The 72,089-nt window shown below is 40.6% G+C and overlaps 1 protein-coding gene across 4 annotated transcripts; it reads right to left on the bottom strand.

Annotated features, from left to right (window-relative positions):
* Positions 1-20,665: 20,665 nt before the first annotated feature.
* ZFP28 (ZFP28 zinc finger protein) lies at positions 20,666-50,524 on the bottom strand. 4 transcript variants are annotated; one of them, XM_023543598.2, is made up of 8 exons: positions 49,778-50,524; positions 48,823-48,920; positions 40,722-40,848; positions 38,982-39,077; positions 31,698-31,858; positions 30,096-30,195; positions 29,458-29,553; positions 20,666-28,874 (listed from the first exon to the last, which is right to left on the bottom strand). In XM_023543598.2, exons 1-8 carry the CDS (start codon positions 49,989-49,991, stop codon positions 27,166-27,168), a joined length of 2,601 nt encoding a protein of 866 aa, XP_023399366.1. In that variant the 5' UTR covers positions 49,992-50,524; the 3' UTR covers positions 20,666-27,165. The 4 variants fall into 4 exon arrangements, with proteins under 4 accessions (XP_023399366.1, XP_023399367.1, XP_064149486.1 ...); XM_023543599.2 differs by lacking the exon at positions 48,823-48,920 and having other exon boundaries at positions 49,778-49,879; XM_064293416.1 differs by lacking the exon at positions 49,778-50,524 and having other exon boundaries at positions 46,422-49,763.
* Between the last annotated feature and the right edge of the window lie 21,565 nt (positions 50,525-72,089).

Raw genomic sequence — 72,089 nt, 5'->3', positions numbered from 1 at the left:
GTGTTATTATAAAGGTGATAATAAGAATGAACACTTATTGAGCACTTTGTATGTGGCAGGGAATACACCAAGTGCTTTACATGTATGAGCTCATCTGATCATTACAACAGTCCTATGAGATATAAGTATTATTATCTCTACATAAGAGGAACTGAGGGTCAGAAAGCTTAAGAAAAAAACAAAAACAAAAGAACTTGCTCAGTGCAGTTTTGGGATCCGAATTCTTGAAGTGATTTACCTCTCTCACAGTTGGTTCTTCAACTGTCCAATCCAAAACTTGTCCAAAGGGGTTAAAAATACCTAAGTGAGGCAGTTGTTGAGAGGTTTACATGAAAGCCAGTACAGAGTGGGGGACTCTGGAGTCAGCCTGTTCTGGATCTGAATCCTGGCTCTTTCACTTACTAGCAATTACTTATCCTCTCTGTGCTTTGGTATCCTCATCTGTAAAGAGGAGGTAAAGGTAGTTCTGACTTGATATTTGTTGTAAGTTTTAGTGTTAATATCTCAAAAAATCTTAGAGATAGGTATTATCTAATGTTTACTGAGATATTAGATATCTAATGTTACTCAGTAAACACCCTAGACATTATCACAAGCACTAAAATAAGCAAATCACAGTATGGCTATGAGTAGTGCTCCTTTCCTGTCTCCCTTTTTAGTTATACATCCAACTGTCTGAGAGAGGAACCGAAATGTGTTCTTTCATTAACTAAACCGGTTGCCGTTGAGTTGATTTGGACTCACGGCAACTCCATGTGTTAGAGCAGAACTGCTCCATAGGGTTTTCTTGGTTGTAATCTTTATGGGCACAGATCATTAGACCTTTCTTCTGTGGCACCACTGGGTGGGTTTGAACTGCCAACCTTTAGGTTAGAAGCCCATCACAAACCCCTTGTAGCACCCAGGAAAAGGAACGTGTTCTCTCACTGACTAGGAGGTGAATAATGCGTAGAAAGGCTGGGATCACTCAGCACTTCTGGATGAAGCTGTGAATCTCATCTTCCTCCCGAGTCCTAGACCACAGCTATATATGGGAAAGGGCTCTGACAGGTAAAATACCTAAACGCCAAGATCCTTCTTGAACAGCAGCAGAGACATCTATGCCTTCTGGGTCCCTGGAAAAAAAGGAGGTACCCAAAAAAGACCCAGAAGGGTAGGTGTCTGGTCAAGTGACTCTGGACAAGACCAGGTTCCCCCTTGGCCTCTGCTTCATTCTCAGGCCCAGGGTGGCCCTCCAAATCATTGGGCTTCCACATCCACCAAACTTGAAGGCCAAGACATCTTCCTCCAGCACTTTGGCCTCAAAGAACAATACCCCAAAAGCTCAATTTCCACTCTTCCAGCGGTACCCAAGCCATCTGTCACTCTTACCTCTGTACTCAGGTTCCATGGTCTCCTGAGCTCTGCCCACTCCCGAAAGAGCGAGCAAGAAATGCTTTAGACTCAGCAGCCTCACCTGGGCTCCTTTCCAGGACTAGGGCTTTGGCCACACTAGGCCCTTGGTGGTTGAGTGTGTGTGTGTGCGTGTGTGCGTGTGAGGGTCTCCTCCAGGAGCGTTTACAGGTCTGCCACTTACTCTACTTCATGCATTCCAATACACACTGGCTCCTACATGCTGCCGGGACGTGCATGCTTGTGCAGAGTAACAGTCACACACTCATCACGCACATCTCCTCCCCAGCCAGTCACATCTCACGCATGGACACACCCCCCGCAGTCAACACTCCAACACTCCAGTCACAATATCCGCACCAGCCAGCCACATCTCATACATGTACAGCACCGATCCCAGTCACACACTCCAGTCACAATCCCCCCGCGGCGCGGTCACGTTTCACACATTTACGCACACTCCCAAATTCACACAGGTACCCACATCCTCCTCCCACTCACGCAGTCACACAGTCACACGTGCGACAGACTGTTAGCCACACAAGCGTCAAGTCACAACCGCACATTCACCACGACCCCCACGTCTCTCAGCGGCCCAGGTCGAACCACCGCCGCCCACCCAACCCTGGCTTTCACTAAAGAACACCGGGGGAAGCCTCGCCTTCATTCCTTGCCGGAAGTGGGCGTGTCCTCCCGCCGCAATGGCCTATGGGAAATGTAGTCCCAAATAGGAGCAGACGCGGCAATGGGAATTTGGGCGGCAAAGGCTGCAAGAAACGGTTCATTTCTTGGCCTGGAGTTTGCTACCCTCTGCCCCGTATGGCTGCCTCCTGGTCTGGAATCGGGCCGTCCAGAAGCCTCTCAGCCTCGAGCCTGGTTACTAGAAATACAGGCCGCCCGATGAAAGGAGGTGCACTCCGGTACCTCCTGGGACCTATGGGACCACTACGAGCTGTCGTAGGAATCGGAGTGCGCAAGCGCAGGCATCAAGCACCGCAAATTGAGGAAAAAACCAAACACAGTGCAGTGATTCCAACTCATTGCTACCCTATAGAACAGAGTAGAACCTAGGCTGTAATCTTTACAGAAGCAGACTGCCACATTTTTCTCCCGCGGAGCGGCTTGGGGGTTTGAACAACCGACCTTTGGTTTAGCCACGGAGTGCCTACCCACAGTGCCATCAGGATTCCTCTCCAAATTAAGAAAGAAAGAAAGAAAAAACCTGTTGCGTCGAGTCCATTCCGACTCATAGCGACCCTAAAGGACAGGGTAGAACTGCCCCATAGAGTTTCCAAGGAGCTCCTGGTGGATTTGAACTGCTGACCTCTTGGTTAGTAGCCATAGCACTTCACCACCACCCCGTCAGAGTTTCTGGGTCCTAACAGCCCCAAAGGTAGGAGTGATCCCAGAAGGAGTTGAGCGCATAGGCACATTGGGTCTGCGTTTAAACGCAGTGAGAGGCTGTGGAGAGTAGGCGAGGTTTAGGAGAGATGAAGTATAGTGGCGGGGCCTGGAGCTACGAGGAGTGTAGGATGGGATTGGTACTCTCCCTGGCTCCCAGCACGTCACTGCGCACTATGATTTGTGACTTCCTGAGTATGTTTGTTTGTGTGTTTGTAACCCGGTGGGCCTGCCCATATGTCTGGTTAGGTTTTTCTGTCAGCCTTTAACTCTGAGTGGTGATATGTGGCTGATTTGGGGTGACCATCATAAAAGGTGACCTTTCACTGGCCCATCAGTCACTACTATTCATTCACCCACACTGGACGCTTTGCTGCTTCTTGAATGTGCCATCTTGTTCACATGCTGGCGCCTTTGCGTATACTTTCTGTCCTGGAGAGCCCTTCCTTGGCCAGGAAAGCATGGATGATTTTACCACCCCATCTAAATTACTGACCCCCCACCACCATGGCATCATTCTGTTATACTTCATGCCTATCTACCAGTTATTCTCTGTATAATCTTAGTCCTCTACCCCACACGCATTTTGTTCCTCCTTGTTAAAATGAGAATTCCAGAAAGCACAAAACAAAACAAAAAAAACCAAACCCAGTGCCATAGAGTCACATACCTTGTTAACCTTGTTCAGGGCTCTACTCCCAGTGTCTAATACAGTGTTTGGCACACAGTAGGTGCTCAGCAAAAAAAAAAAAAAAAATCAGTGTAGCATAAGCAGTCCCATCATTATGTACACATCACCCAAAGAGTAAGTCACCCTCTCAGAAATGTTACCGCAAATTGGGGGTTCAAGCGGCCTGTCGGAAAGCCAATACTGAGATAGGAGGAGGTAAGCTGTAAGAGGGCTTTATTGAATACCGGTATTCAAGAGACAGAGGAGGGTAAGTTCTTCCCAAATTCTGATTCTAAAGAGCCAGGGGGAGAGTTTTATAGGGGGAAGGTCAGGGTTACCTAATGTTTTGAGCACGTAGTCTACAGATGGTCTTATACATCACAAAACAACTACAAGAAACTCTTTATTAAACTAAAGATATGCCTGTCAGACATCTGGACTCTAATCAGTATGCTTGTAACAGGCTGAAAAAACTCACGTAAGAATCTCTTGACTGGTGGAACTATTCTCTTAAGTCTACTCCGGCTGAGATAGGGAGCAAGAAAGAAAGTTGTAGATTAAAAATGTCAGGAGCCTTTTCTTAATAGGCTGAAGGCCATCTCTCAAGGCAACAAAGAAGAGAAGAGAGACCAAGGCCACAGGAGCTGAGAGAGCTCCGCATCCCTTTGGAAGAGACTGGTGTAGCTGGTGTAATAAAAAAATGTTTTTAGGGATTACGTAAAGCATCATTGGAAGCCCTGGTGGTGTAGTGGTAAAGTGCCACAGCTGCTAACCAAAGGGTCGGCAGTTCGAATCCGCTAGGAGCTCCTTGGAAACTCTATGGGGCAGTTCTACTCTGTCCTATAGGGTCGCTATGAGTCGGAATTGACTCAATGGCACTGGGTTTGGTTGGTTTTGGTTTAAAGCATCATTATGGCATTAGTTATGTCAAGTTCTCAATCACCCATTGTGAATAGGAGAAAACATGTTGTAAGGTATTAAGGTATTTGTTAAGAGTGGAACAGGCTGTTCAGCCATATCTTGAACAGAACCTGTGCCATTTTCTAAAGTCTAGAGATTAATCACAGTTTATACAGCCATACTAAAACAAATGAGAAAATATATTCTCTCAATGGAGAAAATGTATTTTCTCTGCTTCAAAATAGGCAGTCACTCAAGGCCACACAGTCACATACAGAACCAGCTTTCCTTGATCCAATTTCCCTCAGACTTCATAGACTCCATAATGAAGCTAAAGACTTCTAACTGTGAAGATACTGTGTCTAAGGAATTGCAAATGGTATCTTAAGTGTTTGTAACATTCTGTGGTTGGTCGAGTTGTATAAAAATGATACTGACAATTCTAGTTTCAGCTCTAACATGTAAAAAACTTGAAAGTCATCACTCCCCTCCTCACAAGAAAAATGTTGAACTGACAATCAATGACTTTTCTTAGATCCACCAGAGAATTGAGGTCACAGAGCAAACCGCCATCCTGAAATCTGGCAAATACAAAGAAATCACAGCAGAGATCAGCTTACCTGAATCAGAAGCCACTAGAGTTAATAACTGCCTGGTAGGAACACTTAATGTTAATTTTGACAAATTTCTGGAGGCTGAAAGTGGAATGGTTTCAGAGTAAAAAACTCCTGGGGGCCTTTCATGAATTTTACCTCCAGGGAACTCTGCTAGGTTTTCATGAAAATCTGAGAAAATTCTCATTTTCAAGGAGGGGGAGGGGAAAAGTAACTTCTGAATTATGCTCAGAGCATTCTCCATAACAAAAGCCTGCCCTCTAAAGAAAACTATCAGAGCCTCATTTGACCTGAGGGAGGTGCAATTGGCCAGCTCCAGTCCCCTCTAGTATTCCAGTCTCATGTAAACCCATTGCCATTGAGTCGATACCGACTCACAGCAACCCTACAGAACAGAGTAAAACTGCCCCACAGAGTTTCCAAAGAGCGCCTGGTGGATTTGAACTACTGACCTTCTGGTTAGCAGCCATAATACTTAACCACTATACCATCAGGGTTTCTGTCTCATGTAAAGGCAGGGGGAAAAAAAAAAAGCTAAAAAGCACTTCTGAAGGTCATAGGCCAGAGACTCAGGTCCAATATAATTGAATATTCTATATTCAACCATAAGAATATAGAATGCTTCCTTTCCCTTCCCAACATTTTACCATCACATCAGTGGGGCTCCAGGAGATTACAACTGAGAAAGCTACAAAACACAAATTCTATTTAAGAAGTTCTTAGGTAAACTTTACAAAGGCAATAGGGAAGAGAAAAACAAACAAGGAAACTGAAGCATCTTGTATCTACAGCTGCAGCAAACATTAAACATGGCCTAGCTCCTAGCCAGATTAACATAAAACCTCACATTAACTAATCAGCTCAGTTCCTTTTTCCCAACACATCATATTCAATTTTCAACAAAAAACTGTAATTCATGCAAAAATGCAAGAAAAGCACAATCTGAAAAAAGAAAGCAAGAGACAGACTAAGCTGTGACACAGATTTTGGATTATCAGAGAATTTTAAATAATTATGATTAATATGTTAAAGACACTAATATCAAAAGTAGACAACATATAAGAACAGATTAAAACTCTAATAAGGAATGAAAAGAAAATGCTAGAAATCAAAAACACTAACAGAAATGAAGAATGCCTTTGACAGGCTCATCAGTGGAGTGGACATGGTCAAGGAAAGATTATCAGTGAGTTTGAAGATACGTCAATAAAAACTTTGAAAACTAAAATGTAAAAAGAATGGGAAAAAAAAAAAACAATGTCCAAGAATTCTAGGACAATTACAGAAGATATAATATATGCATAAGAAGGAACAAGAGAAAGGAGCAGAAGAAATATTTGAAGTAATAATGGCCAAGAATTTCCCCAAATTAATGGCAGACACCAATCCAGGAAGCTCAGAGAACACCAGGCAGGAAAAAGAACAAAAAATCTACACCTAGGCATATCATATTCAAGCTAAAGAAAACCAAAGGCAAAGAGAAAACCTTGAAAGAAGACATAAAAGGAAGAAAAACAAAAAAGTACCTAACCTACCTATAGAGGAACAAGGACAAGAATTGCACTGGACTATTTATTAGAAGCCATGCAAGCAAGAATAGAGTGGAGTGAAATATTCAAAGTGTTGAAAGAAAAACTCACCAACCTAGAATTCTGTATCCAATGAAATTATCCTTCAAAACTGAAGGAGAAATAAAGATTTCTCAGACAAAGACTGAGAGAATTTGGACCAGTAGACCTGCCTTGCAAGAAACATTAAAAGAAGTTTTTCAAAGAGAAGGAAGGTGATATACACAGAAAAAAAAGAAAAAACACTTGGAGCTGTAAAGCAGTCCTAGGGTCTAAATTATTCTTCCCCCTGATCTGCAATCTTGGAAATCCTTTATTTCTAGAAAAAGGACAGGGAGAGGAGATGGCCATTTTGTTCCTGACACACAGAGCTTTTTCAAAGGATTCCTCAAGTCAGTGAAACTGTGGGTTTCTGAGTTCTAGCCACCCCTGGACCATTTAGGAACATCATGATAAACGGAGAAAACTCTGACATTGTCAAGGATTTCATTTTACCTGGATCCACAATCAACTGCCCATGGAAGCAGCAGTTAGGAAATCAAACGACGTGTTGCATCCGGTAAATCTGCTATAAAGGACCTCTTTGAAGTGTTCAAAAAGAAAAATGTCACTTTGAGGACTAAGGTGCACCAGGCCCAAGCCGTAATATTTTCAACCGCCTCACATGCATGCGAAAGCTGGACGATGAATAAGGAAGACCAAAGAAGAATTGATGCCTTTGACTTATCATGTTGTGAAAAATATTGACTATACATACCATGTACTGCCAGAAGAAGGAACGAGTCTGTCTTGGAAGAAGTACAGCCAGAATGCTCCTTAGAAGCAAGGATGGTGAGACTTTGTCTTACATACTTTGGACATGTTATCCGGAGGGAACAGTCCCTGGAGAAGGACATCATGCTTGGTAGAGGGTCATTGAAAAAGAGGAAGACCCTCAACGAGATAGACTGACACTGTAACTGCAACAACGGGTTCAAACATAACAATTGTGAGGATGGGGCACGACCAGGCAGTTTCATTCTGTTGTACACATGGTTGCTATGAGTCAGAATTGATTCAATGACACCTAACAACAACATTCAACGTTTTTTTGTAAAAAGGGAAATAAGATATTTAATTATTTGCTTATTTTTGCAGAAATACTGGGATGATAAACTCAAAGGCAATAAAAATTGTTACCTACTGTGGGGTGGGAATGGGATAGATAGGCTAGAGAAGAAAGTAAGATTTTTCTGTGTATACATATTTTTTTATGTATAGTGGACTTTTGAGACATGTAAATGTTGTACATAAGTGAAAAATAAAATTAAGTAAAAACAGGAAGAAGCCCTAAAATAGCAAATATCCAGAAACAAATTAATCTAACTGTATATCAAATTAGTAATACAACTACACAGAGTAAAAGAAAATTTCAAGTATCTTGAACACATCACTCTGAAGGAACATAATGAATTAGATATATTCTAGGGTTAGAAAAAACTGAAAATAATTTTTTTTTCTACAAAGAAATCGTGAATTTCACTCAGTAGTTTTATTAGTAGGAATATTGGTATTTTAATTTTCCCCAAAAATTTATCACAATTTTTTTAAATAATTTTTATTGTGCTTTAAGTGAAAGTTTACAAATCGAGTTAGTCTGTCACATATAAGCTTATATACACCTTACTCCATACTCCCACTTACTCTCCCCCTAATGAGTCAGCCCTTCCAGTCTCTCCTTTCGTGACAATTTTGCCAGTTTCTAACCCTCTCTACCCTCCTATCTCCCCTCCAGACAGGAGATGCCAACACAGTCTCAAGTATCCACCTGATACAAGTAGCTCATTCTTCATCAGCATCTCTCTCCAACCCATTGTCCAGTCCCTTCCATGTCTGATGAGTTGTCTTCGGGAATGGTTCCTGTCCTGGGCCAAAAGGAGGTTTGGGGACCATGACCACTGGGATTCCTCTCGTCTCAGTCAGACCATTAAGTCTGGTCTTTTTATGAGAATTTGGGGTCTGCATCCCACTGTTCTCCTGCTCCCTCAGGGGTTCTCTGTTGTGCTCCCTGTCAGGGCAGTCATTGGTTGTGGCCGGGCACCATCTAGTTCTTCTGGTCTCAGGATGATGTAAGTCTCTGGTTCATGTGGCTCTTTCTGTCTCTTGGGCTCATAGTTATTGTGTGACCTTGGCATTCTTCATTCTCCTTTGCTCCAGGTGGGTTGAGACCAATTGATGCATCTTAGTTGGCCGCTTGTTAGCATTTAAGACCCCAGATGCCACATTTCAAAGTGGGATGCAGAATGTTTTCATAATAGAATTATTTTGCCAATTGACTTAGAAGTCCTCTTAAGCCATAGTCCCCAAACCCCCACCCTTGCTCCGCTGACCTTTGAAGCATTCAGTTTATCCCAGAAACTTCTTTCCTTTTGGTCCAGTCCAGTTGAACTGACCTTCCCTGTATTGAGTATTGTCCTTCCCTTCACCTAAAGTAGTTCTTATCTACTAACTAATCAGTAAATAACGCTCTCCCACCCTCCCTCCCTCCCCGCCTTGTAACGACAAAAGTATGTGTTCTTCTCAGTTTATACTATTTCTCAAGATCTTATAATAGTGGTCTTATACAATATTTGTCCTTTTGCCTCTGACTAATTTCACTCAGCATAATGCTTTCCAGGTTCCTCCATGTTATGCAATGTTTCACAGATTTGTCACTGTTCTTTATCAATGCGTAGTATTCCATTGTGTGAATATACCACAATTTATTTAACCATTCATCCATTGATGGACACCTTGGTTGCTTCCAGCTTTTTGCTATTGTAAACAGAGCTGCAATAAACATGGGTGTGCATATATCAGTTTGTGTGAAGGCTCTTATTTCTTGAGGGTATATTCCGAGGAGTGGGATTTCTGGGTTGTACGGTAGTTCTATTTCTAACTGTTTAAGATAACGCCAGATAGATTTCCAAAGTGGTTGTACCATTTTACATTCCCACCAGCAGTGTATGAGAGTTCCAATCTCTCTGCAGCCTCTCCAACATTTATTATTTTGTGTTTTTTGGATTAATGCCAGCCTTGCTGGTGTGAGATGGAATCTCATCGTAGTTTTAATTTGCATTTCTCTAATGGCTAATGATCGAGAGCATTTTCTCATGTATCTGTTAGCTGCCTGAATATCTCCTTTAGTGAAGTGCGTGTTCATATCCTTTGCCCACTTCTTGATTGGGTTGTTTGTCTTTTTGTGGTTGAGTTTTGACAGAATCATATAGATTTTAGAGATCAGGCGCTGGTCGGAGATGTCATAGCTGAAAATTCTTTCCCAGTCTGTAGGTGGTCTTTTTACTCTTTGGTGAAGTCTTTAGATGAGCATAGGTGTTTGATTTTTAGGAGCTCCCAGTTATCGGGTTTCTCTTCATCATTTTTGGTAATGTTTTGTATTCTGTTTATGCCTTGTATTAGGGCTCCTAAGGTTGTCCCTATTTTTTCTTCCATGCTCTTTATCGTTTTAGTCTTTATGTTTAGGTCTTTGATTCACTTGGAGTTAGTTTTTGTGCATGGTGTGAGGTATGGGTCCTGTTTCATTTTTTTGCAGATGGATATCCAGTTATGTCAGCACCATTTGTTAAAAAGACTATCTTTTCCATAATTTACGGACACTGGGCCTTTGTCAAATATCAGCTGCTCATATGTGGATGGATTTATATCTGGGTTCTCAATTCTGTTCCATTGGTCTATGTGCCTGTTGTTGTACCAGTACCAGGCTGTTTTGACTACTGTGGCTGTATAATAGGTTCTAAAATCAGGTAGAGTGAGGCCTCCCACTTTCTTCTTCTTTTTCAGTAATGCTTTACTTATCTGGGGCTTCTTTCTCTTCCATATGAAGTTGGTGATTTGTTTCTCCATCACGTTAAAAAATGTCATTGGAATTTGGATCAGAAGTGTGTTGTATGTATAGATGGCTTTTGGTAGAATAGACATTTTTACTATGTTAAGTCTTCCTGTCCATGAGCAAGGTATGTTTTTCCACTTATGTAGGTCCTTTTTAGTTTCTTGCACTAGTACTTTGTAGTTTTCTTTGTATAGGTCTTTTACATCTTCGGTAAGATTTATTCCTAAGTATTTTATCTTCTTGGGGGCTACTGTGAATGGTATTCATTTGGTTATTTCCTCTTCGGTGTTCTTTTTGTTGATGTAGAGGAATCCAAGTGATTTTTGTATGTTTATCTTATAACCTGAGACTTGCCAAACTCTTCTATTAGTTTCAGTAGTTTTCTGGAGGATTCCTTAGGGTTTTCTGTGTATAAGATCATGTCATCCACAAATAGAGATAATTTTACTTCCTCCTTGCCAATCAGGATGCCCTTTATTTCTTTGTCTAGCCTAATTGCTCTGGCTAGGACCTCTAGCACAATGTTGAATAAGAGCAGTGATAAAGGGCAGCCTTGTCTGCTTCCCGTTCTCAAGAGAAATGCTTTCAGGCTCTCTCCATTTAGGGTGATGTTTACTGTTGGCTTTGTATAGATGCACTTTATTATGTTGAGGAATTTTCCTTCAATTTCTATTTTGCTGAGAGTTTTTATCATAAATGGGTGTTGGACTTTGTCAAATACCTTTTCTGCATCAATTGATAAGATCATGTGGTTTTTGTCTTTTCTTTTATTTATATGGTGGATTACATTAACGGTTTTTCTCATATTAAACCAGCCTTGCGTAAAAAAATTTTTTTTTTTTTTTTTTTTTTAACCTGGCTAGAATTTTGCTGAGGATTTTTTCATCTATGTTCATGAGGGACATAGGTCTGTAATTTTCTTTTTTTGTGGTGTCTTTACCTGGTTTTGGTATCAGGGAGATGGTGGCTTCATAGAATGAGTTAGGTAGTATTCCGTCATTTTCTATGCTTTGAAATACCTTTAGTAGTAGTGGTGTTAACTCTTCTCTGAAAGTTTGGTAGAACTCTGCAGTGAAGCCGTCTGGGCCAGGGCTTTTTTTTGTTGGGAATTTTTTGATTACCTTTTCAATCTCTTTTTTTTGTTATGGGACTATTTAGTTGTTCTACTTCTGATTGTGTTAGTTTAGGTAGGTAGTGTTTTTCTAGGAATTCATCCATTTCTTCTAGGTTTGCAAATTTGTTTGAGTACAATTTTTTGTAATAATCTGATATGATTCTTTTAATTTCAGTTGGGTCTGTTGTGATGTGGCCCATCTCGTTTCTTATTTGGGTTATTTGTTTCCTTTCCTGTATTTCTTTAGTCAGTCTGGCCAATGGTTCATCAATTTTGTTAATTTTTTCAAAGAACCAGCTTTTGGCTTTGTTAATTCTTTCAATTGTTTTCCTGTTCTCTAATTCATTTAGTTCAGCTCTAATTTTTATTATTTGTTTTCTTCTGGTGCCTGATGGATTCTTTTGTTGCTCACTTTCTATTTGTTCAAGTTGTAGGGACAGTTCTCTGATTTTGGCTCTTTCAGTTCTTTATGTATGTGTGCATTTATCGATATAAATTGACCTCTGAGCACTGCTTTTGCTGTGTCCCAGAGGTTTTGATAGGAAGTGTTTTCATTCTCGTTGCGTTCTATGAATTTCTTTATTCCCTCCTTAATGTCTTCTATAACCCAGTCTTTTTTCAGCAGGGTATTGTTCAGTTTCCAAGTATTTGATTTCTTTTCCCTAATTTTTCTGTTATTGATTTCCACTTTTATGGCTTTGTGGTCTGAGAAGATGCTTTGTAATATTTCGATGTTTTGGACTCTGCAAAGGTTTGTTTTATGACCTAATATGTGGTCTATTCTAGAGAATGTTCCATGTGCACTAGAAAAAAAAGTATACTTTGCAGCAGTTGGGTGGAGTGTTCTGTATAAGTCTATGAGGTCAAGTTGGTTGATTGTTGTAATTAGGTCTTCTGTGTCTCTACTGAGCTTCTTACTGGATGTCCTGTCCTTCTCTGAAAGTGGTGTTTTTGAAGTCTCCTACTGTAATTGTGGAGGTGCCTATCTCACTTTTCAGTTCTGTTAACGTTTGTTTTATGTGTCTTGCGGCCCTGTCATTGGGTGCATAAATATTTAATATGGTTATATTTTCCTGGTCTGTTGTCCCTTTAATCATTATGTAGTGTCCTTCTTTATCCTTTGTGGTGGATTTAACTTTAAAGTCTATTTTGTCAGAAATTAATATTGCTACTCCTGCTCTTTTTTGCTTATTGTTTGCTTGATATATTTTTTTTCCATCCTTTGAGTTTTAGTTTGTTTGTGTCTCTAAGTCTAAGGTGTGTCTCTTGTAGGCAGCATATAGACGGATCGTGTTTCTTTATCCAGTCTGACACTCTCTGTCTCTTTATTTGTACATTTAGTCCATTTACATTCAGCGTAATTATAGATAAGTATGTGTTTAGTGCTGTCATTTTGATGCCTTTTTGTGTGTGTTGTTGACAATTTCATTTTTCCACTTTTTTGTGCTGAGATGTTTTTCTTTGTAAATTGTGTGTTCCTCATTTTCATAGTAGTTGACTTTATGTTTGCTGAATCGTTAAGTTTTTCTTGGTTTTTATTTTGAGTTATGGAGTTGTTATACCTCTTTGTGGTTACCTTAATATTTACCCCTATTTTTCTAAGTAAAAACCTAACTTGTATTGTTCTATATCGCCTTGTTTCCCTCTCCATATGGCAGTTCTATGCCTCCTGTATTTAGTCCCTCTTTTTGATTATTGTGATCTTTTACATATTGACTTCAATGATTCCTTGGTTTGAGCATTTTTTTCTTTTTAAAATTAATCTTAATTTGTTTTTGCAATTTCCCTATTTGAGTTGATATCAGGATGTTCTGTTCTGTGACCTTGTGTTGTGCTGGTATCTGATATTACTGATTTTCTGACCAAACAATTCCTTTAGTGTTTCTTGTAGCTTTGGTTTGGTTTTTGCAAACTCTCTAAGCTTGTGTTTATCTGTAAATGTTTTAATTTTTCCTTCATATTTGAGAGAGAGTTTTGCTGGATATATGATCCTTGGCTGGCAGTTTTTCTCCTTCAGTGCTCTGTATATGTCATCCTATTGCCTTCTTGCCTGCATGGTTTCTGCTGAGTAGTCTGAACTTATTCTTATTGATTCTCCTTTGTAGGAGACCTTTCTTTTATCCCTGGCTGCTTTTAAAATTTTCTCTTAATCTTTGGTTTTGGCAAGTTTGATGATAATATGTCTTGGTGATTTTCTTTTTGGATCAATCTTATATGGGGTTCGATGAGCATCTTGGATAGATATCCTTTCGTCTTTCATGATGTCAGGGAAATTTTCTGCCAACAGATCTTCAACTATTCTCTCTGTATTTTCTGTTATCCCTCCCTGTTCTGGGACTCCAATCACACGCAAATTATTCTTCTTGATAGAGTCCCACATGATTCTTAGGTTTTTTTCATTTTTCTTTAATTCTTTTATCTGATTTTTTTTCAGCTATATGGGTGTCAATTCCCTTGTCCTCCAGATCCCCCACTCTGCATTCCAATTGCTCGAGTCTGCTCCTCTGACTTCCTATTGGGTTGTGTAATTCTGTAATTTTACTGTTAATCTTTTGGATTTCTGAATGCTGTCTCTCTATGGATTCTTGCAGCTTATTAATTATTCCACTATGTTCTTGAATAATCTTTTTGAGTTCTTCAACTGCTTTATCAGTGTGTTCCTTGCCTTTTTCTGTAGATTGCCTTATTTCAATCCTGAGGTCATCCCTGATGTCTTGAAGCATTCTGTAAATTAGTTTTTTATATTCTGCATCTGGCAATTCCAGGATTGTACCTTCATTTGGGAAAGATTTTGCTTCTTTAGTTTGGGGAGTTGTAGAAGCAATCATGGTCTGCTTCTTTATGTGGTTTGATATTGACTGCTGTCTCCGAGCCATCTCTAAGATATTGTAGTGATTTATTCTATATTTGCTCACTGAGTCTTATTTCGTTTTGTTCTTTCAATATATATAGATGGGCTACTAGATTGCACTGCCTTGACTGTTGTAGCCCTTGAATCACTTATGTCCTATTACCAGCTGGTTTAGGCTGTTACCAGATATATAAGCCTAAGAGTCCATTCATTATTCTTGAGTAGAATCTGATTTGGGGTCATCAAGTGTGTGGTGCAGACTGTCACCTATCCACCTAGAGAAGTAGTGGTGATAGTTGTGTGCACCAGATTTTAGTAGCAGCAGGGGTTCACACTCCGAGGGCGTCAGGATGCTGACAGGCTTCCCCCAAGTGCCAGTGAGGTAGGTGTGTCTTTATTCCTAAAGGACTTTGGCGGGTGGGCTCTGCAGCTGTACCTTAGGCCCCCAATGCAAGTATCTCTACAGATTGGTAGGTGTCACCCTCCTTAGACCCCTAAGGCAGGAGGCTAGGTGGCCTGGAAGGAGCTTCAGCCCTCAGTTCCCTGCTGTGGGTCAGTGAGGGCTCTGTTGAATACGCAGAGATATCAGAGCTGGGAAACTTGTCTTTCCAGTAATCCACTAAAACAGTTACAGTCAGATCCCTATCAGAATTGCCTTTGCATTATAATAGCCACCTTGTTCCCTGTAGGGATGAAAGCCCAAGACTGTGGATCACATATGTTTGGCTGGAGCTGGTTCTGTGTTTTTAGTCCAATTAGGGAAGGATTTTTGGTCCCTGGGTTTTTTGTAGCTGCTTCTCTCAGGCCAGGAAAATGGGTTAGGAAAAGACCAAAAAAAAAAAAACCGCAGTGCACTTCACTCTCTGGCTCAGGAAATCCCAATGTTAATGAATCCGCCTGGGAAGGGGAGCTGAGGGATCAGATAAATAGGAGAGAGTAGCACCATGAAATATAGACAAAGTTACTTATCTTGTTTGGTGATGACTGTTTTATCTGAGATTCCCGAGGGATGTGTAGCCTGTGTGCATTGGCTGGGTCAAGATTGCCCCCGAGGGTCAGGTCCGTGTCCCGTGCTTGTGCTGTCTCGGAAGCCGTGGTCAGTTCCTCCACTCTCAGTCCAAAGCCCAGCGCCAAGGTTCCCGGCTGGGACGCCGCACTCCAGGCTCCAAAACCAGTCGCTGCCTTCCAGTGACTTCTCCTCCTGTCAGCCACGTTGCTGCGCTGCCTGCATGCACTGGCTGGGCTTCCCCCAAGGTCACTTCTGGGGGCTAGGGCTGCATCCTGTGTTTGCACCATCTCAGGATGCCGTGCTCAGCTCCCCTGCGCCCAGTCCAAAGCCTACCGCCAAGGTTTTCTGAAAGGGACGCTGGCTCCAGGCTCCGAAAGCAGTCGTTGCTTCCCCATGGTTGTTCGTTCTCAGCCTCTGTCACTCAGGTCAACTCTTTAAATCTGTGTTTGATGGTCAGGGTTTGCAGATTGTCATGTATGTGATCGATTCACTTGTTTTTCCGAGTCTTTGTTGCAAGAGAGATCCGAGGTAGCTTCTACCTAGTCAGCCATCTTGGCCCCCTTATCACAATTTTTTAAATCATCCAGTAAAGTTGAAAGAATTAAAGGGTGAACATCCAGGTGTCTACCATCCAGATTCTTCAATTAATATTTTGTTATGTTTGTCTCATCACATATCTATTCATATTCTACCCAGCCATCAAACTAATTGTTTTAGTGCCTTTGTCTATGTTGCAGGCTTTAGTACACTTTATCCATAAACACTTTAGCATGCATAGCTTTGACCAAAATTCAGTATTTTACAATCAAAATTTACACACATTAAGATTTACATAACTTAAAATGCACAAATATTAACTGTACTATTTGATAAGATTTCACAACTACTTGCACCTGATAATGCAAACCAGTATCAAAACATAAAACATTACCATTATCCCAGAAAGTTCCCTCACGTTCCTTTGCAATTACCATTCCCATCCCCCCAGAGCCAACAACTGTTCTTATGTTTTCAAGCCTATTCTAGAATTTCACATACATGAAATCATTCAGTTACATACTCTGTGTGTAAAGATTCTATTAATTAACATATTTTTGACAATCACCCATGTTGTTTCATTTGTCAGTAGTTATTTCTTTTTAATGCTGAGTATTATTCTGTCACTCAGTTGTTTTTATGTATTCTCCTGTTGATGAACACCAGTGAGGTTTCCAATTTTAATTTTTGGTATTATGAATAGATGTTATGAACATTCTTTTACAAGTATTTTTGTGGACATATGTTTTCATTTTCCCAGATAAATACCTAGGAGTAGAGTTGCTAAGCCATAGGAAAGATGTGTGGTTAATTTTATAAGAAATTGGCAGACCTTTTTCCAAAGCGATTGTACAATTGTACACTCCCAACATTGTATGAGTTTCTGTTGCTCCATATCCTTACTAACATTTAGTTCTGACAGTTGTTTAATTTTAGCCGTTTCAGAAAGTGTGTAGTGGTTATCTCATTGTGGTTTTAACTTGCATTTCCCTGTTAACTAATGATGTTGAACACCTATTCATGTGTTTGTCATTTGTATGTCTTCTTTTCTGAAGTATCTGTTCATTTTTAATTGAGTTCTTTGTGTTTCTATTATTGACTGGTAGCAGTTCTTTAAATGTTCTGGATACCCATCCTTTGTCAGATACATGTTTTGTGAATATTTTCTTCCAGTGTGTGGGTTAATTTCAATGAGGTCTAATTTATCATTAGTTAAAAAATGTTCTTTGATGCTCTTCTAGGTTCTTTGCATTTTCCTATAAATCTTAGGCTCAGGTTGAAATTTTCACCGGGGGGCGGGGGGGAGAAAGCTTATTAGGATTGATCTATAAATCATTTTGGGGAGAAATGACATTTTAGCAATTCTGAGTCATTCAATCTATGAACATCGTACATCTCTATAATTATTTAGGTTTCTACTTACCTTTTCTCACCACTGTTTCGAACGTCTTTTGTTAACTTTATTTGTATTTTTTATGCTATTGGAAATGGAAATTTTAAAGTTTCAATTTCCAATTTTTGCAGCTAGAATATAGACATAAACTTGATTTGTGTAGACTGAGATTGTGTCTTGCAATCTTGCTAAAATTTAAGTATTAGTTCTAGTAGGTGTTTTGTGAATTTCTTAAGATATTCTATGTAATCAATCATCTTATCTGTAAATAGATAAGAGTTTGATTCCTTTCTGATTTTTATGCTTTTTCCTTCCTTTTCTTGGCCATTTGCACTGGAGAGGGACACCAATGCATCTTTTGTAGACAACATGTAGTTAATGTTTTCTTTTTATCCATTCTAACAATCTCTGACTTTTGGGTGCTTAGTCCATTTGCATTTAAAGTAATTATTGTTATGGTTAGTTTTAGTTTTATGATTTTTATAGTTTGTCTTTTTTAAAAAAAACACCTGTTTTTAGTTTATTTATTCCTCCTTCACTGACTTCTTTTGGTTAACTGCTTATTTTTTAGAATTCCGTTTTAGTTAATTTATTGACATTTTAGCTACATATCTTTTTATTTAGTATATTTTACATTTACATTACATATAAGGTATTTTAATGGTTGCTCAAGGAATTATAATATACATCCTTAGCTTTGCAGCATAGCTTAAGTTAATCCCTATAGGGTCGCTATGAGTGTGAATTGACTCGACAGCATTGGGTTTGGTTTTCATATGAAAGGAAAGAATATTGCAGAGATATAACTCTATTTGCTCCCCCATTGCTTATGCTATGGTTGGCATATATATGTTATATCTATATATATACTCTATAAACTTCATGACACAATGTTATAATTTAGGCTATAAACAATCATGTTTTAAACAAAGTTTAAAAAATTGAAAGTGAATAAATGATAACCTTTTATATTTACTCAAATATTTACTATTTCTAGTGCTCCCTATTCCTTTCTGAAGATCCAAGTTATTTATCATCTAGCAGTTACCTTAAACCTGAGGAATTCCTTTGTAATATTTATTTTAATGTAGGTTTGCTAGCAACACATTCACAGTTTTTAATTTGAAAATGAATTTTACTTTTTTTTTTTCCAGCATTTAAAAATAACTGTCACTCCACTGACTTCTTGCCTTGACTTTTCTGATCAAAAGTCAACCATCATTTATATCATTGTTTAGGTCTGTAATGTATCATTTCTCTTTGTCCACTTTAAAGGTTTTCTTTTTATCTTTGGGTTTGAGCAGATTTACAATAGTGTGCCTGTTGCTGTTAGGTTCCATTTGAGTCTGTTCCAACTCACAGTGACCCTATGTACAACAGAATGAAATATTGCCAGGTCCTGCACCATCCTCATGATCGATGTTATGCTTGAGCCCATGGTTGCAGTCACTGTGTCAATCCATCTCATTGAGGGCCTTCCTCTTTTTTTGCTGACTCTCTACATTACCAAGCATGATGTCCTTCTCCAGGGACTGGTCCCTCCTGACATGTCCAAAGCATGTAAGATGAAGTCTCACTGTCCTCACTTCTAAGGTGCATTCTGTCTGGACTTCTTTCAAGGCTGATTTGTTTGTTCTTTTGGCAGTCCACGGTATATTCAACATTCTTTGCTAACACCATAACTCAAAAGCATCAATTCTTCTTTGGTCTTCCTTATTCATTGCCCAGCTTTCACATGCATCAATAATGTGCCTAGGTGTAGTTTTCTTTGTATTTATCCTGCTTGGAGTTTGATGACATTCTTAGATGTGGAAATATATTATCTTTCACCAAATTTTGGAAATTTCTGGACATTGTTCAAATAGATTTTCTTGTCTGTCTTTTTCCTTTTGGAACTGCAATTACACGTGTTAGTCCTTTTGATGTAATTGCACAAGTCACTGAAGCACTGTTCATTCTCTTTCAATCGTTTTCCTGTTTCAGATTAGATCATTTCTCTTGATCTATTTTCAAGTTCACCGATTCTTCTGCCACCTCCAATTTGCTGTTAAACATATCCAGTGAATTTTTATTTCAAGTATTATATTTCTCAGTTTTAGAAATTCTAGTTTTTATTCATTTGCTGACATTTCCTATCTGCTTATTCATTAGTAACATCTACTCTGCATTCTTGAGAATAGTTATAATAGCTGCTTTAACATTCTTGTTTGCTAATTCCAATATCTAGGTTATTTCAAGTTGCTTTTTTACTTGAGTATGGCTTAGGTTTTCCTGTTTCTTCATATATCTAGTAACTTTTATCGTATCCTAAATTTGGTGTATAATCACTGTAGAAACTGTTTTGCTCCTACGAAGAATACTGAGTTTTGTTTTTCCGTGGGCTGTTAACTTGCTTGAAACAAAACTCCAAACTCTGTGTCCTCTGAGGTAGGCCGCAGATGATGTCTTTACTTAGTTCTTTTAGCCTTAGCTGGGATGTTTGGATCTCTCCAATACCTCCACAGATAAGGGATTAGCCAGAAAATTTGGACTTTTTAAGTGCTGGTGAAAAATTAAAGTGGAAAAAAAAAACTTATTAAAAACTAGAGGAAAAGGGATTCTTGTTACACAGTGGCAGAAAGTTTAGTAACCCTATTATTTGCAGTTAATGTGGAAAGTAGAATGGTGTGATCTAGCTAAGGAGATTTTCAAGCAAAATGTTGCTTATGGAAACATGGAAGTGATAAAATGAGGAATGAACTGTTAACAAGGAGTCAGGATTTGATGGGTTTGAAAATTCTCAGCCTCTGTAAATGGCAAATTGAAGAAATAATGGCAAATTGTAGATGCTAAAATGATAAGATGGCTTCTAAGCGAAGATCAAATCCAGGGAACTGCTACCAAACTGGTCTAGAGATACAACTAAGGGTGTTACTATAAAACCTTTTGTTAAAACCTCAGATAGAAGGTGGTGCCTCAGAATACTATCTTATCACACAGCTCCTTAAGGAAACTAAGTGTGACCCTCACAGATACTCTTAATTGAACAATAGGGCCATTAAGAAGCATATCGCAAAGATTTATGGCTGTGGCTTTTGTCCAATGGAGTGATCCCTAAAAATGTTCAAAGAGGTGCACATTTTTGAGAAATAAGTTCATCAGAAATGGTTAAAACATTCAGCTGATAATCAAAAGGCTGGAGGTTCGAGTCCACTCAGAGGCATCTTGGAGGAAAGGCCTGGCAATCTACTTCCAAAATTCAGCCATTGAGAAGTCTATGAAGCACAGTTCTATTCTGACACATGTGGGATTCTCACACATGTGTTGATTCGATGGCAATTGGCAACAGATTGAGGGGAACTGAACTTGAGAAACTACACCAGAGGAGACTCATCAGCATCTAGACCTGATTTAGATGACAAGATTTTGACTTTGAGCTGATGGTGTAATGAGATGAGACTTTGGATGGGGTTTTGGGAGGTCAGTGTGTGGGGAGGACACATGTGGAAGGAACATTAATCACTAGGGGCCAGAAGGCAGACTTTGGGGGTGGTGGTGTTGTGTGCCGTCAAATCAATTCTGATTCATAGCCATCCTATAGTATACAGTAGAAATGCCCCAAGGCTGTTATCTTTATGGAAGCAGACTGCCACATCTTTCTCCCAAGGAGCAGCTTGTCAGTTTGTACCACCAACCTTTTGGTTAACTGTTGAGCACTTAACCACTGTAACACCAGGGCTCCTTAGACTATGGTAGGCAGCCTGTAAGATGTCCCATGAGCCTCACCCTCCTAGTATTTATGCCCTTGTGTAATCCCCTCCCCTTGAAAGTGACTCACTTCTAGTAAACTGAATATGCCAAAGATAATGGGATGTCACTTCTAATATGAGGTTACAAAAAGACTTCAGTTTCCATCTTGGGCACCCTTTCGTCCTCACTCCCTTTCAGGGAAGCCAGTACCATGTTGTAAGCCACCCTAGAGAGAATCCCACATGGAAAGGAACTGACAGCTCCAGTCAAAAAAATCAAGGACATGAGGCTTGTCAACATTTATATTTGTGAACTTGAAAGCTGATTCTCCTCAAGTCTGCACATGACTGTAGTACCTGTCAACACCTTAGCTGCAATCTTGTGAGAGAGACCCTGAGCCAGTGGCACTCAGCTAAACCATGCCTGGATTTCTTACCCAAAGAAACTGAGATAATAAATGTCTCTTTTAAGCCACTAAGTTTTGGGGCACTTTGTTACACAATAGATAATGCACCTTCACAGCTCTTACTCCATGACTTTGTGAGTGAGGGATTCTATCGGTAGTCAAAAATACCATATTGATTAGGATTACACTAGCAGCTACTACAATTAAAACCCAAATGCCATCACCTTAACACAACAGAAGTTTATTTTTCACTTACATAATAACCCATTGTTGAAGTTCCTAGGTGACTGCAGGCTTTCCTGCAAATACTGGTGTAGGGACTCAGACTTCTTCCATCTTGCAGGTCTGCCATCCCACACGATTGCAATTGTTCTTTTTGCAGCTGGACAGTATGTCCTCTGCTGAATAACTGGCCACAAGTGACACATCACGTGTATTCACACCACATTGAAGAAAATTAATCTAATAGCCACAACTGGATGTAGTTTGTGGCTGGGCAGCCACATATCAGAATCAATTCCAGACAACAGAAAATGAAGCATAAATTTTTGGTGAGCATCTTGTCATAATCATAGATACCATTAAGAAGTGTGTTACCAGGACCTGGGAAAATAACCAGCTTGGGTTTGTGGTCTCACTGAACCTGCTATAAGCAACACTTGGATAAGAATTCCATCATAAGCCCTCACTCTGCGTAAATTCAGGTCCTTCAGGAATTCTACTGGAAATTTAGTCATTCAAGAGTACTCACGTCCCTTTCCATTGACTCAAGTCAATGTGGGCCTTGGGTGCTGTGCCATGGAGTGTTCTTAATTACCAGACCTTAGTGGGATTTCAACCCTGGGGATCTATTATTAAATACAGGAAAATATCAGCATATCAGAATGTTCCTGGAGTTCAGAGGTTTATTATGACCATTCTCACTTTCTCAGCATGGTTAACTGTTGCCGTGTAATTCAGCTGCTACACATGCCATAATTTACTACAGAAATCAGTACACTTTCCAAATGTAATCACTCTCGTAAGTCCCAGTACCTAAAGGAGGAGCCATAAAGAAAATTTTAAAGATGCTGGTGGTTCTTTCATGTCAAAGAAATGGAAAGGCTACTGGGACATTAGGGGACCTTGCAAAAGATGACTTAGGGGCATGGGAAAAAAAGATCCAATCTAGCATATATAATCTCTTGAATTCTTCCAAGTCCTCATATAACACGCAAAGTAACTTCTCTCAAAATACATCTCCAAAAATGTCTCCTAGATTTTGATGGTATAATTAGTGGAAGATATTAAATATTTCTGGATGAAATTAATCTCCTATCTTTCTGTATTTCTACCTCTGGGTCACATTCAATTCAGATTTTGTTACCAGCCAAGCAATAATGGTGCGGCTAGAAGCAAATTAAGCATTTTCTGTCACAAGGGACAATTAGCCGGGAGGTTTCTTAAAGTTTGAGAAGGGAAGTCAAAGTTTTCTAAGATCTTTAAATCCTTACTGAGAGCTCCAATCCAATAACCTGGATTTAAATCTTCTGGAAATAATGACTTCAATTACATTTACAAGCAAATGCAGTTGAGCATTCAGTCAGCATCACAGCTCAGCAATGCATTGGACCTGTTGCATTTGGCTTTCAGCAACTGCAACTCCATGATTAGAAGCAGCAAGAGATTCTTCTGAACAGTCATGAGATCCTGATTTCACTTTCTTAAGGCCAGTATTTCAAGTGGCCTTTTACTTTTAATTATCCAATTTCATTATTAACAAGGAGCAAACATACTTTTGAACTTAGCATTCCTCATCATCTTTCAGTTAATCTGTGGTAAGAGTCATCTACCACATGTGCTATGGGTTTGTGATTCTGCTACACCATGAATAGCCTTCCCTATTACAAAATACTATTAAGAGTTTACCTTTGGTCTATTTCACTTCAAAATCAATCCTTAATACTCTGCTTCTCTGTGGCCTGAAAACCATTCTCTACTAAAATTTCTGTATTGACTAAATTTCTTTGCTTGAGAACAAAAGAACCTGACTATAATTTCAAATTAGAAGCTAGATATTGGACGAACAGGTAGCTCACAGACTTAAAAGACCTGAAGAAAACTCAGGTATAAGAAAACAGGAGCCATTTAAATGGATCACAGTGATAGGTAGAGGAACAGAACAACTTTGCTGCCAAAGGATAACTCAATTCCAAGTACTTCTGTGCTGGAGTGATAGTCCAGATGTCTACCAGCTGGTACAGTAAGGGACTCAACCAATCGAAATGGATCCTGACTGAAAGAAACCACCCATTATGGCCATACTGGTTCATAAAGCTGACTATCAGCCCTGTTCCTATACCCTTGTCTCCAATCAAATGACAAAGAATAAAAAATCTGACTAGCTTGACTGGGCCCAAGTATGGCTGGCAGGTCACCAGGATAATATGGAATAAAAAAAGGGAAAGGGAAAGTGCCCAGAAAGAGCTAAGTGTACCTGTTAAAGACAAAAATGGATTTCATCGTGTACAGTTATGTGCCACATAACGTCCCTTTGGGCAATGTTCCACCACATTTATGTCTGTGGTCCCAACCCCTGTAAAGCCTATTATATTAAAAATTCGAGGCACATACAATGGTTCCTAATAACAAATGGACGCTACTTTGTGGCACTCATCAAAACATTATTATTACTATATTATGTTAAAGATGTTTTAGTGTATCTGGAAGTGTTTAATGTTTTTTATGCATAGAAAGGTACACTATATACTAAGACAAACATTTTACTAACTGACATTAGTTACAAATCGTACCTACCTGTTCCAACTTAAACGTACACATTTGACTTAAAGACAGATTTAGGAATAGAACTCGTTCATAATCCAGGGACTGCCTGTATATAATACAGTGTTCGCACAACGTCCAAATCATATAACGTCCTATCTCACAAAACTTATTGTGGACGTTAAGCAGCGCATGACTGTATATTCAATATTAATTTTGACTCTACGACTACCAGATAAATTTACACATAATGTTCTGCAAATCACATACTTCATTTAATATATGGTGACAACTCTCCATGGAATTAGACATACAGGTAACCTCTTTCTATTCACTGCATAATACAGTATTGCATAACTGCAGTTTATTTAATCAAGCTGCTTGACAGGACACTGAAATCCTATTTGTTGCAATTAAAACAATTCTGCAAAAGCATTATTTACATCTATTTATTTCAATGGGATAAAATCCCTAGATCTGGAATTACTGTTTCAAAAGGAATGCATATTTATAATGTTGACAGGCCACACCATATCGTATCCAAAACAGTAGGAGAGAAATTTACAGTGCTAATGGCAAACAAGTATCTGTTTTCCTACATGATAACGGTACTGGATATTATCCAAATTTTACATTTTAATTAAACCGAGAACCAAGAGAATTTGTTTGAATTTGCATTTCTCTGATTATGAGGTTAAGAACGTCACAAACTTCCTTTATATATTTGAATTCTTCAATTGGGCAATGCCCACTGGTATGCTAATTTTTTCCACTGCTTTGTACATCTAATAGCACTTTCTTTGTTACTGACGTTATTGTATATATGTTACACATGTTTTCTCTCAATTGTGTTTCAACTCTTTTTGGTGCCTTTCACTATGCAGAAATTTAAATTTTTACACAGGCCAACTTATTCTCTTCCTTTACGGATTTTTAGGATTCCATGCCCTGCTTAATAAAGCCTTCCTCTTTTCTATGTTTGCCTCTAACATTTAATTATCCTTTCATCGAGATGTTAAATAAAATTGTACATGTTGCTCTTAATGTCTGAAGTATGCATTTAGCTTTTTTACGGAGAGGTGAATAACCAATTCTCAAAATATCATTTCCCCAGTATTAAAAGACAGTTTTGTTATATACCAAAATCTCACATGCACAGAAATGTAGTTTGAAAACCTCCTTGCTATTCTTGCCTAATTATCCTTCCTCATGTTGTTTCAAATAAAATGGTCAAGGTAAACATATCCTACTGGGATTATGTTTGGAACTGCAATTTACAAACATTTTAAGAGCACTGAGTCTTTCATCTAAAAAAACACTTTCACATATTTTCTATTTTCCATTATTGTTTAATAATTTCCTTTCACCTACATTCAATAAACTGCTTACAGTTTGCTTTCTTGTTTTAGATGTCAGAGTTGTAATACCTTTATAGAAAGAATTAGTTCTTAAATATTTTTCTCTGCTCCTGAACAGTGATCAGCAAACTTTTTCTGTAAAAGGACAGACAGTAAATATTTGAGGCTTTGCAGGCCATATAGCCTCTTTTGCAACTAGTCAACTCTGCCACTGTACCATGAAAGTAGCCAGAGTCAACACGTAAACAAATGAATGTGGCTGTAGTCCAATAAAACTTTATTTACAAAAACAGCAGATTGGATAAGGCCTATGGGCTGTAGTTTGCTGACCTCTGCTTTACCGCAGGGATTGGCAAACATTTTCCATAAAACCAGACATAAATACTATTGGCTTTGTGAGCCATACAGTCTCTATTGCAACTACTCAACTCTGCTGTTGTAGCCTTCAGAAAACAGCCACAGACAATATGCATACAAAAGAGTGTGGCTATGTTCCAATAAAACTTCTTCAGGAGCAATGAAACTTGAATCCCATATAATTTTCATGATGTCATAAAGTATTCTTTTCACTTTTATCAACTATTTAAAAATGTAAAAATTACTCTTAGCTCCCAGGCCGTATAAAAACCAACCAACTAGTTGCTTTAATTCCAACTCATGGTGACCCCATGTGTGTCAGTGTAGAACTGTGTTCCACAGGGTTTTCAGTGGTTGATTTTTCCAAAGTATATTGCCAGGCCTTCCTTCTGAGATGCCTATGGGTGGACTTGAACGTCCAAACTTTCAGTTAGGAGCGAAGTGCATTAACTGTTTGTACCATCCAGGGACCCCCATACAAAAACAGCCAGTGGAAATTTGGCCGCAAGTCATAGTTTGCTGACCCCGCTCTAGATCAGTTTACCTTTGAGTTAATGACTGCCTGAAAGTTTAACAGATTTCAGTTATAAATCCAAGTGACTTTAAATAGATCAGATCCTGTTCTTTTTTAATTTTTGAGAAACATGTCAGTAATTTTAACTCTATGCACATAAATCTTGCATTTTTCGGAATGGCTTAGTTCTTCTGTTTCAGGTAGTCCACTCATCCATGTTCTGTACGTACTTTCTAAGACTGTCATCAGATATACAGTAAGGTTGAATTTTCTCACCAAAGTTCATTTAATTAAGATATAAAGCCACAACACTAACTTAACATCATGGAATCAAGTTTCAAATCCACATAGGCTAAACCTCATCAATCCACCTCAAGAACTCCTGTTCCTGTTCTAAAATCTGGGTTCTCCTAGCTTGTTCTATGCGTCCTTTTTATTCAGAGCAGACTACGGTAATTCTTCAATGTCCAAAAATAATGTTTCTGAAAGAGCTAACATTATTGAACACTTAGCATGGCCCAGACACTGTGCCAAGCACACTGTATGCATTAACCAATTTAAAGAATCTCAACACAAGTTTTACTTGAGTCAAAGAATCACAAAAAATCACTCTGACTGTAAAGTGAAGAATAAGCTTATAAGACAAAAACAAAACAAAAGGGCAGAGACATCACTTTTTAAACTACTGATGTAGTCTAGGTGATGTGATGATGTCTTGAGACTATGGTGATGACAGTGAGGATGGATTCCAGAGAAATTTGGGAAATAGGTCCACAGGACTTGATGAAGGAGGTAAAGAGGGGCTTGTTGATGACTCTCCAGCACATATTTTCTGATGATGAGCAAAGGATGCAGTCTGCCTAAAGACTTTCCTACTTCTTTTATAGTTATAGGATCTCTCTCCAGTATGAACTCTTTTGTGTTGATTCAAGTGTCCAATTTGAATGAAGGTTTTCCTGCATTCCTTACATTCATACGGTTTCTTTCCAGAATGAATTCTCTGATGGACACTAAGGGACTGACGATGGCTAAAGGCTTTGCCACACGCACTGCATTCGTAAGGTTTCTCTCCAGTGTGACTTCTGCGATGACAAATCAGGGATGACTTTGTCTTGAATGCCTTCCCACACTCAATACATTCGTAAGGTCTTTGGCCAGTATGAAGTCTCTGATGTTGAGTACAGGATGAGTTGTCACCAAAGGCCTTCCCACATTCGATACACTTATAGGGCTTCTCTCCAGTATGAACCCTCTGATGTTGAATAAGGTGCGTGGTCTGGCTGAAGGCTTTGCCGCATTCTTTACACTCATAGGGTTTCTCTCCCGTGTGTGTTTTCTGATGCTGGGCAAGGTGAGCCTTCTGGGTGAAGGCTTTACTACACACCTTACATTCATAGGGCTTTTCTCCAGTATGAATTCTCTGGTGGGTGGCAAGCTGTGAGCTGATGCTGAAGGATTTCCCACATTCTCCACATTCAAATGGCTTCTCTCCAGTGTGAATTCTCAAATGGCTAGCAAGGTGTATATTCTGCCTAAAAGCTTTCCCGCATTCTTTACACTTAAAAGGCTTTTCTCCAGAATGCACTCTCTGGTGTTGAGTGAGCGATGCATGATGGCTGAAGGCTTTCCTACAAACATCACACTCATATGGTTTTTCTCCAGTATGAATCCTTTGATGCACGGTAAGGGATGAGCCATACCTAAAGGATTTGTCACATACATCACATTTGTAAGGTTTCTCTCCAGTATGAATCCTTCTATGCTGACTAAGCCCTATGTGATCACTGAAGGCTTTCCCACAATCAATGCAATCAAAAGGTTTCTCCCCAGTATGATAATACCTCCAGTGGCGGATAAGGGATGTGTTCTGTATGAAAGCTTTCCCACATTCGATACATTCATAGGGCTTATTGCCAGTATGACACCTCTGATGTCGTGCAAATGATGAACCATCACTGAAGGCTTTCCCACATTCACTACATTTATAGGGTTTCTCTCCAGTATGAATTCTCTGATGAACCGTAAGGGATGAGCTCTGGGTAAAAGTTTTCTTACATTCATTACATATGAAGAGTTTTTTTCCTGCATAGATTCCTGTGTGTTTTACTACCACTGAGTTTTTTGAGAAACCTTTCTTAATCAAATCACAATTGTGAACCTTATCTTTTGAATTGTCCAAATAGAACCATCTTCCAGATCTGGTATACATCTGGTCTCTTTCCTTAGAGAGGGTTTTGCTGTGAGTGATGATTTCTTGCTTAAATTGTGTCTCCTGACCTACCAGCTTCCTTTCAAACAAACCCTCAGAATCCCACTTTTCTCTGAAAATGGAGTACTCAAGGTTAGTGTCTGAAATTCGGTCCGTTGCCATTTTATTGTACGTGTCCTGGTTTGGAAAGAATTCCTGGGTCTCACGTACAGACTGCTGGCCTGAAAGACATCAAGAACACAAATATTTCCTTTTTCATGCACTAAAACCCAAAAAACCAAACCCGCTGCCATCGAGTCGATTCCAACTCATAGTGCCCATATAAGACAGAGCAGAACTGCCCCATAGAGTTTCCAAGGAGCACCTGGTGGATTTGAACTGCCAATCTCTTGGTTAGCAGCTGTAGCACTTAACCACTATGCCACCAGGGTTTCCTTTCATGCGCTAGAATGAAGGAATTGTATAAAGGAAAGTTGGTGAATTTAAATACTAATAAATACCATTTACGTAATGCAGCTCTAAAAGCTATTACAGTTAGACATGCTCTCTACAATGTATGTAAGAAGATCCCAGACTGCAAGGATTCATACAAAAACCTAGCAGAGGTGAGTTATTAGAGAGAAGGAGGCAGAGGAGGGAAGACAGTAGTTTTGGAAGCCCAGACTAAGAGACTTAAAATTTCTCTCCAGACCTAGATAACTTGGTAAGAGCTGTCTACCGTACACATTAGTGAGGATTCAACCTCTGAAAAAAGTTTAGCTCTAACCTGCACGGCTTTTCCACATCATGTTCTCCCGCACTCACCTGAGAACAGGCCTCCTGTCAACTCTCTCTTCACCATCCAGGGCTCCATACCTTGTGCCAATAAGGAGACCAAATCTGGCTTAGAAACACTATGTCCTGTATATATGAAGAGACAAGATTTGGTCATATCATTAGCATTCCAAATTGAGAACAAGTTCCCGGGTTTTAGAAAAGTTGTATTACAGGAAGAAACAAAAAGAAGAGTGAGGAATATCTAAAGACACAAAAGATGATGCTTCACACATAATAAAGTTAACCAGTATCAGCTGCCATGGAGTCAACGCTAATTCATGGCGATACCATATGTGTCAGAGTAGAACTGTGCTCCAAAGGATTTTCAATGGCTGATTTTTTGGAAGTAGATTTCTAGGGCTTTCTTCTGAGGCACTTCTGGGCAGACTCAAACCTTCAACCTTTTGGTTGGCAGTTGAATGAGTTAACCATCTGCACCATCCAGGAACTCCATAATGCAGTTACCAACTTTCAACTCTACAAATGTTAAACTTTTATTTTGGGAGTCAGGAGCACAAATTGAGCCTAACACTTCAGAAGATCCCCATTCCTCCCTTCCCATAATGAGGTAGGAAAATGGGGGCCCCTGAAGGTACATTCAGATTTGGCAGTAGGCATGTCCTTACCTACTGACCCCAGGTCACCATAGTTCTCCCATGTCACATTCTTACAGAAACTCTTCTGCTGGGAGAAGTCTACAGCCACATCCCCAACAATCACCAAGCCCTGGAATGGTACAAAAACATTCTTGATCACACTATGCTCATGAACCCACATGGCTCGATAGGGATGGGCTGTGTCCAAACACTGCCAAAGAGTTACTACTAACCTCGTGGGACAATCTAGTCAATTGGCATAATATAACTTTAATGTTCTACCTCCCAGTATGGTGAGTAGTATCTGGCATCTTAAAAGCTTAAGAGCAGCCATCTAAGATACAACTATTGGTCTCCATTTATCTGGAACAAAAGAGAAAGAAAGAAACCCAAGTGGCAGAGAAGGAACCAAACTACAGGAATAACTATCTCCATGAACACCTGCCTCCTCCACCTTGAGACAAAAAGAACTAGATAGTGATCAGCTACCACTACCGAATGTTCTGATGAGGAACACAATAGATGGATCCTGATAGAAAGGGAGAAAAATATAGAACAGAACCTCAAATTCGTAGAGAATCCTGACTTACTGGAGCTATTGAGACTGGAAGAATCCCTGAGACTACTGACCTGAGTTACTCTTCAAGCCTTGAATTGATACTATCCCCTGAAGTCACCCTTAAACTAGGTTAACAGTTTAGCTCAAAAAGCAAGGATCGTCACCCTTGAGTATCACATTTAAAAAAAAATACCTATGTAAGACCAAATGAACATCATCTATTTTAAAACACAGATGAGAAAGTTAGTGGGGAGAGAATTTACATCAGTGGGAATAAAAGAACTAGAAGAGAAATAAAAAGAATATTGACACAATGTGAAGAATGTAACCAATGTCAATGATCATTATGTCTAGAAACAGTTGAATGGCATCAGGTTTTGCTGTGCATATTTTCACACACAAAAAAATTCTGGCTAAAGTTCCCTAAGTCACATAATAACCGGGCCTGTTGTTTGCTGCCGTTGAGTTGGTTCCAACTCATAGTGACCCTATGTACAACAGAACGAAACACTGCCCAGTCCTGCACCATCCTCACAATCGTTGTTTATGCTTTAGCCCATTGTTGCAGCCACTGTGTCAATCCATCTCATAAACCGTTATATCTTTCATGTTTGGGAAAAAAAGAGAAAAATAGGAGAAACCTTCTGCCGTGGAGGATTGGCAATTTTAAACACAATGAAATTACACATCATATGAATTTTCTAATGCTGGCTGGAGGCTTTCCCACATTTAATATGCATTCCACATACCTACAGGGTTTTCCCAGTATGAAATCTTTGGTGAAGAGTAAGGGTTGAGATCCTGCTCAGATTTCTCATACTGATTACGTCTCAAACGTTTCTAACCAGCACTGATTTGCTTGTGATTCCTTACAACTGATTTTATTGGGCTTCTCTTATGTGTATCAACCTTATGTACTCTTTGTTCTGCAGGAATAATCTGTTCTGTAAGAAGTATTGTAGTCCAATGGAAACGTCTCCCATATTTATTGTAGCCATGGGTAATGGTCTCTTTCCTCAATAAAAGGCTTCTCTATGAAGATGTTCTCTTGCCTAAAATTTGCCACGACTTACCGGCTGTTTCACAAACAGAGCAGCAGAACCCCAATCTTCTAATATGGAGCACTCCAGGCTATAGTTTGTAAGTCTCTCCATGATCAATGCCTGGGATAACTTTTCTTCACAAAAGTCCTTCTTTGGAGGTAACTGTTTGGTCTCCTGCAAAGGCTTCAAGTCTGAAAGCAAACATCTGCTTTATTATGCATTGTTGTTGTTGTTTTTGGTTGCCATGGAGTCGATTGCAACTTATGACTATCCTATGTGACACAGGAGAACTGCCTCATATGGTTTTCTAGGCTGTAATCTTTATGGGAGCAGACTGCCAGGTCTTTTTCCTGTGGAGGTGCCAGGTAGGTTCAAACTGCCAACCTTTCGGTCAGCAGTGGAGCGCTTAACCATTGTGCCATCAGGGGTTCTCTTATTATGTATTAGTATAAAGGAAACTTTCAAAGTATAACCAGATGAATTAAAATCCTCAAAAAAGTTCACGGCTTAAGCTCTTTTAAATGGCAGGCAATATTCAACCAACCTTACTTACGTTCCTAAAATAAACCTCAGCAGGTCTGCTGGGATTTACACTGTTAATAAACTGCTGGACTCGAGGTGTCTGGTAAGGCAGTTTTAAATATAACTAAAGCCTCAGGTATTACCAAGCAAAGAGCCTGTGCACAGGTGGAGAAGAATGTTCTCCTTCTAATATTTAGAGAGGGCCAAGGACCCAAACAGGTCCCTGGGTGGTACAGACAGTTTGTGCTTGACTATTAACGTAAAGGTTGGAGGTCTGAACCCACTCAGTGGTGCTGTAGAAAAAAGGCCTGGCACTCTGCTTCCATAAAGACTATAGCCATGGAGCAGTTCTAGTCTGTAACACCTGGGATCACCATGGTTGGAATCAATTCCATGGAAATGAGTTTGTTTTTTGTTTTTCTTTCCATAAGAACTTAAACGGTTTCAAACCACATGAAGCAAACACTGTCTTAAATAAGAAGAAAATTTGAAAGCATGATTATCAAGGTAAGATTTTTAACATAAGCTCCTCAGAATTTCATAGCTTCTGGCAAAAGATTCAATATGAATATGAAACAGTGGTTCTCAATCTTTTTTCCACTCCAACCCCCTTTGCCATCAGTATTAGTTTTCCTTTTGTGGCAAATACACACGTAACAAGGAGCCCTGGTGGCGCAAAACAGTTGAGGGCTAACTGAAAGGTTGGTGGTTTAAACCTAGCCAGCTGCTCTGAGGAAGAAAGAGCTGATGACCTGCTCCTGTAAAACTACAGCCAAGAAAACCCTATGTGACACAGTAAAAAAACTGGCTCGACAGCACCTAACAACAAAAAACATGTAACATTCGCCACTTCAACAATGTTCACATGTACAGTTCAGTGACATTAATTACGTTCATCATGTTGTTCAACCATTACCACTATTCACTTCCAAATCTCTCCCTCACTCTTAACAGGAACTCAATGCCCCTTAAACAATAATCCTTTCCCCTCTCCCCGCCCATAAACACTAATAAACTTTGTCTCAATATTTAGTGGTTATAAGGGAGGGGACAGGTGGGGATAGAAGAACACTGAATAGACAAAAGGTAAGTGGTTACTTTGGTGAAAGGTAAGACAGTACACAATACTGGGGAAGCCAGCACAACCTATACAAGGCAAGACCATGGTAGCTCCATAGACACATCCAAACTCCCTGAGGGACCGAATTGCTGGGCTGAGGGCTGAGGGGACCATGGTCTCAGGGAACATCTAGCACAACTGGCGTGACGGAGTTTATAAAGAAAATGTTCTAGATTCTACTTTGGTGAGTAGCGTCTGGGGTCTTAAAAGCCTGTGAGCGGCCATCTAGGATACTCCACAGGTCTCACCCCTTCGGGAGCAAGTAAGAACGAAGAAAACTAAACATACAAGGGAAAGATTAGTCCAAAGGACTAACTGACCACATCTACCACGGCCTCCACCAGACTGAGTCCAGTACAACTAGATGGTACCCGGCTACCACCTCTGACTGCTGTGACAGGGATCACAATAGAACGTCCTGGACAGAGCTGGAGAAAAATGTAGAACAAAATTCTAACTGAAAAAGAAAGACCAGACTTGCTGGCCTGACAGAGACTGGAGAAACACTGAGAGTATGGCCCCCAGACACCCTTACGGCTCAGTAATGAGGCCACTCCTGAGGTTCACCTTTAAGCCAAAGATTGAACAGGCCCATGGAACAACACAAGACTAAAGGGGTGCACCAGCCCTGGGGCAGGGACTGGAAAGCAGGAGGGAACAGGAAAGTTAGTAATAGGGAACCCAGGGTTGAGAAGGAGAGTGTTGACATGTCATGGAGTTGTTAACCAGTGTCATACAAAAATGTGTGTACTAATTGTTTGATGAGAAACTAGTTTGTTCTATAAACCTTCATCTAAAGTTCAATTAAAAAAAAAAAAAACTTTGTCTCTATACACTTACCTACTCTAGATATTTCATATAAGTAGGTTCATACAGTATTCACCCTTTTGTGACTGACTTATTTCACTCAACATAATGTTTTCTAGGTTCATCCATGTTGTAGCACGGATCACTGGTTCTTTATAATCCTAAGTCTTACATAAAAGATATGGCCACTGGTGGTAAGGACAAATCCTCCTAAGATGGCAGGTCAGAATCTCTGGCAAGGTTGGCTATTTTGAAAGAGATTAGAAGTTACTATGACATAAACCTCTAGGGGTTTCTCCTCAGTGGAACATCAGAGATAACAAAGATTCTGAATGATATAGTCAGTGAGCTTACATTAGATATGACTGTACCACCTAATGTTACATTCTTGGCTTTAGAACGTCCACAGAGATGAAAAGAGGACAGAGTGAACTCATTCACTTAACTCCATTCCTTGAAACCCAGAAAAATTATCCAAAGAACCATAGAGAGACAAAAACCTACAGCCTAACAAGGGAATACCCACATATCCATATCAGAAACTATGAAAAGCAGCTACCTGCTGGAGTAAAACCTGCACCAAAGTTTGTAAAAAAATACCTAAAATATGTGCTAAGAAGTCAAACAGGATGTAGCTTTTATTTATTTATTCATTCAACAAATATTAATTAGACTCCCTAACTAAACATAGTTAAATATAATGCAGTAGTGCATTAGGAATATAGTATGGAGCAAACAGTTTGTATTCAGCTACAAATCTACAGGTTGGCAGGTCAAAACTACCAGTGGCTCTGCAGAAAAAAGGCCTGGCAATCTGCTTCCATAAATACTACAACCAAGAAATCCCTATGGAGCACAGTTCTACTCTGTCACATGGGGTCACCATGAGTCAGAACTGATTGACCGCAGTGGGTTTGGTTTGTTTTATTAGTAACAGTAGTAGCCCTACATAGGACAGTAGTAAACAAGACAGAAGTGGTCTCCAGCTGCCGTTTCTCGGGGAACTTACGTTCTAGTCAGAGAGAAAATCAATATACAGATAAACACATAAATGAGCAAGATTACAGTTTGTGATCCAGCTGATGTTGAGTCAACTCCGACTCATGACACCCCCATGTGTGTTAGAATAGAACTATGTTCCATAGGGTGTTCAATGGTTTTTCGGAAGTAAACTAGTAGAGGGTCAATGTTTCATTCTGCTACATACGGTCACCATGAGCCAACTCAATGGCCACTAATGACAGCCCCAACCTGAACTGCTGTCAGTACCTGCAGCCTGACAAGTAAAATTTGGCTGGGTTCCAGAGTGTCCAGAGATATTCCAGGTCTGAAATAAGTATGTTCCATCCCATGGTAGGTGATAATATTTTCAAATCGGTTTGTGAACAAGCTCCTGCTTCTGATTTCACACACTTGTTCCTAACTACACGGTAATTTGTCTCACAAAAAATACCTACTTTTATCCTCATACATTGAGATTTGGCTTTGGCTACCTACCTCTGAGATAAGGAATTTTGGTGCCACAAGGTTAAGCACTTAGCTGTTAACCTAAAGGTCGATGGTTTGAACCCACCCAGCGGCTCTGCAGGAGAAAGACCTGGTAATGTCCTCCCATAAAGACTACAGCCCAGGAAACCCTTTGGGGCAGTTCTACTCTGTCACATGGGGTTGGTATGAGTCAGAATCAACTCGGCGGTACCTAACAACAACACCTCTGAGGTGAGTACAGAGATCACAAAACTCGTAACGCATAACTATTATGGTAATAAAATCCTTTGCAAGGAACTAATTTAACTACTTTTTTGGTCAGGAAATAAATCCTTACAGAGACTGAGCAGGGCTGTTAACCTCCGTTATTAAGCAGCAGTCACACCCCATAGATAGTCTCATCTGCCCTGAGACCAGAACTAGATGGTACCTGGATACCATTACTGACTGTTCCATTCAGGGCCACAATAGATGGACCTGAATGGAATGGGAGAAAAATGTGGAACAGAACCTCAAATCCTAAAACAAACAAACAAAAAATCAGACCTACTCAACTGGTTGAGATGAGAGGACTCCTGAGACTACCGCCCTAAGACAACTCTTCAAACCTTGAGCCAAAACTAATCCCTGTGGTAACCTTGTAGCTAAATAACATACTGGCTGAAAAAAGAACACCATCTATAAGTACTATGCTCCTTTAAAAAAATCACTTAAGACCAAACAGCAAACTTTAAAACAAAGATGAAAATGCAAGGGGTCAGGGAAACTAGATTAATGGAAATGGAACAATGAGAATTGAACAGAAATAATGAGAATGTTCACACATTTGTAAAGAATGTAACCAATCACTGAACAACTTGTGTAGAAATTGTTGAATGGGAACCTAAACACAATAAAATATTATTTAAAAAAAAAAAAGATCAGTCAAATGACAACCACAGGGGTGAACAGTACATGACATCAAGCAACCTATAGGTTGCTTCACAGCTCTACTTGAACTCCCTGTGTCACAATTACAGGATGAAGAAGTTTCATAATCAAAGAATATTTAAGACCAGCTCACACTTTTTTTTTTTTTCTTACACACGTGGAGTCGCCATGAGTCAGACTGATTTGAAGGCAACTAATTGATATGGCTGCTACCCAAAGGGTGGGCCGTTCAAATCTACTAGGCACTCCTTGGAGCCCATATGGGGCAGTTCTACTCTGTCCTACAGGGTTGCTATGTGTCAGGATCAACTCGATGATGGCAGGTTTGGTTTTGGGTTTGGTTTAAGCTGTTACTAAGGAGCCCTAGTAGCACAAAAGCTAAACAGTTAAGCGCTCAGTGGCTAATCCAAAGGTTAGCAGTTCAAACCCACCAGCTGCTCCATGGGAGAAAGATGTGGCAGTTCTACTCCATCATATGGGGTTGCTATGAGTCAAAAAGTTGACTCTGCAGCACTCAACAAGAAAAGGCTGTTACTATCCTCTTGGCTATGAGAGTCTCTGAGTATAAAAACAACGATTCTGCCAACTGTCATAAATGCTCGTGAGTATTAAGTCAGTTCTTGTACCACATAATATTAAGAAGGAAGTCTTGTACCTGTGCTTTTTTCATCTCATATGACACATGAAACATGGACAGCTGAAGGTAAAAACCTCTGAATGATGAGGGTATGGCCTTGGTCTAACTTTGTAAACTAGACTTCTTAGTTTCACCTGAGTGAGAAAACAAAGAGGTACTCGCCTTGCATTCTGCAACTGATATTACCAGATCACTGTTTCATGTCAACAGTGGCTTCATCTAGCAGGAACTGGCATAACTCTCCCTTGTTGTTGTTTGCTGTCGAGTTGATTCCGACGCATAGCGACCCCATGTGACAGAGTAGAACTACCCCATGGGTTTTCCTCGGCTGTAATTTTTATGGAAGCCGATCGCTGGGTCTTTTCACCCTAAAGCGGCTCATGAGTTTGAACCACTTACTTTCAGTTAGCAGCCAAGTGCTTAACTGCTGCACTTCCAGGGCTCCTTCCCCCTCTGTTGTGCAGTCCCCTAACTGAGGACATTCCACTCTTTCTGCCAGCACACATCATTGGTAATCTCAGTTACTGGATGGCTGTGAATGCCATGGGTGTGTGTTGGGGAAGGGCGGGGGCACAGCCCACATCCAAGGCTCCAGCCTTCCTTCTGAGAGCCTACCCCATAACCCATCTGCACACTGCCTATTTTCAATATAAAATCCACTCAAACCCCAAATCTATCATGGTCCAACCCAAACTCATCTCCTGACCCACTCACCCCTTTCTTCTTGTAGTTTTAATGTTTCTCCTTACAGCTCTAGTCCTGTTTCTGTTTCCCTGGCTTGAAACTGGAAATTATTTTTCTTCTTCTTCTCAACTCCCTATTTACGTTTACATATAAAACAGTATTTTCTATTTCATTTAAGTCATGTATGTTGTTGGTATTGCTGGGTGCTGTCCAGTTGTCTCTGACTTATGGCAACCCCATCTGTTACAGAGTAGAACTGCCCCATAGAGTTTTCTTGGCTGTAATCTTTATGGGACCAGATTGTCAGGTCTTTCTCCTGAGAAGCCACTGCCAAGTTCAAACTGCCAACCTTTCAGTTAGCTGCTGACCACTTAACCACTGCACCATAAGGGCTCCTTTAGGCCATGTATAAAACCAAAAAAAATCAAACCCATTGCCGTTGAGTTGATTCCAACTCATGGCGGCCCCATGTGTTACAGAGTAGAACTGCTCCACAGGGTTTTCTTGGCTGTAATCTTTACAGAAGCAGATCACCAGGCCTGTCTTTTCCAACACTGCTGTGGGTGCAAACCCCCAACCTTTTGGTTAGGAGCTGAGCACAAACTGTTTGTACCACCCAGGGACCTTTATGGATATGTATAGATATGCCTTATCTCCCCTATCCCCTATTGGATGGCCAATTTTTTAATGGCTTAGGCTAATTTTATCACCCAACCACGACCTAGTGGCCATGCTCAAAGCTGTAACTCAATTACCATAAGTGAGAAGGAATAAGTTAATGAATGAAATAGTCATTTAATTGAAGAGACTTACGAAAACACAAAGTACATCAAAATCAGTAAAAGTTTTTTTTAAAGAACAGAGATGACTGTGCAAGTCTGAATGACAAAGGGGAGGCGGAGCTAGGAGAAAATAGGACCCAGGGCAGAGAAAAGCGAGGGAAACAAAGTTGAAGAAAAGAGACAGGGAGGATGAAAATTTGGGAAGCTCATGGTAAAGGGCCTTAATTTTCTCTCCAGGCCCAGAGGGCTCAAGAAGAGTCTGTTGATGATACTACGTGTCTGAGGTGGATGAGTTGTGACCTGCAGTGGCTTCCCCCCAACCTAGTTCTCCAACACTCACTCACCTGGGCCCTGGCCCTGTGTCATCTTTCTCTTCATTATCCAGGGCTCTTTTCCTTGTTCCAGTAAGGAGATGATATCAGGCTTAGAAATGCAAAGTCCTAAGTAAAAACAAACAAACCAAAAAACAGTTGCTGTCAAGTAGACTCTGACTCATGGCAATCCCACATGTGTCAGTGTGGGACAAAGAACTTGGTTTGGCCCTTTAACTCTGGTTTCTGAAAACAGACAAGCAATTAAGGTGCTCTGTTTTCTAAAGGAGCCCGGTGGTGTAGTGGTTAAGTACTTGACTGCTAGCCAAAAGTTCGGTGGTTCAAACCCACCAGCCACTCTCTGGGAGAAAGATATGGCAATCTGCTTCCATAAAGGTTACAGCCTTGGAAACCCTATAGGGTAGTTCTACTCTCTCCTATAGGGTTGCTATGAGTCTGAATGGACTTAATGGCAATGAGTTTGGGTATCTGGTTTCTTTTCTAAAATAGCCAGTCCACTAGGGGGTACACAGATTCCACCCCTGCCAAATCAACTTCAGGAAGGGGTGGGGGGGCCTGATGCAGTCATACATATTCATTGAGGTCCCAGTGACTACAGGACCCAGGACCTTGGAGCACTCCTTTTTGGTGGCCTTCTGGATCGGTGAGACCATTCATACATGGGAGAGGGTGCAGCACGTCCCTGAGGGCAATGGAAGCCTCATTGTGACGGGAACTCTCCCAGACCTTGCCTGGTGCACCTCTTTACTTGTATCCTTTCTGGTTATATTTGGGCCACTGTAAGTATAAGCAATAGTTTCCGTGAGTTCTGTGAGTCATTCCAGCAAATTATCGGACCCAACTGGGGCAGTGAGAACCAGCAGAGAGGCTGGCATTTGCCTACTGGGCAGGGGGTGAAAGGATAGAGTCCTAACTTGTGGAGATTCAGCTGTGGGTGGTTAGGGTCAGAGAAAAAGTGTCACATGGGTGGCTGGTGTCAGAATGATGAAGAGGGAAAGGGGATATGCATTATCTTCCCATTTTAGGAATGTGTGTCAAAGAGAAAAATAACAGACTTCTTATTTTGATTTGGGGGTTTTCTTATCCTAGAAACCAAATATTCACTGTAAAGAAGTTCCTGACCAGGACTGATCCTGCCAGTGGCTTTTCTTTCACCCAAAGTTGCTAATCTTTTCTTTCCTGTTCAGAAGTCCAGCTTGCTGAATTTGAATTTCAAAAGATATGGTTGGGTGGTGGGCCAGAGACCATCTTAGGATCTGATATCAGTTCATCTCAGTAAAACAGGGAAGACAGGGTTCAATCAATCATGTTAAGATGAGCCAATGGTTGATCTTCAATATTTCTTCCTCCTCTGCTCTTTATAAGCCTCATTATTCCTAGTTTCTTTGAGCCATTTGCTTTTTCTGGAATTAAAATGGTCTCCCTATAACTATAGGGTCACCATGAGTCGGGATCAACTTGACGGCAACGAGTTTGGTTTTTCTTTTTATATGCATATGGAATAACTGCTAAGAATAAGCTTCATATTCAAATTTATTGAGTTTTTATTATTTTTAACATTAGCCTTATGCCAGCTATTAGTCATACAGTCAAAAATACATAAATGGAAATAGGACGTGGTCACATGGTGGGTCTGTCCAGACTTGAGAGGCAGTCCCCTTTGCTTGATGGAAGAGGGGTGCTGTAGGGATGAGGGAGGAAGGCCTTCTGAGTTATGGCGGAGGTAGAGGACGGGGCGAGGAACAACCTTACCCAGGGAGACCAAACTCCTGTAGTTTTCCAACATCACATTCCTGTACAGGCTCCTCTGAGCAGGGTTCAGCCATTCCCATTCATCTTGGGAGAAAATCACGGCCACATCGCCAAATGTCACTAAGCTCTGAAATGACAGAAACACATTCTTGCTCAACCAATGCTCCTTACCCCATGATTCAGGGTCTAAGGGTTATCTTGTCTTCACTTTGGATCATAAACAATATACATAAGGAATAACGCCATGTGATTTGGACAGCCAGTTAATTATTGGACAGCTGGCCTCCCTAGGTGTCAAAACAGTTAACAAGCTCAGTTAACCGAAAGGTTGTCAGTTCGAGTCCACCCAGAGGCACCTTGGGAGAAAGACCTGGGTATCTGCTCCCATAAAGACTACAGCCTAGGAAACCCTATGGGGCTGTTCTATTCTGTCCTACAGGGTCGCTATGAGTTGGAATAGGCTCAATGACAATGGGTTTGGTTGATTTTATCATGGGTGGGAGGGAGGCGGAAAGGGGGAACTTTTGTTTAGGGGAGTTTATATTAATGGTGGTGGAATGATTTGGGAAAGGATAGCAAAAATGGTTGCACGACATGAAAAATGTAATCACGTTACTGAACATTTTGATTAAAGGTTTTGTAGAAGAATCCTGATCAAAACGGGGAAATGCAGAACAGAATTCCAAATTCTCATGGACTTCCTAGAACCATGAAGGTTGAAAATACCCCTGAAACTACTGCCCTGAGATAATCTTTAAACCTTAAACCAAAAATATCCCCAAAGACACAAGAAAAATATGAGCCCAAGAGACAGAAAGGGCCACATAAACCAGACACTCCACCACCCTGAGACCAGAACTAGATGGTGCCCGGCTACCACCAATGACCAGCCTGACAGGGAACACAACAGAGAATCCCTTAACGAGCAGGAAAAAAGTGGCATACAGAACTCAAATTCTAGTAAATAGACCAGACTTAATGGTCTGACTGAGATTGGAGGGACTCTAAAAGACATAGCCCTTGGACTCTCCATTAGCCCAAAACTAAAACCATTCCTGAAGCCAACCCTTCAAAGATTAGACTGGACTGTAAAATATAAAATGATACTTATGAAAAGTGTGCTTCTTAGCTTAAGTAGATATGTGAGACTAAATGGGCAGCTCCTGTCTGGAGGTGGGATGAGAAGGCAGAAAGGGACAGGAGCTGGTTGAATGGACATGGGAAATACAGGGTAGAAAGGAGGACTGTGCTGTCACATTATAAGGGAAGCAACTAGGGTCACATAACAATGTGTGTATAAATTTTTGTATTAGAAACTATAAATTTTTGTATTAGAAACTAACTTGAACTGTAAACTTATACACATTAAAAAATAAATACATCCCCTGAAGTCTTCTTAAAACCAAACAGTGGCTAAGCATTTGACTGCTAACCAAAAGGCTGGCAGTTCGAATCCACCAGCTGCTGCTTGGAAATCCTACGGGGCAGTTCTACCCCATCCTATAGGGTCACTATGAATGAGAATTGACTTGGCGGCAACAGGTCTGATTCAGTTTTTTTTTGGAATAAAGAATGTCTGCCTTGAGTATTGTGCTCTTTTAAGAATTATCTGTATGAGATCGAATTAACAACAGCAACTTGAAAGATTAGAAAGGAACATTAGGGGGCAGGGAATTTGTTAGTGGGGAAGGACCACTCAGAAAAAGAAGGTGAGAATGGTTGCACAACTCAAAGAATATAATTAATGTCACTAAATGGTACATGTAGCAACTGTTGAATCGGTGTATGTTTCTCAACAAAAAATAAATAAAAGTAAAAAAAAATGAAATCAGTGTTACTGAATTATACATGTAGAAGTGGTTGAGATGATGTATGTTTTGTTATGTATATTTTTATCACCAGAAAAAAAAAAGAACCAAGTTGTCATCTGAGAGAAGCTGTCGGGAGTCCCAGGCAATCATGAACACATGAGAAGCAGCTGTGGTCACTGCAGGAACAGCATTTACTGATCGAGAGGCAAGTGATGCTGCTCACATACTGCATGGCCGCTGGCAGAGTTTATTTTACTATTTCAGCACATACCTCTGATACATTCAACATATTTCTTTAAGTTTTTTAAATTGATGGTTTTGTTAAATGTAATTGGAAAGAAAATAGTCAATAAAAGTTTTTGCTTTGGTAAATCAGCTGCCGTTGAGTTGATTCCGACTCATGGCGAGCCCCTGTGTGTCAGAGCAGAACTGTGCTCCATAGGGTTTTTGTTGTTGCTGCTGTTGGGTGCTGCTGAGTGGACTCTGAGTCATGGCCACCCCATGTGACAGAGCTAAACTGCCCCATAGGGTTTTCTAGGCTGTAATCTTTACGGAAGCAGATAGCCAGGTCCTTCTCCTGCAGAGCCACTGGGTACATTTGAACCACCCATCTTTTGGTTAGCAGCCGAGTGCTTAATCACTGGGCCACTAGGGATCCTTATAAGGCTTTTAAATTAAAAAAAAAAAAAAATTGATGTGGTAAAAATATATACACAAAAACATGCATCAATACAACTTCCACATTTACAATTCAACGACATTGATTACTTTTTCCATGTTGTGCCACCACTATCGCCACTCTTTTCCAAAATATCCCACCACCATTAGCATAAACTGAATGCCCCTCAAACTGTAACTCTCCCTCCACCCTCCCTCCTATCCCTGGTAATAATCTTTGGTTTCTATATACTTTTTTATTTCTCATAAGTGAGACCATATAGTATTTGTCCTTTTGCAACTGACTAATAAGTTGCAAGCTCAGCACGATGTTTTCAAGGTTCATCCATGTTGTGGCATACATCAGAACTTCCTTTCTCTTTATGGCTGCACACATTCAAGGTATTTTTAAACATGTATTCTATTCATATTCTGACTCTAGGAATCTGTGACTAGAGAAGGTAGAATTAAAGGACTAGCAGCCTCAGGATTTAGAAAGTATATCTTTGAATCAAAGAAGCCCTGGTGGTGCAGTGGTTAAGTGCTCAGCTGCTAACTGAAAGTCCTGCAGTTAGAACTCACCAGCTACTTCGTGGGAGAAAGATGTGGCAGTCTGCTTCCATAAAGATTACAGCCTTGGAAACCCTACCGGGCAGTTCTACCCCATCCAATAAGGTCGCTATGAGTTGGAATCCACCCAAAGGCAACGGGCAATGGGCAATACTCAAATCAACATGCAAAAAAGTCAGACTACCCCAAAGGCTGATTTCAGGCTCTGGCACTCACCAGTTCTGAAACCTCAGTGACCTAACCTCTCTGTGTTTCGGCTCTCCATTTATAAAATGGAAAAATCAACAACACCAGCCTCACAGATTATGATATAGGTTAAACAAGGTAATTAATACATACACCAAAAACAAAACAAAAATCAAACCTGTCGCTGTCACCTCCGACTCATAGTAACCCTATAGTACAGAACAGGACTGCCCCATACAGCTCCTAAGGAGCACCTGGTGGATTTGAATTGCCGACCTTTTGTTTAGCAGCTGTAGCACTTAGCCACTATGCCACTAGGGTTCCAAATACATACACAGCACTCAGAAATTGTAAGGAACATCATCTATGTGAAACCAAAAGGTCAACAATAACTTAAAAAAAAAGAGGAGGCAGGGAAACCAGATTACTGGAAATGAACAACCAGAACAGAAATAATGAAAATGTTCACACATCGTGAAGAATGCAACTAATGTTACTGAACAATTTGTGTACAAATTTTCGAATGGGAACCTAATCTGCTGGGTAAACTTTCACCAAAAATACAGTAAGATGTTATCTAAAAAAATTAAAAAAAGAAAATTTAAGGCACAATATTAGGGCTAAATAAATGTTCATTAGGATGACGCAGGCCACAGCTGAACCTCTTAAAGGTTCACATCGTTCTTGTGTACTGTCGAGTTGATTCTGACTCACAGCGACCTTACATGACAGAGTAGAACTGTCCCATAGTGTTTCTTAGGCTGTTATCTTTACGGGAGCAGATTGCCAGGTCTTTTATCCTGTGGAGCCATTGGTGAGTTTGAACTGCTGACCTTTTGGTTAGCAGCCAAGTGCTTAACCATTGTGCCACTAGGGTTCCTAGGTTCACATTACTGTAGTGGAAAGAAAAGTTCTTCTGAGGCTTGGTGTCTGTTAAATATCCTGTGACATGTCCTTTAACCTGCTACCAAACTTGACATTTTTAAATAAATTGTGTGAAGACAAATCAAAAGGGTTTTTAAAGCAGCACCTTGATTTGCCTGAAGACAGTAAACTCCTGATGCATAAATTTCCTAAGCTGGAGACTGAAACGTCACATGTAATTGAAAACACCTGGTAATATTCGCAGAGAAGTCCCTCGGTGGCGCAAACAGTTAACATGCTGAGCTGCTAACCAAAAGGTGGGAGGTTTGAGTCCACCCAGAGCCACCTGGGAGAAAGGCCTGGCTATCTACTTCCAACAAATGAGCCACTGAAAACCCTATGGAGCACAGTTCTACTCTGACACACATGGGGTCACCATGAGATGGAGTCATCTCAACAGCAACTGGTTTTAATATTTGCTGGAACGAGCCAAGAACTGCTTATCAAGCCCTGAGCAAGACAGGTACTAAAATACCTACCTGAGCAAGCTAGTCTAAAAAAAAAACAAATGCTATACAGCTATCAAGAATAATTTTACAGGTTTGAGGATCTTGCCATAAAATCAGAGGAGCTGATTTGTTGGCTGAGGTTTGGTAGGGGGGTTCCTTTACCTAGAACAATCAAGTCTACTTCCCCATTGGTTCATGTTTATCTATTACAGGTCTGCATTTTGTACCAGCAGTTTCTGAAATGCCTCTAACTTTGAAAATCGCAAGAGGTAACACTGGAAACCATGGAGGATGCTGAAACGCAAACATTTCAATGCACACTTACTTTTAACTGTGTTCAAAGACACTGCTCATGCACAACGCTCCTTTTACGCTCAGAAGAATGTTTCTATGCTTCTTTTCTAAGCTTGGATATTTCCTACTCAACTGTAAAAAAGGGTTTTCACAGATTCCAGCCCTACGATTCTAACTGCATGCTCTTTGCCTGAAAAGTCTTGCACATATATTCCAGATACTCTTTACTAAATGATACACGTTATCTTTACAATATATTTACAAAATAATTTCACAGCAATACCTTTATAGCAAAGGAGCCCTGGTGGTGCAGTAGTTAAAGTGATCAGCTGCTAACTAAAAGGTCGGTGGTTCAAAAACACGAGTGGCTCCCTGGGAGAAAGATGTGGCAGTCTGTTTCCGTATTTACAGCTTTGGAAACCCTATGGCGTCGCTATGAGTTTGAATCAACTTGACTGTAACGGATGGGAGATCTTTATAGCAAAGCTGTTGATACAAGAGGAAGTGATACCCATTTTTACTTTTCCAGTATTTGTCACTACTACTTTGTCTTTGTTAAGAAAATAAAAATTTGGGGCTCCTATGCTTGCTAACAAAAAGATCAGCAGTTCAAATCCTCCAGCCCCTCCTTGGAAACCCTATGAGGCAGTTAGTTCTACTCTGTCCTATAGGGTTGGTGTGGAATCGGAATTGACTCAATGGCAAGGGATTTTTCTTTTTTTTTTTTTTCAAGAGAAGAAAAAGGAGCCATGGTGGCACAACGGTTAAATGCTCAGCTGATAACCAAAAGGTTGTCGGTTTGAACCCACCAGCAGCTCCATGGGAGGAAGGCCTGGTGACTAGCTTCCATAAAGACTACAGCCAAGTAATCAGTTTTGTCACATGAGGTCATCATGAGCTGGAATCAGTTCAACGGCACCCAACGACAACAATCAGGAATTCGGGACCTGGAAATGTCAGGTTTGAGTTACCTATTCGACATCCAATTCAAGGATCCAAGATAAATACACAGGCCTGAAAATCAGAGTCAAGGTTTGGGCTGGAGAAATGCATTTGGGAGAAGTCAGTAGGAGGCTAGTATTTACAGACAAGAAACCAGCACGTCTCACCCAGGGAAGGTGTGCAGACAGAAGAAAAAAGAAGAGGTTAAGAACACATTTCTGAGCTCAGGGTCAGGGAGATAAGGAAGAACCAGCAATAGGAACTGGGGAGGAAAAGACAGGATGGTGGTAGGAAAACCAGGCAAGTGTGGGATCCTAGAAGCTAATGGAAAAGGGTTCCTTTGGAGAGTGAGGGATGAGCTATTTCAGGGGCTGGCGGTAGCCTGTTTTTGTAAATAAAGTTTTTTTTTTTTTTTTGAACACAGCCATGCCCATTTGTTTTCATACTGTCTACGGCTGCTTTCAAGGAGCCCTGGTGGTGCAGTGGTTAAGCACTCAGCTGCTAACTGAAAGGCTGGTTGTTCGAACCCACCATTCTGTGAGAGAAAGATGTGGCAGTCTGTTTCTGCAAAGATTTACAGCCTTGCAGATCCTATGGGGGTAGTTCTGCTCTGTCCTATAGGGTTGCTATGAGTTGGAATTGACTTGACAGCAACGGGTCTGATTTTTTTGGTACGGCTGCTTTCTGCAAAGTCCAATTACTAGAAAAAGCCATCATGTTTGGTAAAGTAGAGAGTCAGCCAAAATGAGGGAAACCCTCCATGAGGTGGACTGGCACAATAGTTTTAACAATGGGCTTAAACACACCAGTGATCACTAAGATGATGCAGAACGGGGCAGCATTTCTTTCACCATGAGTCACAGCCAACTCAGTGGCAACTAACAACAACGTGGCTGCTTTCAAACTACTATGGCAAAGTTGAGTACCTGCAATAGAGACCACATGACTGGCAAAACCTAAAATATTTACTATCTGGCCCTTTACTGAAAATGTTTGCTGATCTCTGATCTATCTCAAATGCCAGTGATAGTCAAAATAGATGAGGACAAGGAATTGACCACTGTCTTTGGTAATACAGAGTCCACTGGTAACCTTCTAAAAACCAATTTGGGTGGAATAACTGGAGACTGGTCCGTAAATTTATGAGATGGCTATTATATATTTAAGAAGCCCTCGTGGTACAATGGGTTAAGTGCTTGGCTGCTAACCAAAAGGTCAACAGTTGGAACCCACCCAACAGCTCTGTGGGAGAAAGATGAGAGAAAGATCTGCTCCCATAAAGATTACAGCCTAGGAAGCCTTATGGGGCAGTTCTACAGGGTTGCTACAGGTTGGAATGGACTCGCCAGCACACAACCACCGCCACCACGTATTTATGATACACAGCTGACAGGAACAAACAAAACTGTTTATCAGTATTTTAAGAAAGCCACACAAGCAAGCAGAAAAAAAAAACACCTTTCATATTGTGTCTCCTCTGGCTAAAATGCTGACCCTACCCTCTGCCGCCTGCCCAGCATCTCCTCTTCCTTCAAGACACTGTTCCAAAATCACCTCCTCAGTGAAGCACTCCCAACCCTTCTCCCACAGGCAGCTAGAAGCCAGGGGCTCCTTCTAATCCACTCTCACAATACTTGGTCCAGACCTCTGCACAACAACTATCGCACTCCAGAAACCCATCTGCCTCCCTGGCTTTCCACCATGGGGCTTAGCCATTTGTTTTTCCAAGGGCTGGCATTAAGTGAAGTCCCTAGGTAACAGAAATGGTTTGAGCTCAACTACTACCCAAAAAGCTGGTGGTTGGAACCCACCCACAGACACCACAGAAGAAAGGCCTGGAGATCTGCTTCCGTAAAGACTACAGCCAAGAAAACCCTATGCAGCACAGTTCTACTCTGTAACACATGGGGTCACCCTGAATTGGAACTTACTCAGCAGCAAAGTTTGGTTTTTGTTTGTTTGGCATTAACTGGGGACCAAACCAGGTACATCGTTAAGTGGCTACCATGTTTCCCCTAATGAGTACACCTCCATTCATTTAGTCCCTCTGAGAAAATGGCACAGGGAGGGGATCAATCATTTCTTCAAGGAGAATAAACATGGATTGGATGAAAAGGAAGCAAGGAGGCAGGCCCCGGCCAGAATGTGAGGAAAAAGGAACCAGGTCCTGGGACAAAACTCTTAAACTGAAAACTTTTAAAAGAAAATAAACATTACGAAGTCCTGAAAAGCAAGACCATGTTTCAAGGAGGTGAAATACTAACTCACCTGGGACATGGCTTTAGGAAGCTCAATTCCTGCCCCAGCTGCCTCCTGCTTGCAGCTCCTCTCTTGGTGAAGAAGGGCAGTGACCCTGAAAGGCAGAGCTGGGGGAAGGAGAAAGGAGTAGCTAGAGACCAGGCTCACAACACACTCCCTGCCTGCTGAGTCTTAAAGCACAGCCATAAATCAGAAACAGCTCCCACAGGTAGAGAATCAAATGCTCAGCTACCAGGAAAAAAAAGACTATTTTTGCAGTGCAGCTAGGATATGGTCACATCTTTACCTTAGGGGCAGATGCAGGGGATTTTCTTTCCCTGGGGAGCTTGGAAATAGGAGCTGCCTGGATAGGGCAACAGGTCCCAGGGTGACACAAACTTTGCATTCCTCTACTAATCAAAATCGCTGTGAGTTGAATTCAACTTCATAGCACCTAACAACAACTAATCAAAAGGTTAATGGTTTGAACCCACCCAGCAGCACTGTGGAAGAAAGGCCTGGCAATCCGCTTCTGTAAAAACTGTTGTGTGCCTTCAAGTCAATTCCGACTCGTAGCGACCCTATATATGACAAGATAGAACTGCCCCATAGGGTTACCTAGGCTGTAACCTTTACGGGAACAGATAAACACGTCTTTTCTTCCATGGAGCTGCTGGGTAGGTTCAAACTGCCAGGAAAACCCTATGGAGCAGTACCCTGTAACACATGGGGTCACCTAGGGCAAGAGGTTTTTCTGGTTGGGGTGGCCCTGAGTAAGTCAAGATCCCTCCCTGCACCTCTGCTTTATCCTCTGTCTCAAGCTGAGCTTCCAAACGTTCGGATTTCCCGATCCACTGGCCCTGAATATCAGAGAAACTGTTCTTCAGCACGTGGGCCCCCAGAAGCCTCCCAAGTCTTCAAAATTCCCTCACCCCTGATACGAAGTCTACCCTGCCCCCTACGCCTAGCCCCCTGTCACCCTCACCTCTCCTCTCAGGCCCCGAGGTCACTGCCCCTCGCTGGCCCTTGGCTGTGAGGCCGTTCCTTGGGCTCCCCCTAGCAGGTCTGGCAGAAGCCGATGGCGTCCTCCCGGCACCGAGGCCTTGGCCTGCCCTCGGCTTGGTGCGGGGGCCGCCTCGGCCCGGGAGTGACTCGTACTCGCGAGCACGCGCGCCCCTGCTCGCACTCACTGTCCCCATGTCACCCTTGGGTGCGCGCACACACTCGCCGAGGTCGCACGGACGCCCTCCCGGTCACGCCCTCCCCGGCAGTCGGTCATAAACACCCTGCGGGCGCACGCGTCAGTCACGCCTGATGGCCCGGCTCGGGCTCACACACGGCATCCATCCATCCATCCATCCTTCCACCTGGCCCCGGCACCTAGTCCCGCCCCTGTCGCGGCCGCTGCGCGCCCGCTTCAGAACCGAACGGGATCACACAAACAGGGACGCCCAGCGCCCGACGGAAGCGGCGTGCCCCGCCCGCCGCAGTGCCCGCTGGGAAACGTAGTCCCAAACAGGAACCTCCCCGTTGCCGATCGGAGCTCTGAATGCAAGGCGCAGTTTCGCCTCCGGCCTAGACAGAGTCCACTCTGCCCCAGGGCGGTCGCTCCCGGCCCTTAGGTATCGCGGCCGCCCATACTGCTCTCGACGCCGAACTGGGGACCGGTCGTAAACACAGGCCAACCCAAGATAGCGGGCGCGCCCCCAAGGCTACTGGGATTGGGCGCCAGGAATGGAGTGCGCGGGCGCAGTTACAGGGAGGGGCGGGGCCTAGGCGAGGGGCGGGGCCAAAGATCGGCGGGGGTTGAAAAAGTTGACGTTTGGGAGGGGTAGATACCTTGGTTCTCGGTGCCGGCTTCCTGTAGGGTTGTTACCGCCGTCAAAGAAGGAGAAACAAGCGAAGGCGAAGCGCTGGAGGGAAAAAGCAACACTTGGGCATCTGATTGCCTTAATATGTGTCTGATTTGTCTCAAACTTAATTACTCCCCGCCCCCTCCCTTCTGTACCTCATACCTTTTTACTCCGGATAGAGTTGTAGGAGTGGTTTTTGGTGTTGCCCTCACCTCGTCCCATTCTCCCTGGTTACACAGACCTCCACCGCCCTACCCCCATCCACCAAGATGCTATATTCTCCATTTTTGTAGCTTTCGTACTTAACTGTCTTGAGTCTGAAAACAGTCTTTCCCCAAAACTTTCCTCTGGCCTGGTTCCTTGTTATTCACCTGTCATCTCTTCAGGGAGTACTGCCCAGCCTCCCAATCAAAAAATACCACCCCTCATGACCCTTAAAAAAAAAAAAAAACTTCCCACATGTTAGGTCACAAAGCAAGCCTTGATCAATTCAAAAAGAAATCATACAAAAGTATCTTCTCTGACCACAACGTAGTGAAGGTAGGAAACAGTAACACGAAAAAAAAAAAAAAAAAAAAAACCACTGGGAAATACACAAACATAAAGATTAGACAGGAACCTTAGGGGGCAGTGAGTTCATGTTAATGGAGTGGAGGAACAACTCGAAAAGGATGAGAATAGTTACGTGTAATCTATGTCACTGAATTGTAATTGCAATGGTTAAATGTAATCCATGTCACTGAATTGTGCATGTAGAATTTGTTGAATTGATGTATGTTCTGCTGTGTATATTCTGAAAAACAAAAATAAATTAAAAAAAATCTCATTTATCATCTGAAGTTAGCTTATAATTGTATTCATTCACATGTTTAGGGTTGGTTACACTCAGAAAAATAAGCCCCATGTCAGTAAGGGCCTTATCTGAGCTGTTCAGAGCTTTGTGCCTGGATCTGAGAACCGTGTTTGGCATGTGGTAGGTGCTCACTAACAGCACAGGTGGTAATGCCATTACATTCAGCATTGCAGATACACTGACCTCCACACACCCAATCACAGAGGGCCACAAAATCACAGCTAGAAGCCAGATCTCTTGACTCATCAATAGGTCTCAATTTCCTGAGATCTGCTGGCCTCAGTGACGGAATTAAGATAATGATTTCTATCTATGGAAGCCACATGCTGCAGAAAGGACAATGTCAGCACTTCCTTGAAACACTGAAGTCTGATAGCAAAGGGTCTGTTTTAGAGTCTGATTGACTCAGCCATGTGGCAGACATTACTAGCTGCCTCGCTAATGTAATTTATTCTGCCCTACGGTTTCCTTTTTGTTTTGGTTTACTTCCACCCTAACAGAATCCTGATTTAATTTAGGGTGGCAATCTTCACAGCTAAAAATACCTCCCCAGATTCCCTCGAATCAATCAGTGGGCCTGTAACCCAGGTCTGACTAATGAAATACAAGCACAAGTTATTGGGGGGTTGGAAAGAAGGGCATGGACATTTTTTCTCCTGCCATCAAGGCAGCAGCAGTGGTGGGCACCATAGGGCTTTTGCAGAGGGTTGCAGGCTCCAGCAGCGTAAAGATCAGCTTCAACAGGAAGGTAAGAAGCCTGCTTTCCAGCTCAAAGATAGCAGTGCAGTTTTCAACACCAACCAGCAGTAACAGCAACTGTGGCTCTAGCATCTCATCAGTAGCAAACGCAGGCTGTGGGTTCCAGCCCAGGGCAGAAGCAGCTTCTTGATCCCTTGGTAACAAACCTCTTGACTGTTTTGCTTCTACAGCCCTTGCAGCATCCTTTTGTAATTGTTGTTGTTAGGTGCTGTTGAGTTGATGCTGACTCACAGCGACCCCATGTAACAGAGTAGAAGTGCCTCATAGGGTTTCCTAGGCTGTAATATTTATAGGAGCAGATTGCCAGACCTTTTTTCCTGCAAAGCCTCTGGGTTGGTTTGAACCACCAACCCTTCTGTTAACGGACAAGCACTTACTCATTGTACCACCTCCTTTCATAATCACTTACTTCTATTAAATTACTCTGTTTAAACCACCATGAATACATCTAATTTAATAAAGAGGAGAAAGGTGTTCCAGTTATAGTAATAAAGGAATCAAATTAATTCTTCAGAAGATAAAAATTAGAAACTGTGAACAAAATACAGGAAACACCTGTTTAAAGGCACTAAAGAGTGACCAAACGGAAACTGGAAGAGACTTAACTCTTGTAAGGATGGTCAGCTCTGATGAGATCCAAGTTTATATGGCTTTTCCATAGGATACACTCCAGTTCATGGAAGGGAGGAACTCCAGCACACTCCAGTCTTACAGCCTTAAAGTGTCAGAGGACAGAATGTGGGGGCTGCCAGAGAAGCTAGAGACTGAGGCAAGAAATTCCAGAATTAAGAGCAACACTGAGTGGGAACCCCTTGATAAACATAGAAATTCACTTCAATTTCTTGGTTGACCCTGAAACCACGAAGGTTTAGGATGGACTGCAGGGAGTTCAATAGAAAGCAAAAGCTAGAAGTCTAAAAAAGCTAAGTAGAGATTTCAGTTGCCTCCTAACACGAGGAAGAAAGATGTAGCTTGAGTTCAGCCAAGTTAGAGGGACTTGAAAAACACCTGAAGCTTTCTACTGAAAGTCCAGAAGGGCAATGCCTTTGGAGAAAAGACTATGTCACAAAAACCCATTGCCGTTGAGTCGATTCCGACTCATAGCAGACTAAAGGATTTAAGCTAAGACTAAATGCAAAACTGAAGGAGACTCACTCTAACAAAGAATAAAACCAAAATTCCATAGCCAGTAATGCAACCACCAGCTAGAACAAAAGTTAAAGCTCTTTAGAGGAAAAAACAAATGCCAGGGCCTCTACAATGTATTAAGGAGCCCTGGGGGCACAGTGGTTAAGCACTCAGCTACTAATAGAAAGTCTGACAGTTCAAAACCACTAGCCATTCCACAGGAGAAAGATGTGACAGTTTGCTTCCACAAAGATTATTGCCTTGGAAACCCTACTCTGTCCTATAAGGTCACTATGAGTCAGAATTGACTCTATGGCAGCGGGAATAATGTTTTAGGGTTTCTAGAATTGATTATTTGCAATGGTTTGTGTGACGGCTAAGGTTGTGTGTCAACTTGTTCGTCAACATGTTCGTCAACATGATTCTCAGTGTTTGACAGTTGTATGATCTTGTGATAACTTTCATGATGATATTTGATATGATGTGATCACCTCTATGATAGGATCCGCTGTGAGTAGCCAATCAGTTGAAAGGGAGTTTCCTTGAGTGCGTGGCCCGCATAGAATAAAAGTGGATATTCTGTCAAGGCTTGGGGGCATTCAACCATTTCAGAAGGTAGCATATGATCAAGAATGAATGGTACTGAAGGGAGAAGCACATTGCACTGAGGCACTGGCAAAAACCAGGCTCCAGGAATTGATGAAATACCAATTAACATGTTTCAACAAATAAATGCAACAGTGGAAGCGCTGACTTGTCTATGACAAGAAATGTGGAAGACAGCTACCAGGCCAATCGACTGGAAGAGATCTATATTCGTGCCCATTCCACAGAGGGTGATCCAATGAGATCTATATTCATGCCCATTCCACAGAGGGTGATCCAATGGAATGTAGAAATCATTGAACAATATCATTAGTATCACATGCAAGTAAATTATTGCTGAAGATAATTCAAAAACGGTTGCAGCAGTACAGCAACAGGGAACTCCCAGAAATTCAAGCCAGATTCAGAAGAGGATGTGGAATGAGTGATATCATTGCTGATGTCAGATGGATCTTGGGTAAAAGCAGTGAATGCCAGAAAGATGCTTACCTGTATTTTATGGACTATGCAAAAACTGTGTGGATCATAACAATTTCTGAATAACACTGAGAAGAAAAAGTATTCCAGAACACTTAATTGTGATCATGTAGAACCTGTACGTAGATAAAGAGACAGTCCCTCGAACAAAACAAGGGGATACTGTGTGATTTAAAATCAGGAAAGGTGTACATCAGGGTTGTATCCTTTCACCATACAGATTCAATTTGTATGCTGAGCAAATAATTCGAGAAGCTGGACTATATGAAGAAGAATGTGGCATCAGGATTGGAGAAAAACTGATCAACAATCTCAGTCTTCAATATGCAGATGACACAAACTTGCTGGCTGAAAGTAAAGAGGACTTGAAGCTCTTACTGACGAAGATCAAAGACTTCACCTTCTGTGTCGATTACACCTCAACATTAAAAAAAAAAAAACTCACATCTGGACCAATTAAACAATATCATGATGCTGTTGTTGCTGTTAGGTGCTGTCAAATTGGTTGTAGAACAACAACAACAAAAAAAAAACACTGTCCAGTCCTAGGCCTTTCTCACACTCATTGTTAAACTCATAATCATTGGTAAGCCAATTGTTGTAGCCAATGCGTCAATTCATCTCATTGAGGGTCTTCCTCCTTTTCACTGACCCTCTATTTTACCAAGCATGATGTCCTTCTCCAGGGACTGCTCCCTTTTGATCACATGACCAAAGTACATGGGATGAAGTCTCACCATGCTTGCTTCTAAGGAGCATTCTGGCTGTACTTCTTCCAAGACAGATTTGTTCATTCTGGTAATCTATGTTATACTCAATATTCTTTGCCAACACCATAATTCAAAGGCATCAGTTCTTTTTAGTCATCCTTATTCACTGTCCGTTTTTTGCATGCATGTGTGGCAATTGAAAATACCACAGCTTGGCTCAGGGGCACCTTAGTCCTCAAAGTAATGTTGTCCTTGCTTTTCAACACTTTAAAAGGTCTTTTGCAGCAGATTTGCCTGATGCAGTATGTTTTCTGATTCATTGACTTCTACTTCCATGGGTGTTGAATGTAGATCCAACCAAAATGAAAGCCTTGACAACTTCAGTATTTTCTCTGTTCGTAAGCAAGCAAGGTTGTGTCATCTGCACATCACAGGTTATTAATGAGCCTTTTTCCAAAACTGATGCCACATTCTTCTTCATATAGTCCAGCTTCTCAGGTTATTTGCTCAGCATACAGATGAATATGTACGGTGAACAGACACAACCCTGATGCACACCTTTTTTTACTTTAAACCATGCAGTATTCCCTGGTTCTGTTCAAATGACTGCCTCTTGGTCTGTGTACAGCCTCCTCACGAGCACAATTAAGTGTTCTGGAATTCCCATTCTTCACAATGTTATCCATAACTTGTTATGATCTACACAGTTGAATGTCTTTGTATAGTCAATAAACACAGGTAAACAACTTTCTGGTATCCTCGGCTTTCAGCCAACATCCATCAGACATCAGCAATGATATCCTTCATTCCACGTCCACTTCTGAATCTTGCTTGAACTTCTGGCAGTTCCCTGCCCATGTACTTCTGCAACTGCTTTTGAATGATCTTCAGCGAAATTCTACTTGTGCATGATATTAATGATATTCTTTGATAATTTCTGCATTCTGTTGGATCACCTTTCTTTGGCATGGGCACAAATATGGGACTCTTCCAGTCAGCTGGCCAAGAAGCTGTCTTCCAAAGTTCTTATTTTTATTGTACTTCAGATGAAGATTTACAGAAAAAACTTCTCATTAAAAAGTTAGTACATATAATTGTTTTATGACATTGGTTAACCACCCCACATGTCGACACTCGCTCCTCAACCTTAGGTTCCCTATTACCAGCTTTCCTGTCCACCATCCTGCCTTCTAATCCTTGCCCCAGGACTGGTGTGCCCCTTTAGTCTCATTTTGTTTTATAGGCCTGTCCAATCTTTGGCTGAGGGGGTGTCATGGATTATGTCCCCCAAAAATGTGTATATCAACTTTGTTAGGCCGTGATTCCCAGTATTGTATGGTTGTCCTCCATTTTGTGATTGTAATTTTATGTTCAGAGGATTAGGGTGGGATGGTAACACCATACTAACTCAGGTCGCCTCCCTGACCCAAGGTAAAGGGAGTTTCCCTGGGGTGTGGACTATACCACCTTTAAAAGGAAAAGGAAGCAAGAAGAGAGTTGGGAACCTCATACCATCGAGACAGCAGCACCAGGAGCAGAGCGTGTCTTTTGGACCTGGGGTCTCTGCGCCTGAGAAGCTTCTCGATCAGGGAAGATTGAGGACAAGGAACTTCCTCCAGAGCTGACAGAGAGAGAAAGCCTTCCTCTGGAAGCCGACACTCTGAATCCGGACTTGTAACCTACTAGACTGTGAGAAAATTAATTTCTCTTTGTTAAAGCCATCCACTTGTGGTATTTTTGTTATGGCAGCACTAGATGACTAAGACAGGATTTGGTACCAAGACAGTGGGGTGCTGCTCTAACAGATAACCTAAATGTGGAAGTGGTTTTGAAACTCTGAATGGATAGAGTCGCGACAGCTGCAGAGGGCCAGTGCAGTAGAGTACCTGCAGCAGCAGAACCAGGAGACTAGGGTGAGACGGTGCTGGAGCCAACCCAAGAAGCAAGAGAGCTGAGTGCCTGTGCACAACGTAGGAGGCTTCCTGGCAGAGTGGGGTGCCTCTGGGCACTTATCGGTGGAACTAGGCTTGCTGACCCACGGAACCAGAGACCTGAGTGCCTGTGTGCAAGAGGCTTCCTGGCAGAGTCGGGTGCCTCCGGGTACTCATCAGTAGAGCTATTGAGCTTAGGAACACTTTCCCCAGCAGGGCAGATGCGGGTGTGAGACCTGAGGAGCCAAGAAACCAGGAAACAGAAGCTGAAGAGACAAGGAACACAAGAAGCTGAGCTGCCTCAGTCTCAAAAGGTATGGTCATGACTTCAGGGGTTTCAAAGGGTGAGACCATAGCCCCTGGTGTTTCTAAGGGTGGAGTTGCCACTCAGATGGTTGAGGAGAATGGTGCGCCTAAAGCCGACGGTGCAGAGCTGCTGTCCCAGTGGGGCTGGAAGGTGGAGTTGAAGCCCAGGGCCGAGGGGCCTCCACTTAGAATCCAGAGAGTGTGGCCAATACCTAGAGTCTGGAGGGCAGAGTTATTGAGTAAATTGTCTCAGAGAACAGGATTCTTTTCAAAGCTTCGAGGGCTGATGTAATGCGTTCTGTGACTCCTTTGGTGCCTATTATGCCTTCTTTCCCTTCAGTTTCTCCCATTTGTAATGGAAATGTCTAGCTTGTGCCTGTTCTGCCATTGTACCATTAGAAGCAGATAACTTGTATTCTAGATTTCCCAGATGAAGAGGATTTTTTGGATTTTGGACTTAGAGTTAAGACTTTTGCTATGATATGATGTGGTGACTATGTTTTGCATACTACAAGAAAGTGATTTGGGGGGCGCCAAAGGGTGGAATGTCATGGATTGAATTGTGTCCCTCCAAAAATATGTGTCAACTTGGCTAGGCCATGATTCCCAGTATTGTGTAGTTGTCCTCCATTTTGTGACTGTAATTTTATGTTCAGAGGATCAGGGTGGGATTGTAACACCACCCTTACTCAGGTCACCTCCCTGATCCAAGATAAAGGGAATTTCCCTGGGGTATGGCCTGCGCCACCTTTTATCTCTTAAGAGATAAAAGGAAAGGGGAGCAAGCAGAGAGTTTGGGACCTCATACCACCAAGAAGGGAGCACTAGGAGCAGGGCAGATTCTTTGGACACGAGGTCCCTGCACCTGAGAAGCTCCTACTCGACCATGGGAAGATTAAGGACAAGGAACTTCCTCCAGAGCTGACAGAGAGAGAAAGCCTTCCTCTGGTGCCCTGAATTTGGACTTGTAACCTACTCGACTGTGAGAAAATAAATTTCTTTTTGTTAAAGCCATTCACTTGTGGTATTTCTGTTATGGCAGCACTAGAGGACTAACACAGAGGGGAACCTCAGGAGAGACTTCATTACTGACCTGAATGGGTGTCCGGGAGCCATACTCTCAGGGTTTCTCCAGTCTATGTCAAGCCAGTAAGTCTGGTCTTTCTTTTTGAGTTAGAATTTTGTTCTACATTTTTCTCCAGCTCTGTCCGGGACCCTCTATTGTGATTCCTGTCAGAGCAGTCAGTGGTGGTAGCTGGACACCATCTAGTTGTACTGGACTCAGTCTGGTGGAGGCCGTGATAGTTATGGTCCATTAGTCCTTTGGACTAATCTTCCCCTTGTATCTTTAGTTTTCTTCATTGTTGCTTGCTCCTGAAGGGGTGAGATCAGTGGAATATTCTAGATGGTCGCTTACAGGCTTTTAAGACCCAGACGCTACTCTCCACAGCAGAACGTAGGGTGTTTCCTTTATACACCATGTAATGCCAGTTGAGCTAGATGTTCCATGAGATCACAGTCCCCTCAGCCCTCAGCCTAATATTTCGGTCCCTCAGGGAGTTCGGATGTATCTATGGAGTTTCCATGACCTTGCCTTGTACAAGTTGTGCTGGCTTCCACAGCATTGTGTACTGTCTTACCCTTCACCAAAGTTACTTTTTTTTTTTTTATTGTCTATTTAGTGTTTTTTCATCCCACCCCTCCCACCCTCGTAACCATCAAAGATTGTTTCTTCTTGTGTGTAAAACTTTTCATGAGTTTTACAGTAGTGGTCTCATACAATATTTGTCTTTTTGTGATTGACTTATTTCACTCAGTACGGTGCCCTGCAGATTCATCCATGTTATGAGGTGCTTAACAGATTCGTCGATGTTCTTTATTATTGCATAATACTCTATTGTGTGTATGTATCACAGCTTGTTTATTCATTCATCTGTTGATGGGCATCTAGGTAGTTTCCATCTTTTTGCTGTTGTGAACAATGCTGCAATGAACATGGGTGTGCATGTGTCTATTCGTGTGAGGAGTCTTATTTCTCTAGGATATATTCCTAGGAGTGGGATTGCTGGATTATATGGTATTTGTAGCTTTCTAAGGAAGCGCCATAACGTCTCCCAAAATGATTGTATTATTTTGCATTCCCACCAGCAGTGCATAAGAGTTCCCATCTCCCTGCAGCCTCTCCAACATTTGTTATTTCCTGTTTTTTTTATTAGTGCCAGTAATGCTGGGGTGAGATGGTATCTCATTGTGGTTTGGATTTGCATTTCTCTAACAGCTAGTGATCCTGAGCATTTCCTCATGTGTCTGTCAGCTGCTTGAATGTCTTCTTTGGTGATGTGTCTGTTCGTTTCCTTTGCCCATTTTTGAATTGGATCGTTTGTCTTTTTGTTGTGGAAGTGTTGGATTTTCTTGTAGATTTTAGAGATTAGACCTTTGTCTGATTTGTAATAGCCAATATTTTTTTCCCAGTCTGTAGGTTCTCTTTTTACTCCTTTGGTGAAGTCTTTTGATGACCATAAGTGTTTAATTTTTAGAAGATTCCAGTTATCTAGCTTATCTTCTGGAGTTTGTGTGTTGTTGGTTATGGTGTGTACACTGTTAATGCCATGTATCAGGGCCTCTAGTGTTGACCCTATTTTTTCTTCTATGAACTTCATAGTTTTTGGCTTTATATTTAAGTCCTTGATCCATTTTGAATTCGTTTTTGCATATGGTGTGAGGTATGGGTCCCGTTTTATTTTTTTGCAGATGGGCATCCAGTTTTGCCAGCAGCATTTGTTAAAAAGACTGTCTTTTCCCCCATGATGGACTTTTGGCCCTTGTCGAAGATCAGGTGATCATAGGTGGATGGATTTACATCTGGGTCCTCAATTCTGTTCCATTGGGCAACGTATCTGTCGTTGTACCAGTACTAGGCTGTTCTGGCTATTGTAGCTGTATAGTAGGTTCTGAGGTCAGGTAGCGTGAGTCCTCCTACTTTATTCTTCTTCTTCAGTAGTGCTTTACTCATCCGGGTTTTTTTCCCCTTCCATATAGAGTTAACGATAAGTTCTTCCATCTCTTTAAAGAATGTTGTTGGTATTTGGATCAGGATTGCATTGTATTTGTATATTGCTTTGGGTAGAATTGTCATTTTCACAATGTTGAGTCTACCTATCCATGAGCATGGTATGTTTTTCCATTTATGTAGATCTCTTGGTTTCTTGCAGTAGTGTTTTGTAGTTTTCTTTGCATAGGTCTTTACATTCCTGGTTAGGTTTATTCCTAAGTTTTTTTTTAGAGACTATATTATAAATGGTATTGCTTTTCTGATTTCCTTTTCATTGTTCTCTCTATTGGTGTATAGGAATCCAACTGATACTTTTATGTTTATCTTCTATCCTCCTGCTCTGCTGAATCTTTCTATTAGTTCCAGTAGTTTTCTCATGGAGTCTTTTGGGTTTTCTATGTATAGTACCATTTCATCCGCAAATAGGGAGAGTTTAACTTCTTCATTACCAATTTTGATACCCTTTATTTCTTTTTCTTGCCTTACTGCTCTAGCTACAATTTCCAGCACAATGTTAAACAGGAGTGGTGATAAAGACATCCTTGTCTTGTTCCTGTTCTCGAGGGGAATGTTTTCAGCCTTTCTCCATTAAGAATGATGTTGGCCATTGGTTTTGCACAGATGCCCTTTATTATGTTGTGAAATTTCCCTTTTATACCTATTTTATTGAGAGTTTTTATCAGGAATGGGTGTTGGACTTTGTCGAATGCCTTTTCTGGATTGATTGAGATGATCATGTGATTCTTTTCTTTCCTTTTATTTATGTGGTGGATTATATTGATTTATTTTCTAATGTTGAATCATCCTTGCAAACTTGGTATGAATGGGTGTTGAACTTTGCTGAATGCCTTTTCTGCGTTGACATGATCATGTGATTCTTTTATTTATGTGGTGGATTACATTGAGTTTCTAACGTTGAACCATCCTTGCATACCTGGTATGAATCTTACCTGGTTGTGGTGTATTATTATTATTATTTTTTGAAATGATTCTGAATTCTGTTGGCTAGAATTTTGTTGAGAATATTTGCATCTATATTCATGAGAGATATTGGTCTGTAATTTTCTTTTTTTGTGGTGTCTTTGCCTGGTTTTGGTATCAGGGTTATGTCAGCTTCATACAATGAATTCGGCAGTATCGCTTCCTTTTCTGTGTTCTGAAATAGTTCGAGTAGTACTGGTGTAAGCTCTTCTCTGAATGTTTGGTAGAATTCTCCAGTGAAGCCACCTGGGCAAGGGCTTTTTTGGTTTGTTTTTTAATTAACTTTTCAATTGGTTCTCTTGTTATGTGTCTGATCAGATTTTCAACATCATTTTGTGTTAGTTTGGGTAGGTAGTGTGTTTCTAGAAATTTGTCCATTTCCTCTAGGTTTTCAAATTTGTTGGAGTATAGTTTTTCATAATACTCTGTTATGATCCTATTTATGTCAGCTAGGTCTGTTGTAATATCCCCCATTTTATTTCTTATTTGGGTTATTTGCCTCCTCTCCTGATTTTCTTTAGTCAATTTGGCCAGTGGTTTGTTGATTTTGTTGATCCTTTCAAAGAACCAACTTTTGGTTTTTCAATTCTTTCTATTGTTTTTCTATACTGTATTTCATTTATTTCTGCTCTTATCTTTATCGTTTCCTTTCTTCTCGTGGCTGTGGGCTCCGTTTTCTGTTCTCTTTCTATGTGTTCAAGTTGTGTAGCGAAAGTTTTGATTTTGTCCCTTTGTTCTTTTTTGATGTGAGTAGCTATTGCTAAATTCACCTCTGAGGACTGCCTTTGCTGTGTCCCAAAGGTTTTGGTATGATGTGCTTTCAGTCTTGTTTGATTGTAGGAATTTTTTTTTTATTTCATCTCTGATTTTTTCTATTACCCAGTGGTTGTTAAGCAAGGTCTTATCCAGTTTCCATGGAATTGATTTTTTTCCTTGTTCTTCCTGTTGTTAATTTCTATTTTAATGGCATTGTGGTCAGGGGAGATACTTTGTATTATTTAGTGTTTTGGATTTTGTTGAGGGTTGCGCTGTGGTCTAAGATGTGGTCTATTCTGGAGAACATTCCATGTGTGTTGGAAAAGAATGTGTACTTTGTAGCTCTTGGGTGGAGTGTTTTATATGCCTATCAGATCAAGTTGGCTGATTGTCCCCTTTAGATCTTCTGCATCTTTGTTGAGTTTCTTTCCAGATGTTCTGTCCTTTACCAAGAGTGGTGCATCGACATCTGCTACTATTATTGTGGAACTGTCAATGTCTCTTTTTAGTGCTGTTTGAGTTTGTTTTATTTATCTTGGAGTGCTGTCGTTGGGTGGGAAGATGCTTATTGTGGTTAAGTCTTCATGATGGATTGTGCCTCTAATTGTTATATAGTGCCCTTCTTTGTCTTTTATGGTGGATTTTGTTTTAAAGTCTACTTAATCTGAGATTAGTCTTGCCACTCCTGCTCTTTTTTGGTATTGTTTGCTTTTTCCATCCTTTGATTTTTAATAAATTTATGTCTTTGTTTCTAAGGTGTGTCTCTTGTAGACAGTGTATTGATGGATCCTGTTTTTTTAATCCATTCTGTCACTCTGTGTCTCTTCATGGGTGCATTTAGGCCCTTTAGATTCAGTGTAATTATTAATAGGTATGAGTTTATTGCTGTCATATTGTAGTTTTTTTTTTTGTGGTGCTGACACTTCTTTTTTCCTCTTACTGTTCTGTGCTGAGTTCTTGTTGTTTCGTGATTTTTTCTTCATTTCGTTTTCATACATTTTGTTTTTACTGAGACTTTAGGATTTTCTTCTTTATTTTGATGAGCAGGTTTGTTAACTTTCTTTGTGGTTACCTTGAAATTTACCCTTATCTTCCTAGGTTTGAATCAGACTGTTATTACTGGGTATTGTCTTGGCTTCCTCTCCATAACAAAGTTCTATACCTACAGCGTTTATTCCCTCTTTTATTATTCTGATGTTGTTGTCATTTACAGATTAACGTCCATTGTTCCCTGTTGTAATACTTTTGGTTTTATATGGTCCTTGAGAGTTCATCTCCTAGGTTGGTATCTGGCTGGTATAATCTTGCGTCCTAGATTCAGGCTGTGGTCTGATGTTGTTTGCTCTCAAACTGAAGGACTCCTTTTAATAATTCTTGTAATTTTGTTTTGGTTTTTACATATTCCCTTAATATCTGTTTATCTGGAAATGTACTAATTTCACTATCATCTCTGAATGAGAGTTTTGCAGAATATATTATTCTCGGTTGGCAATTTTTTTTCAGTGTTTCATATATGTCATCCCACTGACTTCTTGCCTGTATGGTTTCTCCTGAATAGTCAGAGCTTAGTGTTTTTTTTTTTTAATTTTATTGTGCTTTAAGTGAAAGCTTTCGTCAGTCTTTCATACAAAAATTTATATACAACTTTGTATACACTCCTAGTTGCTCTCCCCATGATGAAACAGCACACTCCTTTCTGCTCTCTATTTTCATGTCTATTTGGCCAGCTTCTGATCCCCTCTGCCCTCGCATCTCCCATCCAGACAGGAGTTGCCCACATAGTCTCATTTGTCTACTTGATCCAAGAAGCTCACTCCTCACAAGTATCATTTTCTACCCTGTAGTCCAGTCCAATCCCTAACTAAAGAGTTGGCTTTGGAAATGGCTCCTGTCTTGGGCTAAGTGAAGCGTTCAGTTTATTCAGAAAACTTTTTTGCTTTTGGTTTAGTCCAGTTGTGTTGACCTCTCCTTTATTGTGTGTTGTCTTTCTCTTCACCTAAAATAATTGTCTACTATCTAATTAGTGAATACCCCTCTCCCCCCCCCACTCTCATAACCATCAAACAATATTTTCTTCTCTGTTTGAACTACTTCTTGAGTTCTTATAATAGTGGTATTCCACAATATTTGTCCTTTGCAACTGACTAATTTCACTCACCATAATGCCTTCCAGGTTCCTCCATGTTATGAAATGTTTCACAGATTCATCACCGGTTTTTTATCAATGCATAGTATTCCATTGTGTGAATATACCATAATTTATTTATCCATTCATCTGTTGATGGGCACCTTGGTTGCTTCCATCTTTTTGCTATTGTAAACAGTGCTGCAATGAACATGGGTGTGCATAAATCTGTTCACGTAAAGGCTCTTATTTCTCTAGGATATATTCCAAGGAGTGGGATTGTTGGATCGTATGGTAGTTCTATTTCTAGCTTTTTAAGGAAGCATCAAATCGATTTCCAAAGTGGTTGAACCATTTTACAGTCCCACCAGCAGTGTATAAGTGTTCCACTCTCTCCACAACCTCTCCAACATTTATTATTTTGTGTTTTTTTTTGGATTAATACCAGCCTTGTTAGAGTGAGATGGAATCTCATTGTAGTTTAATTTGCATTTCTCTAATGCCTAACGATCGTATTTCCTCCTGTATCTGTTAGCTACCTGAATGTCTTCTTTAGTGAAGCGCCTGTTCATATCCTTTGCCCATCTTTTAATTGGGTTGTCTTTTCGTAGTTCAGTTTTTGCAGTATCATGTACATTTTAGAGATCAGACGCTGATTGGAAATGTCATAGCTAAAAACTTTTTCCCAGTCTGTAGGTAATCTTTTTACTCTTTTGGTGAAGTCTTTGGATGAGCATAGGTGTTTGATTTTTAGGAACTCCCAGTTATCTAGTTTCTCTGCTGGTATTTGTGCACTGTTAGTAATGTTTTGTATACTATTTATGCCATGTATTAGGGCTCCTAGAGTTGTTCCTGTTTTTTCTTTCATAATCTTTATCATTTTAGAATTTATATTTAAGTCTTTCATTCATTTTGAGTCAGTTTTTGTGCATGGTGTGAGGTATGGGTCTTGTTTCATTTTTTTGCAGATGGATATCCAGTTATGCCAGCACCATTTGTTAAGAAGACTGTCTTTTCCCCACTTAACTGACTTTGGGCCTTTGTCAAATATCAGTTGCTCATATGTGGATGGATTTATGTCTGGATTCTCAATTCTGTTCCATTGGTCTATGTATCTGTTGTTGTACCAGGCTGTTTTGACTACTGTAGTGGTATAATAGGTTCTAAAATCTGGTAGTGGGTACTCCCACTTTGTTCTTCTATTTCAGTAATGTTTTACTTCTCTGGGGCCTCTTTCCCTTCCATATGAAGGTGGTGATTTGTTTCTCCACCTCATTCGAAAATGTCATTGGAATTTAGATCAGCATTACATTGTATCTAAAGATTGCTTTCGGTAGAATAGACATTCCTACAATGTTAAGTCTTCCTATCCATGAGCAAGGTATGTTTTTCCACTTATGTAGGTCTCTTTTGGTTTCTTGCAGAAGTGCCTTGTAGTTTTCTTGTAAAGGTATGTGCATCTCCAGTAAGTTATTTATTTATTATTTTTTATTATTAACTTCTATTAAGCTTCAAGTGAACGTTTACAAATCCAATCAGTCTGTCACATATAAGTTTACATACATCTCACTCCCTACTCCCACTTGCTCTCCCCCTATTGAGTCAGCCCTGTCAGTCTCTCCTTTCGTGACAATTTTGCCGGCTTCTCTCTCTCTCTATCCTCCCATCCCACCTCCAGACAAGAGTTGCCAACACAATCTCAAGTGTCCACCTGACATAATTAGCTCACTCTTCATCAGCGTCTCTCTCCCACCCGCTGACCAGTCCCTTTCATGTCTGATGAGTTGTCTTCGGGGATAGTTCCTGTCCTGTGCCAACAGAAGGTCTGCGGAGCACGGCCGCCGGGATTCCTCTAGTCTCAGTCAGACCATTAAGTTTGGTCTTTTTATGAGAATTTGGGGTCCGTATCCCACTGATCTCCCGCTCCCTCAGGGTCCTCTGTTGTGCTCCCTGTCAGGGCAGTCATCGATTGTGGCTGGGCACCAACTAGTTCTTCTGGTCTCAGGATGATGTAGGTCTCTGGTTCATGTGGCCCTTTCTGTCTCTTGGGCTCTTAGTTGTCGTGTGGCCTTGGTGTTCTTCATTTTCCTTTGCTCCAGGTGGGTTGAGACCAATTGATGCATCTTAGATGGCCGCTTGTTAGCATTTAAGACCCCAGACGCCACATTTCAAAGTGGGATGCAGAATGATTTCATAATAGAATTATTTTGCCAATGGACTTAGAAGTCCCCGCAAACCATGTTCCCCAGACCCCCGCCCTTGCTCCACTGACCTTTGAAGCACTCATTTTATCCCGGAAACTTCTTTGCTTTTGGTCCAGTCCAATTGAGCTGACCTTCCATGTATTGAGTGTTGTCCTTCCCTTCACCTAAAGCAGTTCTTATCTACTGATTAATCAATAAAAGACCCTCTCCCATCCTCCCTCCCTCCCCTCCTCGTAACCACAACACTATGTGTTCTTCTTAGGTTTACTATTACTCAAGATCTTATAATAGTGGTCTTATACAATATTTGTCCTTTTGCCTCTGACTCATTTCGCTCAGCATAATGCCTTCCAGGTTCCTCCATGTTATGAAATGTTTCACAGATTCGTCACTGTTCTTTATCGATGCGTAGTATTCCATTGTGTGAATATACCACAATTTATTTACCCATTCATCCGTTGATGGACACCTTGGTTGCTTCCAAATTTTTGCTATTGTAAACAGAGCTGCAATAAACATGGGTGTGCATATATCTGTTTGTATGAAGGCTCTTGTATCTCTAGGGTATATTGCGAGGAGTGGGATTTCTGGGTTGTATGGTAGTTCTATTTCTAACTGTTTAAGATAACGCCAGATAGATTTCCAAAGTGGTTGTACCAGTTTACATTCCCACCAGCACTGTATAAGAGTTTCAATCTCTCCTCAGCCTCTCCAACATTTATTATTTTGTGTTTTTTGGATTAATGCCAGCCTTGCTGGTGTGAGATGGAATCTCATCGTAGTTTTAATTTGCATTTCTCTAATGGCTAATGATCGTGAGCATTTTCTCATGTATCTGTTGGCTGCCTGAATATCTTCTTTAGTGAAATGTGTGTTCATATCCTTTGCCCACTTTTTGATTGGGTTGTTTGTCTTTTTGTGGTTGAGTTTTGACAGAATCATGTAGATTTTAGAGATCAGGCGCTGGTCGGAGATGTCATAGCTGAAAATTCTTTCCCAATCTGTAGGTGGTCTTTTTACTCTTTTGGAGAAGTCTTTAGACGAGCGAACATAGGTGTTTGATTTTTAGGAGCTCCCAGTTATCGGGTTTCTCTTCATCATTTTTGGTAATGTTTTGTATTCCGTTTATGCCTTGTATTAGGGCTCCTAGGGTTGTCCCAATTTTTTCTTCCATACTCTTTATCGTTTTAGTCTTTATGTTCAGGTCTTTGATTCACTTGGAGTTAGTTTTTGTGCATGGTGTGAGGTATGGGTCCTGTTTCATTTTTTGGCAAATGAATATCCAGTTATGCCAGCACCATTTGTTAAAAAGGCTTTCTTTTCCCCAATTAATTGACACTGGTCCTTTGTCAAATATCAGCTGCTCATACGTGGATGGATCTATGTCTGGGTTCTCAATTCTGTTCCATTGGTCTATGTGCCTGTTGTTGTACCAGTACCAGGCTGTTTTGACTACTGTGGCTGTATAATAGGTTCTGAAATCAGGTAAAGTGAGGCCTCCCACTTTCTTCTTCTTTTTCAGTAGTGCTTTGCTTATCCGGGGCTTCTTTCCCTTGCATATGAAATTGGTGATTTGTTTCTCTATCCCCTTAAAATATGACATTGGAATTTGGATCGGAAGTGCGTTAAATGTATAGATGGCTTTTGGTAGAATAGACATTTTTACTATGTTAAGTCTTCCTATCCATGAGCAAGGTATGTTTTTCCACTTAAGTATGTCCTTTTGAATTTCTTGTAGTAGAGCTTTGTAGTTTTCTTTGTATAGGTCTTTTACATCCTTGGTAAGATTTATTCCTAAGTATCTTATCTTCTTGGGGGCTACTGTGAATGGTATTGATTTGGTGATTTCCTCTTCGGTGTTCTTTTTGTTGATGTAGAGGAATGCAAGTGATTTTTGTATGTTTATTTTATAACCTGAGACTCTGCCAAACTCTTCTATTAGTTTCAGTAGTTTTCTGGAGGATTCCTTAGGGTTTTCTGTGTATATAATCATGTCATCTGCAAATAGTGATAACTTTACTTCTTCCTTGGCAATCCGGATACCTTTTATTTCTTTGTCTAGCCTAATTGCCCTGGCTAGGACTTCCAGCACGATGTTGAATAAGAGCGGTGATAAAGGGCATCCTTGTCTGGTTCCCGTTCTCAAGGGAAATGCTCTCAGGATCTCTCCATTTAGAGTGATATTGGCTGTTGGCTTTGCATAGATGCCCTTTATTATGTTGAGGAATTTTCCTTCAATTCCTATTTTGGTAAGAGTTTTTATCATAAATGGGTGTTGGACTTTGTCAAACGCCTTTTCTGCATCAATTGATAAGATCATGTGGTTTTTGTCTTTTGTTTTATTTATGTGATGGATTACATTAATGGTTTTTCTGATATTAAACCAGCCTTGCATACCTGGTATAAATCCCACTTGATCAGGGTGAATTATTTTTTTGATGTGTTGTTGGATTCTATTGGCTAGAATTTTGTGGAGGATTTTTGCATCTATGTTCATGAGGGATATAAGTCTATAATTTTCTTTTTTTGTAATGTCTTTACCTGGTTTTGGTATCAGGGAGATGGTGGCTTCATAGAATGAGTTGGGTAGTATTCCGTCATTTTCTATGCTTTGGAATACCTTCAGTAGTAGTGGTGTTAACTCTTCTCTGAGAGTTTGGTAGAACTCTGCAGTGAAGCCGTCTGGGCCAGGGCTTTTTTTTGTTGGGAGTTTTTTGATTACCGTTTCAATCTCTTTTTTTGTTATGGGTCTATTTAGTTGTTCTACTTCTGAATGTGTTAGTTTAGGTAGGTAGTGTTTTTCCAGGAATTCATCCATTTCTTCTAGGTTTGCAAATTTGTTAGAGTACAATTTTTCATAATAATCTGAAATGATTCTTTTAATTTCATTTGGCTCTGTTGTGATGTGGTCCTTCTCGTTTCTTATTCGGGTTATTTGTTTCCTTTCCTGTATTTCTTTAGTCAGTCTAGCCAATGGTTTATCAATTTTGTTAATTTTTTCAAAGAACCAGCGTTTGGCTTTGTCAATTCTTTCAATTGTTTTCTGTTCTCTAATTCATTTAGTTCAGCTCTAATTTTTATTATTTGTTTTCTTCTGGTGTCTGATGGATTCTTTTGTTGCTCACTTTCTATTTGTTCAAGTTGTAGGGACAGTTCTCTGATTTTGGCTCTTTCTTCCTTTTGTATGTGTGCATTTATCGATATAAATTGGCCTCTGAGCACTGGTTTTGCTGTGTCCCAGAGGTTTGGATAGGAAGTATTTTCATTCTCGTTGCTTTCTAAGAATTTCCTTATTCCCTCCTTGATGTCTTCTATAACCCAGTCTTTTTTCAGGAGGGTATTGTTCATTTTCCAAGTATTTGATTTCTTTTCCCTAGTTTTTCTGTTATTGATCTCTAGTTTTATTGCCTTGTGGTCTGAGAAGATGTTTTGTAATATTTCGATGTTTTGGACTCTGCAAAGGTTTGTTTTATGACCTAACATGTGGTCTATTCTAGAGAATGTTCCATGTGCGCTAGAAAAAAAAGTATATTTTGCAGCAGTTGGGTGGAGAGTTCTGTATAAGTCAATGAGGTCAAGTTGGTTGATTGTTGTAATTAGATCTTCTGTGTCTCTATTGAGCTTCTTACTGGATGTCCTGTCCTTCTCCGAAAGTGGTGTGTTGAAGTCTCCTACTATAATTGTGGAGGTATCTATCTCACTTTTCAATTCTGTTAAAATTTGATTTATGTATCTTGCAGCCCTGTCATTGGGTGCATAAATATTTAATATGGTTATGTCTTCCTGATCAATTGTCCCTTTTATCATTATGTAGTGTCCTTCTTTATCCTTTGTGGTGGATTTAAGTCTAAAGTCTATTTTGTCAGAAATTCCTATTGCTACTCCTCTTCTTTTTTGCTTATTGTTTGCTTGATATATTTTTTTCCATCCTTTGAGTTTTCGTTTGTTTGTGTCTCTAATTCTAAGGTGTGTCTCTTGTAGGCAGCATATAGATGGATCGTGTTTCTTTATCCAGTCTGTGACTCTCTGTCTCTTTACTGGTGCATTTAGTCCATTTACATTCAGCGTAATTATAGATAAATAAGTTTTTAGTGCTGTCATTTTGATGCCTTTTTATGTGTGTTGTTGACAATTTCATTTTTCCACATACTTTTTTGTGTGGAGGCATTTTTCTTAGTAAATCGTGAGATCCTCATTTTCGTAGTGTTTGACTTTATGTTAGTTGAGTCGTTACGTTTTTCTTGGCTTTTATCTTGAGTTATAGAGTTGTTATAACTTTTTGTGGTTACCTTATTATTTACCCCTATTTTTCTAAGTAAAAACCTAACTTGTAGTGTTCTATATCGCCTTGTATCCCTCTCCATATGGCAGTTCAATGCCTCCTGTATTTAGTCCCTCTTTTTGATTATTGTGATCTTTTACCTATTGACTTCCATGATTCCCTGTTATGTATATATATATTTTTTAATTAATCTTAATTTGTTTGTTTTTGTGATTTCCCTATTTGAGTTGATATCAGGACGTTCTGTTTTGTGACCTTGTGTTGTGCTGATATCTGATATTATTGGTTCTCTGACCAAACAATATCCTTTAGTATTTCTCGTAGCTTTGGTTTGGTTTTTGCAAATTCTCTAAACTTGTGTTTATCTGTAAATATCTTAATTTTGCCTTCATATTTCAGAGAGAGTTTTGCTGGATATATGATCCTTGGCTGGCAGTTTTTCTCCTTCAGTGTTCTCTATATGTCGTCCCATTCCCTTCTTGGCTGCATGGTTTCTGCTGAGTAGTCTGAACTAATTCTTATTGATTCTCCCTTGAAGGAAACCTTTCTTTTCTCCCTGGCTGCTTTTAAAATTTTCTCTTTATCTTTGGTTTTGGCGAGTTTGATGATAATATGTCTTGGTGTTTTTCTTTTTGGTTCAATCTTAAATGGGGTTCAATGAGCATCTTAGATAGATATCCTTTCGTCTTTCATGATGTCAGGGAAGTTTTGTGTCAGGAGTTCTTCAACTATTTTCTCTGTGTTTTCTGTCCCCCCTCCCTGTTCTGGGACTCCAATCACCCGCAGGTTAATCTTCTTGATAGAGGCCCACATGATTCTTAGGGTTTCTTTATTTTTTTTAATTCTTTTATCTGATTTTTTTTCAACTATGTTGGTGTTGATTCCCTGGTCCTCCAGATGTCCCAGTCTGCATTCTAATTGCTCGAGTCTGCTCCTCAGACTTCCTATTGTGTTGTCTAATTCTGTAATTTTATTGTTAATCTTTTGGATTTCTACATGCTGTCTCTCTATGGATGCTTGCAACTTATTAATTTTTCCACTATGTTCTTGAATAATCTTTTTGAGTTCTTCAACAGTTTTATCAGTGTGTTCCTTGGCTTTTTCTGCAGTTTGCCTTATTTCATTTGTGATGTCTTGAAGCATTCTGTAAATTAGTTTTTTATATTCTGTATCTGATAATTCCAGGATTGTATCTTCATTTGGGAAATATTTTGATTCTTTTGTTTGGGGGGGTTGGAGAAGCTGTCATGGTCTGCTTCTTTAAGTGGTTTGAT

The sequence above is a fragment of the Loxodonta africana genome, chromosome 11 (genome assembly GCF_030014295.1).
Source record: "Loxodonta africana isolate mLoxAfr1 chromosome 11, mLoxAfr1.hap2, whole genome shotgun sequence".
NCBI lineage: Eukaryota > Metazoa > Chordata > Mammalia > Proboscidea > Elephantidae > Loxodonta > Loxodonta africana.
The sequence above is the reverse complement of the archived record's forward strand: the minus strand, read 5'-3'. Positions and strand labels throughout refer to the sequence as shown.

What these genes read in the sequence shown, in the direction of transcription:
- ZFP28 (XM_023543598.2), bottom strand. Translation starts at nt 49,991, where the DNA reads ATGGGGACAGTGAGTGCGAGCAGGGGCGCGCGTGCTCGCGAGTACGAG. An exon ending in CAGGAGTTTGGTCTCCCTGG is followed by an intron (nt 39,078 to 40,721) that starts GTAAGGTTGTTC and finishes GTTTTTACTTAG; the next exon opens with GACTTTGCATTTCTAAGCCT. An exon ending in TGGTGACCTGGGGTCAGTAG is followed by an intron (nt 29,554 to 30,095) that starts GTAAGGACATGC and finishes TCATATATACAG; the next exon opens with GACATAGTGTTTCTAAGCCA.